This window comes from Gymnodraco acuticeps, unplaced genomic scaffold (genome assembly GCF_902827175.1).
Source record: "Gymnodraco acuticeps unplaced genomic scaffold, fGymAcu1.1, whole genome shotgun sequence".
Lineage (NCBI taxonomy): Eukaryota > Metazoa > Chordata > Actinopteri > Perciformes > Bathydraconidae > Gymnodraco > Gymnodraco acuticeps.
In genome coordinates this window covers 1,194,944-1,253,614 of record NW_022990295.1, presented here as the reverse complement: position 1 = coordinate 1,253,614, position 58,671 = coordinate 1,194,944, and the positions used below count along the sequence as shown (strand labels likewise).

General features: G+C 41.5%; 1 protein-coding gene across 2 annotated transcripts; it reads right to left on the bottom strand.

Annotated features, from left to right (window-relative positions):
- Positions 1 to 1,299: 1,299 nt before the first annotated feature.
- On the bottom strand, positions 1,300 to 46,378 carry fndc5a (fibronectin type III domain containing 5a). 2 transcript variants are annotated; one of them, XR_004569536.1, is made up of 6 exons: positions 45,696 to 46,378; positions 28,592 to 28,707; positions 18,089 to 18,287; positions 5,596 to 5,685; positions 5,041 to 5,260; positions 1,300 to 4,713 (listed from the first exon to the last, which is right to left on the bottom strand). XR_004569536.1 is itself a non-coding variant. In XM_034221922.1 (6 exons), the coding sequence occupies exons 1-6, from the start codon at positions 45,754 to 45,756 to the stop codon at positions 4,654 to 4,656; spliced, it is 660 nt and encodes a 219-aa protein (XP_034077813.1). In that variant the 5' UTR covers positions 45,757 to 46,378; the 3' UTR covers positions 1,300 to 4,653. The 2 variants fall into 2 exon arrangements, 1 of the variants encoding a protein (XP_034077813.1); XM_034221922.1 differs by having other exon boundaries at positions 5,127 to 5,260.
- Positions 46,379 to 58,671: the final 12,293 nt, after the last annotated feature.

The window sequence follows — 58,671 nt, the reverse complement described above, 5'->3', positions numbered from 1 at the left end:
TAGAATCCTTTGGTGTATTCCAACATTTCAGAAAAAACAACATAGTATGTATGGTATGTCGAAAAAATGTAAGTATATTATGTCGAAAATATCTACAAAACGACATGCTGAAAATATAATAAAAAATGGCAGTTTAATATGTGCCAAATATGAGAAAAACTAATATAGTACAGTATGTCCAAAAATATCTGAATAAGTGGCATAGTATAGTGTTACCAGATTATCAGAAATAAAGAACATATAGAAACATTTCACCACCCTGATTTCGTCTTGGTCCAGAGAGGTTTGGACAATTTGTTGTTTTGAATGTTGCTTATATTGTTTACAGTTAAGATCAAACACAGATCTTTGTGGAAAATAATATATATTCTTACTTTATTGAAGCATACACCATATTCTTCGTAATTGAAGTTGTGTAACCTTGTGCATAATAGTTAAACCATGCTCGCCCTCAATAAGCGATGACTCCTGTACACTTCATACAATGAACATAAACATGACAGCAATAATAAAGCAGTTTGTTTTTTCTAAACCATGCTTCTTTGCGGATGTCATTTCCTATATTTCAAAAACCCATAATGGAATAGTCCAAGTGCTCTGTAATTTCACAAAAATGTGTTTGACTTTCCAGCACGGTCATTCCAGTCTTCTACACATTGTATACGTTTTGAAAAGTCTCCTGACTGCCCTATTGTAAGTAGAAAAGTAGTCCATTACGGCTACCTGTTGGGGAAATATTTTCCAAGGCCCATAACTTTGACCCAGTTTATCAGTTCATACTGTCCTGACTGAGCACACACACCTGTAACCTTGGCTGCGGTGCTCTCAGTGTTTTGTCTCCCTTTTCCTGCCTGTTGGCGTCAGCTGATAGAGGTGTTATGATTCTATCTTGTTATGCAGCATGTTGATTATTCTCTGAACTAGCTAAATACATGGGTCTGGGCTCTGGGGTAGAGTTCTTCAGATTTGACGCGGCAACTCTACCGTGAAGTCAGAACCTCTGGCTCTTGGACTTGTGATGTGAATTCTCCCGCCGAAGCTCCTAATAAACCATCAGTGTTTGACATCAAAGCTCCAGCTCACCCCGTGTCTCCTTCCTGAGTCGTTGACTCCCACTGCATTGCTTCACAGAAGTTTCTCCCACACTACCAAGCATAGTTATTTTCAGACATGGTGTCATACATACAGTAGCATGAGAACAATCTCACTGAAGGAAAGCCTCAGTGTTAAAGAGTGATTCGCCCCCACAGGGCTAAAATGGAATGTTGAACTCTTACAGTCGTCACCATAAGTCAAAAGTCATTAAGGAAAAATATATTTTATTTATAGTTGATGGGTGTAAAATTAACCATGAACACCAGAAGTGGCTGGTTATTCCTACAACTAGAAATAATGTGAGTCCAGTTTATTTAGTTAACAGTTACATGTGACTTCATTGCACTCCACCCCCGGAAATGAGATGTGTGAAATAGCCACATATCTTCCTCTGATTCATCATAGCATGTCTAGTTGTTTAACATTGTCAAACCCGGCATCTGTCAAATTATATTCCACAGCTGTTAATCATCAAACTGCTGGATAATCACCTCTGTGTAGTAGCTCACTCAAACACATCGCCTTTATGTAGAAACTGCATCACTTAAAGAAATGGTTCGATATTTGGTGAATAATGTAGTGCCCAGAATCAAGAGAATTGGTGACTGAGAGAACCAATCATTTCTGAGTTTAATACGACCTCCCACTTAGAAATGTTTGGTTCTAAAAACATTCTGAGAATGTTACCATTCACTGTTCTAGGAATGTTTTCAGCGGGAAGTTTTCTTTTGGTTCCCAGAATGTTCTTCTGAAAGGTAGGAAAACGTTCTCTAAAAACATTCTTAAAATGTTTGGTGATAACCTTCTTAAAACGTTTTCTTTAAAACATTATTAGAACCTGTAGGTAACGTTAGCCAAAGTTGTGAGAACGTTCCCTGCTAGCTGGGCTGTTTCTTACGTTGTAATAAAGTGAATAAACTGTTTCCCATATTGTGATACTATTTCTTTAGCATTAAATATGGACAATAACCGGCCACAAAAGTGTACGTTTACAATAAACCTGCACTAAAATGAGTGTAAGGAATAATAGCATAATTTGGAGTTGGTGGTCCTCAGTTTTTCATTTTGTATTTAGAAACGTCAATTTGATTTGAATACATATTTCGATTATATGACACCATAATCATTAGGAAGAAAATATGTATTCCAAGCTGAAGTAAACCTCACATTTTCAAATTTGATTCATTAAGTGCATTTCAACAAAAATGCCTACATGTTTTATTTCTTATAGAAATAACTTAAAATAAAACATCCAGGGGGATAATCATCATTATCCGTTTATGTGTGTGGATGGAGGTCTATCAATTGGAGAACTAGTGTTCCTGGGGAAAAATGTATCCAGCCTTCATCCGCAAAGGTTTTTTGCCGTAGTGCTGATCACTGGGTTATGCAGCAGAATACAGTTGTGAGGGGTTTGTCCTAAAGGTAGAAGGACCTGGTTCTTTCTCCCTTTTCCCACAATGTGAATTTTCTCTAAACCTGTTCCTGCATCTGCCATGATTCAGTGCTCATTGGTGGAGCACAACCTCGTGCTTTTCCACTCTTAGCAATAAAAGGATAGGGAGTGATAAGAGCCATCATTCTACCCACTTCCACTCAACCTTCATTGCTCTCGGAGCCAATTTTTCTGCCTGGCAGAGTTGTGACATGTTGTGTTTATACACACATGTATTGGTTTCACAATGAGTGAAAATGAGATGCGGAACAAGAGATCAGCTGTTTATCATTCTGCCCGACAACACAGATTCCTAGCCACTGTTTCACGATTATTCCAGTACTTTTTTCATATTTTTCCGGATCAAAAAAGCACGACCAATGAATAGAAATGCATAATAAAAGAGGAGTGCTTTCAAAAGACTTTAACAGCAGTGTATTGACAAAAGAAATCACCTACATTGTCACCAGCTTGAACAAACGACCGGTACCCTTTAACATTTAGATTCTATACATGTTGCACATTAGTCATATTTCATTAAAGGCTCTCTAGGCTGACACTACCAAACAGGAATGAAATATAAAATGTATTTACACATTCAATGTCAACCAGATTTGCCAACTAACCTCAGCACATGTTCATTTTCACTCTTGCGGACACATTTAATTATCATGTGAAAGCTAATGAATCAGACAGGTATACAGGGCTTTCCGTCGTATAAGATCAATCATAAATACAATTGTTTTTAAGGCAGTACTACTGAGCCGAGCTGAGTGATCAGCCCTCACATACACCATTTGCTTTCTGAAAACAAGTCCCTTTACAGTGCACAGTACCGTATAACAGTGGATCCCTTTTTAGTGTTCTCAACACGTAGTTTCAAAGCAATGTTGACTTTGATTTGTGAAAAAAGTCTTGATAGAAGCCCTTCCTTCTTGGTGACATCTGCTAATGTCATAAGGAAGTCTCTGGGTTGAATGTTGGGCCCATAAAACATATTTCCCCCCCCCATGCTCTCCATCCGAAAGATTTTACAACAGCGCTGAAATACTTTTCTCTTAAGGTTAAGGGGAGGGATCCCCTGTAAATTCCCTCATAGTCGATGTGCAGTTTGTTAATTCGTCTGAACAATGCATGCTGGGAGCTCGAGTTTTGGACAAACAGGCCACAGAGTCCTTGTTTCCACTGTTATTGCTGATATAAGGGATCTCTTTGGGGTCTCCACAGACATCAGTAGAGTCCACCCCCTCTTTTTAAATGCATTCAATGAACGCAGCTCCATAATGAAATTCATCCCCCTCACAGAGAAAGACACAAGGAAATACTAAAGGGCTCATCCTGGATGTGGAATGTAACAATTCAGGAAATCTATTAAAAAAGCATGACAGAAGTTAGAGGGCAAAAGCAAGTGTGGCCAAGATGAAACCACCTGGCCTGTTACATACTCAGATAAGCCTTCAATATGACGAAGGTGGGTGATTCAGCTCCTCTAAGGCTGCTCTGACGTCACTGCAGCACATCTAAGAAACGAGTCCTAAAGCAGCCAGGTGGACTCTGTTTCCCTGAGGGGGGAAAAGGAGCTCGGCAGAATGAAAACAGTTCCCACTGAACGTTTCTGAATTATTATTCAGAATAATGAATGATCTACAGTGTTTTTCTTTCAATTCATAAAGCTGAATATTATGAAGAAAAAAAGGTACGACAAGTGCCACTCATATGGTGAAAGGTCTTATTTGTGGTTGTTGATAATGAACTGAAAAACGGTGAGAAGAAAGAGGTGACGAGAGAGAGAATGAAAAGGTCTCTGGCTCTGTTCGTAGACTTTGGTCCCTGGGGTAGGTGCAGCTGCAGTCTCACTGTCGGAGCCACTTGGCCCCCCATCGGCCCCGCGGTAGAGTACTTACAGAGCAGGGTGCAGCCTCTGAGCCCACCCAGACTCTGCCCTCAGACCGGCCAGGCTGTGTCCGACCCCCCCGACTGGAGCAGCTTGGCTTCAGCCCCGCCAGAGGAGAGTAAAGGGCCCTGAGTCCCAGCCTCATCCTGACAAGCAGATGGGCCTAAAAGGGGCCCGCTTGTTGACGAGAACACATAGTCTTTTGGATAAAGAGACAACGTCCTCGCAGTCACACCTCAATGATGTTGACAGATGGCATCCTATTGTTGTTGTTGTTGTTCTTAGGGAACTGTGGGAGGAAAGAAGAAGACAACAGGTGTGAGAAGAATCATACAACAAGCTCCTTCAATGAGCATGAGGATGCCTCTGCACTCGTATTGACGTTCATAGCATGAGCGAAAGAGATCTTTGAACACAGGATATGAATATGGCATGGTGCACCGTGAATTGACCCCAAAATAACTCATTAGAAGCTATGACTGGTGAGTTTTCTAAAAGTTGCAAAGTCATGCACATGCTGCCATGGTGAAGCAGTGTTTAGCTGAAGACTGAGGTTCTGATGACTGCGCATGAAGTGCCAGTGGAAAAAAGTCTAGAAGTGGCCGGGACAATTCACCTGCCCGGAGTCGCTGTAGGGGAGGCACCCAGAGGGGAGGAAGAGGAGGAGGAGGAAGAGGAGGAGGATGGGTGGGTGGGTTATACCTTACTGCGCAACAGCCCCCCCGTCGGATGTTCAGGAGTGCTGCACTCGGAGGAGTTTTTGGCTTTGTCCTTGTTGTTGTTGGGCTCGTTGTCTTTGATGATGTCGTACTGACGGCAGAAGAGAGCGATCACACCTGAGAAGAGAGGAGGAGAGATGAGGAGAGGAGAGGAGGAGAGGAAGAGTGGAGAGGAGTAGAGATGAGGAGGAGAGAATAGGAGGATAGGAGGGGAGAGGAGGAGAGGAGTGATCAGATCCACAGCTGATTTGAGTACAACTACGACAGAAACAGTGTGTGTGTGTGTGTGTGTGTGTGTGTGTGTGTGTGTGTGTGTGTGTGTGTGTGTGTGTGTGTGTGTGTGTGTGTGTGTGTGTGTGTGTGTGTGTGTGTGTGTGTGTGTGTGTGTGTGTGTGTGTGTGTGTGTGTGTGTGTGTGTGTGTGTGTGTGTGTGTGTGTGTGTGTGTGCCCACCTGCCCACATGATCAGCACCACCACGATGATGATGAGCTCCCCCGCCCTCATCTGGGTGCTCTGGCCCACTTCTTCCATCGTCACCTCGTCTGAAGGAATCCACATATTTAGTTAGTGGAAGAGGATTATGATTGACTCAAAATGTCAGATTCTAGATTATGACGTTCGTGACACACATGCTTATTAAAATGTCCTCAGAGGGCCCAGAAGTAAATGAATCAAGATGAGTCTGCTGCCATATTCATTTTTTCAATGTTGTTGTTTACATTTTATTTGTATTTGCACACACATTATTACAGTACGACTGCATACAGTTGGAAATGATCAGAAACCACAGTCCTATACAAAAACCCACCGCTCTATTCAAAGAGAGAAATCTAACTGTAACAAAAAAGGTTATAAAAGAAAAAGCAATAGAAAAATACAACAATAGGTAAATAACAAGAAGCACACAAAGTGCCAGAAAAAAAGAAAATCAATCAGAAGACACAAGAAGAAGAATAGCAACAAGAACAGGGTCGAAAATTAAATGTGATTACATTCCTATTCCTGAATAATGGAACACAGGCATCATAAGAGTTTTAAAATGCAGTAATTAAACATAACAGTATTTTCCTTTTTGTTCCTTTCTCCTTTCCTGACCTGAAGTTGAGATCATTTCCATTGTATACTCTAAGTCTAAGGCCTGTCGTAGAGTTTTCACATTAACGCGACTTATATACAACATTGACCTGGTAGTGATGAGACCGGTTGTTGTTTAGAACAAGAGGAGCTAATTGGCTTCCAAACAGACAAATTACTCAACAGCAAAGATAGTTTCCCATAAAATCAGGATCTTAAATGAGTCTTATGACACTTCAAGCAGTCAGCATCTTTGTGTCGGCTTAAGAAAGCACACAGAACGAGCGCATGATTTAACGGCTTTGCATCTGCCCAAAAGGTGGATCAGGTGCTGTGATCACAGAGGAGGTTTGTAATTTGAATAACTTCAGAATTTCTGACACAACCGATCTACCATTTAGATATCAAACGGTAAACAACTTCTGACATCCATCTCTTCCTCTTATGGTAATTAAGAGAGCGTATGATGGTTATTGTAGCAGCAGGAGGGTCAGAAAGAGAGAATTGTGTGCTACGTAATTTTTTTAAGTCCTTCCCGTTGTGAGACTTAAAAGAAAATGAATGGGTTGAGATTGCAGAGATGGTTCTAAAGGTTCACTTTGACATAAGCAGAGCGACAACCATCCTGTGTGCTTTAGGGGCTTCATTTTCCAGAATATAGATTATATTGGTATATAGAAAACACACATTGCCTTGCTATAGCCTAAATCTAACAAATGGGGCGAAGCCTGCGAGCTAGTTCAGGCAGTCAACTCGAGCACTTATGCTGCCTAACGCCCCCTTGCCACTCTACAACCAACCAAACAGAGTCTCCTTAATATGCCGCTCTATTTAACCTGCAGATCTCTCTCTATGCTTTGCTTGCTGCTGCTATTGCTGCAGCTACTTCCACCTCGCTGCTGCTTGCCTGCCCCACCACCACCCCAGCTTCCACCTGTAGGCTTGGGGGGGTTAGTTATTTAATCATCACTCATCGTGCTATGTATATCTGTGGAGTGATGAGGCCCGAGCCTAGACGCCAAACTCAAATATGCAAATATGCTGCTTCTAATAAACATGTTAAAGAAACGCGTGAGTTGTCTGACTGAACTGTAGTTATTGTAAAACTAAATAATACCCATGAATATGTAAAGGTTTGGATGAGATGACACCATCTGAAATGGTCTGTGTTGCTTTCTTTGGAAATCCTAGGCAGATGCTGCAGGTTAATTGGGTAAAAGTTAATTAATGACATTAAGACAATTCATTTAGTAAGACAGTACAATAAACACCTTCATGTGAATTCTGGAGTAATCCTTCTCAAGTCTGAAAGAAAATGGCCAGTGAAAAATATGTTTTGAGATATTCGGGGAATGTTTTTTTCTAGATTAAGAACACCGTCCAATAAGGCAAATGTATTATGTAGGGAAGGAAATAAAAGATGCAATCCTCCTCTACTCCCATTCCTATTTCTATTTGGCCCGTCCCCAGAGAGACTGAATTGTGGCTGCATACAGGTCATTACTTCCTCTGTAAACTTGATTAATAAGCTACTAATTTACAACAGGCTAACAAACTACTTCATATATTTTTAATTAGATCAGCAACTCGGTCACTGCACCTGTAATAAACAATAACTGTCTTATCTGCAGACAGTGCACTTTATTAACTTTGATTATGTGCTCAGAATTACAAGAGGATGGACAACTTTCAAAAACGTTTTAACTTTGGAAATGTTCATTTCATTTCAACAATTTTTGGCAACAATCTAGCGGGGCATCTAACCTCCACCAATATGGCTCGTAGTAATCATTTAGTGTTGCTTTGGGGAGGATGACTTTAGTCTCTACAGTATATCATTGCTTTTCCATGTTCCAGAGCTGTTATACTGCTCAGTCATTTGATTCATTCTCGGTTCCAATGCCGCTCCCTTTTGTATCGCAGTTCAAGGTCAGCTCTGTCTAGACTCTGTATTTTCATATTGACTACTACCGCTTGTCTGCTAGTCTTCACCTGTTTCTATTATGCCTTAAATGACTATCATACGGATCTGAGGCACAGGGGGTCAGGTAAATAAAGTAACTGGCTTCATACAGACAGACATTTTGAACTGTAGACACACAGCCAGACAAACAAGCATGAGCATCCATAGAGATGTGTTCTGTGTTATTGTTATTAGGACTCATTCTGTGAGCGCCCAATGGACTCAAAAGATCACAGAGAGACAGAACATGAAAAGGATAGTTAACGCCTCATCTCAGCCACTGGGGAACCTTTGTTCTAGATCGTGATGTAGAGATAAAGCAATGAAAATAATTAATCACAGCAATCAGAATCAGTTATATCCCGTCATCATCTTTGAAGTATGACTATCAGCAGAAGCATCAAAGAAAGAAGTGCCTGTTTCTCTCTGGAACAAAGCAGCCACACGTGCTAACTTTTTTTGTGGAAGTCAGAGGCTTGATGTAAAGTTCATTGCAGCGTGCCTCGTGGAGAGTGCTGCCATCCTTTTATTAGATGCAGTGAATGACATTTGGAGGCCCGGTGTGGCAGGAACCCCACGCTCCAGCAGCTTTTAGCAACAAGCAATTCTGCTGATCGATTGGCCTCTGTTGCCCGGTGTTAACTGATCAGAGCTCAGCGGCCGAGGCACCTGGCCCCCCTGTCCCGGGGCCGTCTGCTCAGCTGCATCAGCAAGACATGGTTTTATGGATTAACAGCTTTAAAGTTCAATTCACTTTTAAGAACTCAGCACACAAGAGGAAACTGTGTTGCTGCTTTGTCACTTTTCTTATCTGATGTTCGGTTTTCATATTTAACACTGGAGCTCTAATGGTAAGCGATGAGAAGATTCACCACCATTTAAAAACAGCTGTCCCAGAGTTTCTCTACATTCCAACAAGTATAAATACGTAAACTGTTGCCATTAATGTAAGTATTTATTGTATTATTGTACTTCTTATCCTCAAAATTGGCATATCTCATATGTTATATGAGATGTTAATTATATTAAGATATCTGTCTTTTGAAAATCCACTATTTGTAACTTTGGTAACACTTTATTTTGATAGTCCATAGTTGAAACTCTATAAGTCATCAGTTGACATTTAGTAGCAATAAAGTGTTACCGTAACTTTCAATTGCAAAAATGTTTACTGCATTTCAGGTCCTCAAATTCCTAGAAAACCATACTGAGGTTATAATCTACGTGTGTTATAACCCTGAGTGGATTTTTATTTATCTACTTATTATTCATTTTTATTTTATCGGCATCAACAAAGACAAAGGAAGCACCAATGGATGGGAAGGTAGAGGTGGATACTGTCCTTCTTATTCATTACAGTAAGGGTGGGGAACCTTTTTCCTCTCAAGGGCCATTTGAATTTTACAATCAATCAATCAATCAATCAATCAATCAATCAATCAATCCATGTTTATTTATAAAGCCCAATATCACAAATATTACATTTGTCTCAGTTAGAGGTTGCGCTAGACTTTTTCGCTGCCCGTCATTTTGACGGACAGGATCGTAAAACTTCCGTCAAAATCCAGAATTACCCGTCGGCCTTTACACAACTCTGACGAGGGGGGGGGGGGGGGGAGAAGCATGCTCGTGAACTGTTCAACGGGGGGGGGGGGGGGGGGGGGGGAGGCAGTTCACATGCGCCGTGTTATGCATGGCTGTTGCACCTCGCGGGAGCGTGCACAGCGTAAAGCCAAAACTCACAGACATTTCAATTATTTGTACGGCACAGTTAGGTTTGGAAACGGTATAATTTCCTTTTTGGAGGGCATGCATAACACCCATAAGCAGCCTTGCTGCGGGGAAACTTTGGCGCTGTTCCGAGTTTGTTCTATTCTGTCAAAATGACAGACTGCTTTCAGATTTGTCAGTCATTGTTAAAAAAAATCCGTCATAGACGGAAAATATTCGGTTAACGCGACCTCTGGTCTCAGTGGACTAAAGTTTGTACAGAATATCAGTATGATAATACGACACCTTCTGTCATTAGACCCTCACATCGTACAAGGAAAAACTTCCAGAGAAAACCCACAGTTTAAAGGGGAAAATGGGAGAAACCTCAGGGAGAGCAACAGAGGAGGGATCCCTCTCCCAGGACGGACAGACGTGCAATAGATGCCGTGTGTAAATCGAAAAGATAATACATGTACAACATAGGTAGATCAAATGTTTGAAAATGCATGTGTCTATAATAAGAACAACATCCTCCGAGGGCCCTACAAATGATTGAACTCAACCTCTCCTTAAAAAAAACAAAAATCACAGCCCATTTATTTCACCTTTCTTTCATGCTGTGCAAAGAAAAAGCAACCTCTTAATCCAGATATTTTACCATGACTCGTGCATGCATGCATGCATGCATGCATGCACACGGTTGTGGCATGACCACCAAAACAGAAAGATATGGTCACAAATGTATTTTGTAGTATCCTATCCATTGGAGTTGGACCAAACCAGTGTGTGGGAAGATGGCGCCTGTGTCGGCTCGCCGCTCCCTCAGCTCTCTACCTTTAGCTATCCTGCTTTTGTTTTATGTGCGTCAGAATGTCCAGTCTCTGATAGTGTTACGTTATTATGAGAGTGTTGTTTGATTCTGAAATTGGATATATGTATATGTCCGCATCTGTAGCCTGTTATTGTCTCATTATACCGCACTGTGAATGAATTAAAAGTAAATATATAAGTCATCATGAACACATGATCTGTCCATCAGACAGAGGGCTGCTGTGCCTCCTGTCATCATTAACGGACGTCACTTTAAAATTACTACTCAGAGGAGAGGATTTCTCATTTCTCTAAATGCCTGCTGCTTCCCCTCCTCTCTCCTCGGTTCCCCTCCTCGACTCCTCTGCTCGCATCTCCTGTGGGCGGGACTAAGACACGAGGATAGGAGTCGAGGAGGGGAATTAGCGAAATGAGAAAGGGCCCCGGTGCTCTCCGTCAGCACTCTACAGCCCTTTCAGACGAGACATATACCACGTGATGACACGTTAGGCTCTTGTTGTGTTAAAGGAACCTGTCCTTGGCCAGGAAAAACAGGCACTCCCTTGTTATCTCTTTCTTTTTGCGTGTGTTTATAAATTACCTCGAGGGCCGTATCTAATGGTCTCGCGGACCGTAAACGGACCGGAGGCCGGAGGTTCCCCACCCCTGCACTTCAGGCACAAAACAAACAACAAAGAACATTCTCTTGATATTTGCTACCACTGTGCACCTGATACATAATATAAGATTTGGAGCTGTGTGGCTGCAACTTCCTACATTATCAGGAGGAATAATAATTAATAGTAAATTAGAAGAGAAAGATCATTATGACTAAAAATTAATGGTGGTTGAAACCCCATGCAAAAGAAATAAGAAGTTCTGAAGACTTTAATTATCGAACTGTTTTGTAGGGTTTTATTTTGTTCCAGTGGTACCTGTTCTGTTAAAGGTTGAACCACTGTGAGTTGTTGTTGTCCAATTTATTGGAAGAGTAGTCTTGGGGATAGTTCTGTCCATCAGTAAACTTGTGATTTTTGTGACAAGCATGCCAAGTCTGAGTTGTTGAGCCATTCCTTTACAATGCTGAAGCCATACAGGATCCTTACATTATCTTTTATGTCTACATCAGTGATCACAAGTGAAAAAAGAAAACAGAACAACAATTCGTTCTGCCTATGGGATGAAGCAGAGCTGAGCGATGCTGCCTCGAGAGATACTTGGACGTACATGGTCATACTCAGGGCTGCACATAACTGGTGCGCAGGTGCGCATGCGCACCTCCGCCAAAAAAAGAGCACCGGGTCATTTGAAAAAAGGCGCATTTGCGTACCAACATTGAGAGAGATAGAGAGAAGAGAAAAGAGAGAAGAGAGAGAGAAAGATATATGCGAGTTGCATATGAACTCAGGGCCGGCCCGTCGCACTGGCGTTATAGATGTTCGCCTAGGGCGCCAGATCTGGGGAGGCGCTGCGCTGGCAGTTCTGGGAGGGAAAAAACATTTTTGACCGTTGGTGCTCATCCTAATTTTTGGCCTTGATGTAACAATATTCATAATTAAGTAAATGTAACACCCTTTTCACCGCGGTTACACTTTTCATCTGCCCTGTACTATGGGCGCTGTAAGTGATGAAAATGGGGGATGTTGGCTTATCTGGCCAACACACACTCACTCCATAATTGTCCAGGAGCAACGTTTGGTCAGTGTCCGTGGCGTGCAGTTGTGATGCTCCTAGACTCCTTCAGCTTCATAAAGGGACGCAAATAGCTTTCAACTGATTGCAATGTATTCCCATCTGCGACGGGATTTGACGCTCATGGAAGCACGGCATTCGTTTGTGGTACTCTGTCCCCCCCCCTCCCAGTGAGCTGTGGTGTTCCACAAGGAAGCATATTAGGTCCGTTACTGTTCCTAATTTATGTAAATGACATGTCATCAGCATGTGACTGCAACTTGTTCCTGTTCGCGGACGACTCAGCCCTGCTGGTCTCTGACAGGAACAGGTTGCAGGTTGAAAAAAACCCTCAGCTCCGAGCTCGGCAGAATCTGCACCTGGCTCGCCGATAATAAATTATCATTACACCTGGGTAAAACAGAGTCCATTCTCTTCGGTTCGAAACATAATCTCAGCAAATCCGACGACTTCTCAGTTGCAGTGGGCGACATTATTGTCACAAGTAAGAAGGAAATTACATACCTAGGATCTATTCTTGAGGCAAACCTCTCCTGTGACAAAATGGCATCCAATGTAATAAAAAAAGTCAATCAAAGAACTAGATTCCTATACCGGATCTCCTCTCTGGTAAACAAAAACACCCTGAAAACTCTGGCAGGAGCACTCATTCAAGGGTACTATGACTATGCTTGCACGTCATGGTACCATAGCACCTCCAAGGTGCTAAAAATAAAACTTCAAACATCGCAAAAATAAACTGGTCAGACTACTGCTTGACCTTTCATCTAGAACCCACCTCACCTCTGCCCACTTTGACAACCTAGGATGGCTTAGAGTAGACGACAGAGTACAGCTACTTGCAATGGGCCTGGTCTACAAGATCCAGTACACCTCTATGGTACCCATGTACATGTCAAAATTCTTCCCAAAGGTCAAGGAATACCATGATCATAACACCAGAGGGAGCTCCACAAATCATGTGAAACCCAGATTTGGCACAAAAAAGGGGGAATACACGTTTCGCAATTATGCCACATCAAGGTGGAATGCTCTTCCCACAACTGTAAAGGAAAGTAAAACTATACTTACCTTCAAAACCTCTCTTAAAGAGCACCTTCGGGGGAGAGCATTGCAAAACTGGCCCCGGTAATGGTACAAATCTCAACCTGTCGTTCAATGGACAGCTTCCCCCCCCCCCATCTATGTATATACTCGCATTTTAGACTCTGTTACTAACTGTATATCTGTAGACTTGGTATGTCTTAAATGTCCGGTTAGGATGTATTAGAACGAAATCTAAAATGAAAATTGTAAATAAGCAATCTGTATGTAAAAAAACCACCTGTATGTAAATTGTAAATAAGCCATCTGTATGTCAAATATGTCTTATATGTCTTAAATGACATGATGAATTGGAAATGGGGGACCCTGATGTAAACAAGACGAAAGTCTTTCTCTGGTCTGCATCCCCTTAACAATTGTATGTTTTGAGCTGTACTGTACTGTACCCAATATACAAGCTGTTAATAAACTTTTCAATCAATCAATCAATGTGTCGGCTGCCCTTAAAGGCAATGTGAGCGTCCATTCTCATTGGATAACGGAGAATTGTACACCCGGAAGTAAGTATTCCCCTTACTGTCGATTGATTTTACAGTGATATCTGCCGGGTTATTTGAAAAAAGGCGCATTTGCGTAGGGAAAAAAACATTTTTGACCGTTGGTACTCATCCTAATTTTCGGCCTTGATGTAACAATATTCATAATTAAGTAAATGTAACACCCTTTTCACCCCGGTTACACGTTTCATTTGCCCTGTACAATGGGCGCTGTAAGTGATGAAAATGGGGGATGTTGGCTTATCTGGCGCCCGCAGCTCACAGCCAAAATGCGAGTGAGCGAGGGAGGGTGCACCGGTTCCGGCGCTATTGTTATTAGCATCTGGTGCTAGCTGCTCTAACGGATATAAGAAGAAGATGTTTCTACAATAATGTGGAGGGAGAGTCCTCTCCAGTCAGACTGAGTGGCTGATACTACAGCTCAGTGAGGTAAGGACTCTGAGTGTTTAGATAGTTCACTTTAGTCTAAGTTATCTCAGTGGGTCTCAAACGTTTTGATCACAATTTATGTAAACACATATTTCCATGGCACTCCTTTATAATTATTGGGATAAACAGGTTTGAAATCATTCCAATGTATACTATAGGACAGTAACCAAAAATATCCTTTAAAACTGGAAAGATAAAAAATATGCATAAATAAATGTTAAGGTAAAATAAGATATGAACAACAAAAATAAAATAAGTTACATTAATTTGTTATTGGCTATGGTAGGTTATTGGTTATGTTCACATACTTATTTGATTACATCCACTTGTCTAAGATGACAACAGAGACTTTCAACCCAAACCCAGCTGTTGACTTGTGGATGCAAGCAGCTAATCGCAGACTCAACCAGAGAGGAAGAAGTAGGCCTACATCATCAGCTACCATGTCTGACAGAGAGGAAGACAGTGAGGAGAACAGTCAGGAGGGTAGTGATGACAGCTTGTAGGATTACTGGTCGTGCTAATGTTGTCTTGTGTTCACCTCTGCATGTGTGTTCAGTGTTCACCTCTGCATGTGTGTTCTGTGTTCACCTCTGCATGTGTGTTCTGTGTTCACCTCTGCATGTGTGTTCAGTGCCGTGTGTCTGGCAAATAAAGTCAAGACCCCCTAAAAAGTTACGGTTTATTTCATTTTAAGGATGAGCCCCAAGCAACATCTCCAGGTGCTCCTTTGAGAACCAGGGCAAAAAAGTGATGTGCACCCCTGGTCATACTCCTACATTAAACAAGAAAGATTGCAATCTTGCTCCATCATCCTTGTTTTTGAAGGATTTTCCTATTGGCCAGAGAAAAAGAGACCTCTTAGAACATTTTTAAAGAGGCCAATGAAGCTCGTTTGGATTACCTTTTTTATTTTCCATGTTTAAGTTCAAGTGTTTTGTCGAAAAGGGACTATAGGTGTGTATATCTGTGTGAGAAAAACACCAAGAAGGATTTAATTGTGTGATACTCTTTGAGGATGTTTTACTGTCCTGCTTCCTCTGTAACTACTTCCTCTTTTTTACTCTCTATCAGTCAATATGGCTCCCGCCCCTGTTTTATGATACATCGTCTCTTCCCCAGGTTGTGCTGTTTTTTTTGTTTATCTCTTTGTCTTCCTTTCATCTCGTGAAGCCTAAACGTATTGTGAAAGAGGACATTAGATAAAACATGGACTAATCCAGCTTTTCAGGCTCATTCTTTGTTCTTTCACTCATATCAGCATGATATGGCGGATCAGAAGGGTGCTGTCGAGCGAGGACGGCAAAACACGTGCCTTTCTTCTGTGATAGTTCGCCTGTCATATCAGGAAAATGGCCTAACAGCTGTACTGAGAAACTCTCTTTATCCCTGCAATTATCTGCAGTAAGAGACAAACTTGATTCCTCTCTTTCTGCCTCCTTTTGTGAAGCAGTCATTTTCAATAACCATTAAACGCTTTTGCTGTCACCATTTTGTGGAATAATGAGCAAGTTATATGAAATTGAACAAAAATATAAACGCAACACTTTTGTTTTTGCTCCCATTTTTCATGAGATGAACTCAAAGATCTAAAACATTTTCTATATACACAAAATAACCATTTCTCTCAAATATTGTTCACAAATCTGAAAACATCTGTGATAGTGAGCACTTCTCCTTTGCCGAGATAATCCATCCCACCTCACAGGTGTGGCATATCAAGATGCTGATTAGACAGCATGATTATTGCACAGGTGTGCCTTAGGCTGGCCACAATAAAAGGCCACTCTGAAACGTGCAGTTTATTTTACATTTTAGAGTGGCCTTTTATTGTGGCCAGCCTTCAAGGTGCTTTACAAAAATGAAAGATATTCAGACAAAGGCATTTAAAAACAGTAAAAGATAATAAAAGAAACATTAAAAGAAAAAATACATGAATAAAAGTTACAGTGCAGTTTAAGATATGAATAGTTCACACAGAAGTTCCACTTTACTGATGAACACAACGGCTCAGTTTCAATTAAAAGCAGCGACAAAAAGAAAAGTCTTCAGCCTGGATTTAAAAGTAGTCAGAGTTGCAGCGGACCGGCAGGTTTCTGGGAGTTTGTTCCAGATATTTAGAGCATAATAACTGAACGCTGCTTTACCATGTTTAGTTCTGACTCTGGGGACAGAAAGCTGACCAGTCCCTGAAGACCTGAGAGATCTGGATGGTTCATAATTTAGCAGGAGGTCAGAAATGTATTTTGGGCCTAAACCATTCAAAGCTTTATAAACCAGTATGTTACATTGAAGGATGTTACATCTCAGACTGCTCTCTGTGGAGACGTGTGCATGTAGTAAAATGTGAGGAAGAGTGAGGTTGTCTCCTTGCTCTGCATTGGATAGCCTTTTCTGATTGGGATCATACATTTTTATGAAATGGACAAGTGCATTGAGGCAGAGAGTGGTTTCCTCAAAAAGCCCTCTGCTAATTTTAAAAGAAAAAAACTTATATTTCTGGGGAATAGGCTTATTATGATTTAAACTACTCTCATGTTTGTAGGGTTAGCTTAACATAGCTTAGAGTAAAGATTGGAAGCAGCTATCATGCTTCAATCTAAGGGAAAACAAAACTAGCTGTTAATTTAGCTTAACATAAAGACTGGAATCAGCTAGTCTGGGTCTATGGTAACACCATCTGTCAATCGGCATCCTATGAAGCAGAAATGTCCAACTCTTTCTATAAGGAGTGTACTATTTTCCTTTTGCCACCGTCCCTCATACATTTTTTTTATTACCAACTCTGATACAACTATATGTGTGTATCTTTGTGTGTTGTGTTCATGAGACACTTCTCTTTGTTTCTGTACATGGTGTTTGAGTTGGTCTCCCGGCACTGTTCTGTCTCCACGGCTTTAAAAGACAGCAGGAGAGGGAAAGGATACAAGCATGTACACAAAAGGATCAAATCCAAAAATAATTATGTGTATCTGGGTTCCTTGCAGTTATTGATTTCTGTCAAATCTTCCCCTCACAGAAGCAACACGCAGACAACACTTTCTGTGCTAATTAGGCCTCAGTGGTGAACTGAGCACGTCTTCAGTGCTCTGCATTGATTGTATTTATATTCTACATGTCTCCTGCAGTGCCAGACCTCTGTCGACCAAAACAGAAGTTCACACTCTTTCCGGGAAGTATCGAAGTATGGCTCACATGAGAGATGAGTGTAAATGAGAGGAAGACTAGATGGAGCAGGGTTCAGCCAAAAGCACATTGATTTGCCACCCCACGCAGATCCGACTGCCTCCTCTCTGTGTCCAATAAATGCCTTTCCTCATTTTAGTTTACTGTGCAGTTGTGCTGGTGCATGCAGGGTGAGGCCTGCATAGGCACGTCAATACACAGTGAAGTATGGACCTCCCTCTGCAGCTTTATTCCTGAGTTGTGGTCAGCAGATGCGAGTTTCGGGAGCACACTGTTGTGACATTTCATTTCACGCTTTGCGTGTCTATTGATTTGTATTGCTCTTTAGACAAAATCAGTCAAGATATTGTCAAAAGGCCAAGTCCCCTCTGCACTTGCTGTCTTGAAAAGGGACGGACACAGAGAGAGGAAGTTCACACTTGTTTCCCTTTAAGTATGTGTGTGTTTGATGAATGGCATTGGTGTGTGCCACTTTACCTTTACTCTTAGAGGCCTGGGTCTCGGCCTCCTTGGGTGTTCGGAAGCGCAGGGGTTCGCTCAGCGGGCTCGACCCAGACATGCTGATGGACTGGACATGCACAATGTAGTCTGTCTCTTCCTCCAAGTCCCATAATGCACAGGAGCGTGTGGTGGTGTTGACTTCCTGGATGAATCGCAGCATGTGCACGTCTTTCTTCTGTTGGAGTATGACAGGGAGACGAATGGTGAATGTTGTTTAATGCAGCAGGACGAATGCTTTGTGTAGCAGTGGTGTAGGATGACTCACTCAAAGCCACTCATAAAAACTAAAAAGGGTGCCCCATCATGTACAGGGTTATGGTTAGGCTAACTGAAGGGCAGAGTTTATAGGAACTTGGTCTACTCAAGAGGTCGTCTTGTATGAATTGTGGCCAAATGACGGATAATAAATACACATAACAAGATACTTTGGATACTGAGAGCATTGCTGCTGCTGCATTCACGCCATCATACATAAAAACATCACTTTCAAAGCACAAAAGTTCAAGATATTAGAAAATCTTACCAAGAGTTAATACCACTCTGATAGGGTAAATATGAAGCTGGAGCAAGGAGTTGGTTAGCTTTGTTTAGCTTAGCATCAAGGCTGGGGGGAACAGCTAGCAGCTGTATATCCAGGGGTGCACATAACTTTTTTGCCCTGGTTCTCAAAGGAGCACCTGGAGATGTGGCTTGGTGGTCATCATTAAAATGAAATACACCATAACTTTTGAGGGGGTCTTGACTTTATTTGCCAGACACACGGCACTGAACACACATGCAGAGGTGAACACAAGACAACATTAGCACGACCAGTAATCCTACAAGCTGTCATCACTACCCTCCTGACTGTTCTCCTCACTGTCTTCCTCTCTGTCTGACATGGTAGCTGATGATGTAGGCCTACTACTTCCTCTCTGGTTGAGTCTGCAATTAGCTACTTGCATCCACAAGTCAACAGCTGGGTTTGGGTCGAAAGTCTCTGTTGTCATCTTAGACAAGTGGATGTAATCAAATAAGTATGTGAACATAACCAATAACCTATAGCCAATAACAAATGAAACTTATTTTATTTGTGTTGTTCATTCATATCTTATTTTATCTTAACATTTATTTATTTATGCATTTTTTGTTATCTCTCCAGTTTTAAAGGATATTTTTGGTTACTGTCCTATAGTATACATTGGAATGATTTCACACCTGTTTATCCCAATAATTATAAAGGAGTGCCTTGGAAATATGTGTTTACATAAATTGTGACCAAACCGTTTGAACTTAGACTAAAGTGAACTATCTAAACACTGAGAGTCCTTTACCTCACTGAGCTGTAGTATCAGCCTCTCAGTCTGACTGGAGAGAACTCTCCCTCCACATTATTGTAGACACATCTTCTTCTTATATCCGTTAGAGCAGCTAGCACCAGATTCTAATAACAACAGCGCCGGTACCGGTGCACCCACCCTCTCTCCCACGCTCACTCGCACTTTGGCTGTGAGCTGCGGGCGCCAGATCAACACACTCTCACTCCATAATCGTCCAGGAGCGACGTTTGGTCAGTGTCCGTGGCGTGCAGTTGTGACGCTCCTAGGCTCCTTCAGCTTCATAAAGGGACGCAAATAGCTTTCAACTGATTGCAATGTATTCCCATCTGCGGCGGGATTTGACGCTCATGGAAGCAAGGCATTCGTTTGTGTCGGCTGCCCTTAAAGGCAATGTGAGCGTCCATTCCCATTGGATAACGGAGAATTGTACACCCGGAAGTAAGTATTCCCCTTACTGTCGATTGATTTTTACAGTGATATCTGAACTACTCATCGACTAAAAAACACCAGATTATCCTTGTTAATTACACAACATTGATTGGTTTAAATTGTGTGCAATGCTTTTGTATTTTTCCCCTTTGATTCGGAGAAACAAATATTTTTTCGGAGTAAAGGATGGCAGAAGACACTATACTACCCAGAATCCCCAGCTATTCTTTCACACACAGTGACGTCACGAGCTACCCACAATGCAACACGCGCCATATATATATATATAAATACACCATTTTCATGGAGGTGCAAATATCCTGGAAGTGCAAATATAAACAGCTAGCTAACTTGGCAGAGCGCACTAGGTTTTTTTTCTGAATTAACGACCGAAGAAATCGCTGCATGTCTTCGGATTACATCTCGCTTGCTCTTTGAAAGTCATCACATAACGGCATTGTAATACATGGTTTGGCTGCATTAAATATTACATATGCCGTAGTTCTCTATTTATAGAGCCCTGATGAGAAAACTTCTGGACAAACATGAGGAACTGCCGCCAACACTGAATACGTGACGTGGATCATAAATATATCAGTAGTTAAACAACATCTTACATTTCTTTTCACACAATACGTCTCCTTGCAGTATCAACACTAATTCGGCTGACTTTTATATTTGATCCGATTGGGAGATAAGCTGTATTTACACCATAAAGGTGCACATTTGATATAAAGGGACACCTAGTGGTTAAAGCATGTTATTGAATTTCATTATTTTTATTATTAGATATTAATAGGATCCCTATAAAGTATATTCATTACTCGTTATTCTCTACTAATAGTTAATTAAAGACTGTATATAATGACTATTTTGCACATCCCTTTCAAGATTTCAAGATTTTCTAAGGTTTATTGACATATCATATTCACAAACGGTGTAGTTATGCATTGAATGAAAAACTTGGGTCGCAGGTTCCTCAATAGTGCATTACAAAACATCTATCAATATTTGTGCATACCTCCAGCAATGTTAACCATGTTGAAGCACTTATTTTAACTGATATTATACATATGTAGTATACTCTTATAAGATGTATGTAGATATTTAATCTCCGACCTTGTCAGGTATTGAACAATCAATAAATAAAGAACACAGAATTGTTAAATATAAAACACAGAATTTGTGTGATTATACTAAATGATGTAAATAAACACCACTGCATATTTACAACTGTTACACATGCTGATGTAACGCAAATGTTTCTAACTTGGGATCAATAAAGTATATCTTATCTTAAGCTGATCGATGGCTACTGCCATATTTGCAAAATTTGCCTCTGAACCTTGACAAGTGCATGTTTCAGGCTTATCAATTAATGTAATGTAATGTTATCAATTAACAATAGGAGGGGTCACAAACATAAGAGCAGCTGTTAAATAAAGCTCTTCTGACCTTAGCTGGCATGTGGGTATATATTAATGCTGCCCATTATGGGCACAAGCAATTTTCACCCATTTATGAATTATATGTTTTACATTTGAGTGTTTCCTATCCCCTAAACCTCCAGGGATGTACACAGTTTAATACTGGCAACTTCTTATTATGGGAAATACGAAAACGTCTTTTAAAACGACAACTCCCAGTAGAGACGTGCCATAGATAAAGAACATGTTGCGAAACACAATAGCCAGCATGTGTAGTTCTGGGGACGGGGTGGGGGAGGGGGGGACGCGGTGGACCCGTTCAAATCCAGTTTTGAACAGTCTGCCGTGGTTCCATCCCATTTCAAGTGCTGTTCGACGCTCGGCGTAACCCTCGGAGCACACTCTCCAATCACAGAGCTTGAGGACTATCACAGGGTTTGTCAAGCGAAGCGGAGAGAATACTTACTTCCCAAATATTCTCTAAAGCAAATGAGCTGCTCCGACCCTCGGTCCTGACGGACTCCAACTTGTGTTTATTAATCAAACAAATAAATAAACACAAGGATAATAAGGTGTTATTGTTGAGTAAATGGAGAATTGCACAGGGGAAAATAACGTAGGCTATCTATGCCACCATTTTATATGCGGATTTTGTTAAACTAATACGTTTGCGTTGTGGACCAACACTATACATTGACGGGGAAGGGGGTAGCAATAAAGATAACACCATTAAACAGTTACACAACATAATGTAGCCGGCGCTACTGTTTTCTGAGGATTAGCTGTCAGATCATTTCTTCACGTGGCTGGCCCTTTAAGACACCCCCCCCCCCCTTCTTTAGTCAGCTGGCCCTTCCATATAAGGAAAACGCGCAGCTGTATGTAGTTCAGCATCTCCCGCTACACTTTAAATGCCCACTCACTCCTCACCCAAATCAGCTGTGACTATTACGAGTGTTCTTGTTCCAGTTATCGTTGTCTGGCTGATAGGCGTGTATTCCCCCTATACGAGGTATGTGAAGCTGCTGTTAGGATTTGTAACATTCAGTGTAGGCCTACCACTGAATTGTTAACATGTGGCCTGTAAATGCCAGGCTTCTTGACAGCCCCAGCAGAGACTGTGCAGAGAATCACCGTTGCAGAGGTGTCCAGTGAGGTGCTAATTGAGTGAATGCGTTTGCATCAGAGGTAGGAGATTAATTGTATGTACACTGAAGGACATTCATATAAGTCTTTATACATTTCTAATCTCCTTTCTCCATTTATTTTAGGATTAGTTTGCTACCGTTTTGCTTATTGACTAGTTTGTTGTATTGTGTACAAACTAGTGATTTAATCTTTAAAGCGACAGCACCCTCATTGTAACGACCCACTCTGTCCCACAAGGTCTAATACTGTCTCTGTGCTTATACTTCTTCAGTGACGATCCTGGCCATACTGTGGAGTAGAGCATGTGGTTTGCTGGGCACTTTTTGCATGCAGATATGGTTGATTTGTAGTGAGTGTTTGATTGAATACAGCTACACGTGGTGATATTGTGGTTTTGGGGAAACCCTCAGCAGTTGGCCAGAAGAATCATTTTTTAACTATCATTATGTGTGATATTGTAATTATTATAGTTATTCTCTCCTTGTCAGAGCCAGCCTTCAATCGTGGGACTTATGTGTGTCGACTGAGAAAGCTGAATAAGTTTTAATCTGCATTTTGTACTACTGAACTTTTACTTGATTATTTATATAATAAACGTTTGTAAACATTTGAACTTGAGGCCGCGTCCCTGCCCATCCTTTTATTCTTATCTGCGTGACTTGTCCTAAGGGCTCGTATTGGGGAACCCAGGTTAGCGTTAAGTATCCTAACCCCCTTTTATTATCGCAGCCCCCCCCTCCCCGGTGGGGCAGGTCACAATAACATAAATAATATCGATAGCAGCGTCCCTAGCAACAAGTAACAAGTAGTTAATAATAATAAAAGACATTAAGAAAAAGGCATTTTTAAACAGTCATTAAAAAGCAACACAATCTACATGCATTGCATTACTCTAAACGTGTAATAATGTGCTTTAACCAGTAGGTGGTTTGGGTTAAAAAGCTGTCAAGTTTACAGTGTTAACAAAATAAAATATACTGCTGTTTCTGGTTTAGTTTACGACGGATATATTTAGTTATTGTTTTTGATATTTGTAACACAAAAGCGATGGAAAAAACCCACAGCAACACAGAAAAGATGGTCTTAACATGACCCAGCGGTCTAGTAGTTAATAAAAAACAATAATATCAAAACAAAATAGTACTACTAACTTTATTGTGAAATTCAAACTGAATGGTAAAAGAATAGTTTCCGGTCTATTCTGAGCCCGATCTCTGTAGATAAATACAAATAAAGAACTACGACAGATGTGTAATATATTTAATGCAGCCGAACCATTTATTACAATGCATTCATGTGATGACTTTCAAAGAGTAAAGCAAGCACTGCTGAATAAAGTATGATTTTATATTTTACGAAACGTTTTTTTTCATATTGAATGCAGTTGGAGGTCAACCAATCACAGAGCTTGAGAACTAATCACGGGGTTTGTCAAACAGAGCACATGGTCTAGTCCTAAACGATAGCTGGGGATTCTGGGTAGTGTAGTGTCTTCTGCCATCCTTTACTCCGAAAAAATATTTGTTTTTCCGAATCGAAGGGGAAAAATACAAAAGCATTGCACACAATTTAAACCAATCAATGTTGTGTAATTAACAAGGATAATCTGGTGTTTTTTAGTCGATGAGTAGTGCAGATATCACTGTAAAATCAATCGACAGTAAGGGGAATACTTACTTCCGGGTGTACAATTCTCCGTTATCCAATGAGAATGGACGCTCACATTGCCTTTAAGGGCAGCCGACACAAACGAATGCCGTGCTTCCATGAGCGTCAAATCCCGTCGCAGATGGGAATACATTGCAATCAGTTGAAAGCTATTTGCGTCCCTTTATGAAGCTGAAGGAGCCTAGGAGCATCACAACTGCACGCCACGGACACTGACCAAACGTCGCTCCTGGACAATTATGGAGTGAGAGTGTGTTGGCCCAACCCAGTCTCACGGCATTTCGTGTTCACCAACACGATTTTTAATCTATTGATTCGTGTTCACCAACACGATTTGCCCCTTTTTTTCGTGTTGCACAGCACGATTTTAAAAGCAATGTATTTCTACTGCCGTGCAGCACGTCTTTTTCTCCGGTCGGGTCGAGGAAGACCGGAAGCTGTGTGGTTCATAAAAACATGTTCTTACTCAATATCAAGCTACAGTTATTGCTTTTATTTGAAATCGTATAATTTCGGACTTTTGTTGCCGTCTGTGAGGAAAATAAATGGGGCTCAGAGCCTCAGGATACAGAAATCTATATTTTTAAATATTTTTTTCCTTCTAATTCGATATTCTTTTCAAAATAACACACTGTTATTTACTCAACAATAACACACAATTATCCTTGCTTTTATTTATTGGTTTAATTCCATAATCTCGGGCTTTTTTGGCGTCCGTCAGGAACTGAATTTCAAAATAAAAATAACCGGAAACAGACGTAGGCCTATAAGGGACATTTCGAGCATCATTGCGATTGTCAACATTTCTGAGTTTAGGATGGCCGAAGACACTACACTACCCATAATCCCCAGCTATCGTTTAGGACTACAGTCCCCGTAAGGTTACGCAGAGCGTCAAACAGATGTGTGAAATGGAACGAAACCACGCCAGACTATCCAAAACTGGAATCGAACGCCCCCCCAGACCTACACATGCTGGCTATTGTGTTTCGCAAAATGTTCTATGGGACGTCTCTACTGAACGTTTTCGTTTTTCCCACAATTAGAAGTTGCCAGTATTAAACACATTGGTGTTATCAAATGTAAAACATATACAATTTTAATAAATGGGTGAAAATCGCTTGTGTCCATAATGCGCAGCATTAATACCCACATGACAGCTCATTGTTACTTTGTAATTCTACTCCACTACAATTCAGAGGTTAACCTGGTATTTTTACTCCACTGCATTTATTTGAGTTACTTTGCAGATTCTGATTAATTATGTGAAATATAAACAACCCTTAAATCAGACTTTAGTTACACCTGAGTAAAATTCAGGTAAGGTGATTGTCAAGTGCCAACAATCAGGAGAGATATTTGATAGTTGGTGCTTGAGAAGACTAAACATGTATCTGCAATTGACATGAATGGAAACGAGTAATAAAGTATATTCATTACTCGTTATTCTCTACTAATAGTTCATTAAAGACTGTATATTATGGCTATTTTGCACATCCCTTTCAAGATTTTCAAAGGTGTATTGACATATGATATACACAACTACGGTGTAGTTATGCAATGAATGAAACACTTGGGTCACAGGTTCCTCAACAGTGCATTACAAGACATCTATCAATATGTGTGTACCTCCACCATTAAACTGTCATATTCTGCACATTTCTTATTCTATCTATCTACATAAGAGTATAATTCATTTGTATAATATCAGTTAAAATAAGTGCTTCAACACAGTTAACATTGCAGGAAAGCAATATATTAGACGTTAAGTACTTTGTCAGGCTTAATATTTATCTGTAGATAGATACCCCCAAAGTTTTTTTCTTATTTAAAAGAAGACCTTAATCTGTTATTTCATGTTTAAATAAAGGTTAATTCGTTTTTCTGTTTTACACCTCCTCCTATTAATATCTTTGTACATTCTGCACTAAACTGTTTTATTGTAGAGATCACTTATAGTATCTTCTTGATTTTTTATATTCTATATTTATACTTTCCCCCTATGAAAGTATGTACTCTTAATATTTTTTAATCAAATAAAACACAATAATTCAATAACGTGCTTTAACCACTAGGCGGTGCACACAAGGTACACACAGCCATAATAACTTTGTATTATTAGTGTAGGACACTTTTGTTTTCGTACAACATCTGAATATGTGTAGTTTTATGCATGCTTTCACATAATTTTACAGCATATTGCTATACTATTTCAGACTCAGTATTTACATTCTTACATTCAAAGAAAATCAGTAATATCTTTAAAAACTACAGTCCTTTTATATCAGCTGTGCACCGTTATGGTGTAAATATAACCTATCTGTGAATTAGATCAAATGTAAAAGTCAGCCGAATTAGTGTTGATACTGCAAGGAGACGTATTGTGTGAAGAGAAATTGAAGATGTTGTTTAATTGTTGAATATATTTATGATCCACGTCAAGTATTCAGTTTCGGCGGCATTTTCTCAGTTTTTCCAAAGGTCTTCTCATCAGGGCTCTATAAATAAAGAACTACGGCAGATCTGTAATATACAATGCAGCCGAACCGTGTATTGCAATGCTGTTATGTGATGACTTTCAAAGAGAAAAGCAAGAGCGCTCGGAATTAAGTATTATTTTATTCTTTTAAAATGTTTTCCGGATTTCATATCATATAAACACCAAATCCCAGCATGCATTGCGGCTAAAACATCCAATAAGCGAGCTTAAAACCATAGCTGAGGATCTTGGGTAATCGCTCGAAATCCCTACGTCTGTTTCCGGTTATTTTTATTTTGAAATTCAGTTCCTGACGGACGCCAAAAAAGCCCGAGATTATGGAATTAAACCAATAAATAAAAGTAAGGATAATTGTGTGTTATTGGTGAGTAAATAACAGTGTGTTATTTTGAAAAGAATAACAAATTAGAAGGAAAAAAAGATTTAAAAAATACAGATTTCAGTATTCTGAGGCTCTGAGCCCCATTTATTTTCCTCACAGACGGCAACAAAAGTTCGAAATTATACGATTTCAAATAAAAGCAATAACTGTGGCTTGATATTGAGTAAGAACATGTTTTTATGAACCACACAGCTTCCGGTCTTCCTCGACCCGACCGGAGAAAAATACGTGCTGCAGGCAGTAGAAATACATTGCTTTTAAAATCGTGCTGTGCAACACGAAAAAAAGGGGCAAATCGTGTTGGTGAACACGAATCAATAGATTAAAAATCGTTTTGGTGAACACGAAATGCCGTGAGACTGGGTTGGTTGGCCAGATAAGCCAACATCCCCCATTTTCATCACTTACAGCCCCCATAGTACAGGGCAGATGAAAAGTGTAACCGCGGTGAAAAGGGTGTTACATTTACTTAATTATGAATATTGTTACATCAAGGCCAAAAATTAGGATGAGCACCAACGGTCAAAAATGTTTTTTCCCCTCCCAGAACTGCCAGCGCAGCGCCTCCCCAGATCTGGTGCCCTAGGCGAACATCTATAATGCCAGTGCGACGGGCCGGCCCTGAGTTCATATGCAACTCGCATATATCTTTCTCTCTCTCTTCTCTCTTTTCTCTTCTCTCTATCTCTCTCAATGTTGGTACGCAAATGCGCCTTTTTTCAAATGACCCGGTGCTCTTTTTTTGGCGGAGGTGCGCATGCGCACCTGCGCACCAGTTATGTGCAGCCCTGTGTATATCAATATATATATATTATATATATACAGTATAGCCAGGTTTAGCTAAAATTCTTGGTATGTGTATGTTTTGACCATTTGAACAGAGCCAGGCAGGCTGTTTTCCCCTACATTCATTCTTTATGCTAAGGTAAGCTAACCGTCTCGTGGCTACAACTTCATGTTTAACAGACAAACGTAAGAGCAGCATCCATTTTCCTTGTTGGTTACTGTTTGAAATAAAGCATATTTCACAACATGTCAATGAAGAATATAAACCATTTTCACAGTCATAGGACGTTATCCAGGAGATAAAAACAAACAAACTTAATAATGTATCAATAACGATCACAATACAAGCAGATGTATATTTCTGTTGCTATATTAATTGTCTGTTTTTGGAAAGCACATAATGACCTGTATTTTATCAAATGTTTACATTTTATTACCTTCCTCTGCAAACTATGCTGTCCTCGGCATTAACGTCACACCAACATGTCTTTTCTGGGCGTACATGAACCTGATTACGTTTTTGTGTGAGCTCGATTGCAGCGAATAACATCACTTATAGCATCACTTATAACGCTAACGTCACAGAGCTGTCATGGTCTGTTGTTGTCAGAGAACACACAGGCAGTCCGACAGAAACCAGCGGCATGTGATCATTCAAACTAAGCACACTGACTCAAGAGAACAACTGGGTACAGAGAATTGCACATGGCAGCAAACAATCACAAATTAATTCAATTAGTATGTGTGTGTTTGCATAGTTTATCCCCCCCTGTTGGCACATTGACATACAGTAGCATATAGCCAGTGTCTGTTGCTCACCTGCTGTGTGATGGCAAAGCCAATAACCGGGTCTCCCTCGGGGATGTCCCATGTCACCACAGCAGAGTTGGCTTTCACTGCGCTGATGGTCACATTGACAGGAGGCGACAAGCTATCTGCAAAAACAGAGAGAGAGAGAGAGAGAGAGAAACAAAAGCTTGTTTTATCTTCTGCTGTATTCTGAGAGTAGCCTATACCAGCCTATTCTGGTGGCCATTTCTGCAAACGGCCATCTCTGCAAACAGCTATAGCTGTTTGCAGAATAGGCCACCAGAATGGCAGGAAGCCAAATTGGGTTGTGTAAATAAAAGGCTCAGCTGAAACCATTATGCAAGGTGGAATCCACAAGTATAGAAACACAAACAATGGTGAAGAGAAAGGTGAATTGTAATACTTTTGGTGATCCTCAGATTCTTCCGCTATCTCCACCAGTCCAATCCTTTGGTTCATAACCAAGTACCTGCAAAGCTTCCCATCATCCTCAGCTGTACTTTGTGTGCAGGAGTACTAAGCACATGTGAGCTAAACTAAGATCACAAACATTGTGAAGATTATACTTGTTAAGCATATTATTTTGTTGCAAGTAGGCTTTCCTGCTGACATCAGCAATTAGCTGCGAAGCACTGCTACAAATTGTGGCTTCCCATCACTTGCAACCGCTATCTGTCAGTTTATCAGTATAAACGTGCTTCAGTTACCACCAACTCTCTGAAGACGCTAATTATTCCACTGTTACTGCATGCGGCTATTGGCGCTGATCTTTGTGTATTGGACTGCTTTAGAAATGAGGCTCATTTGCATAGAAATGGGCCAATTTTGCCAACCGAGACGATATTTGCTTGTCAGCGCGGTCAGCGGAGCATTTCACCCTTTGCTGGTGCTAAGAGAGTTACACGGTTTGTTTTCGTTTTATATGTGCAGGTTTAATGGTTGCAAAAGCCGTGCAAACTATTCTCTCTTTTTTTATATTCACAACACACCTCAGACAGTCGAAATGTTTCGTTCAATATTGCATGCATTGATTTTTAAAGTTTTATTATTGAACATAAATGACAGAGCAGCCTAAATATTCTGGGGCAAGATGAGAGTAATGAAGTCTTTTTGTCTGTCTTTGTAAACTTACCTCATGGCTACTGAGATTTCAAACTGTTTAAAAACTGCATAATTTATTTGAAAATCTTTTAATTCTGCACTTGAATTGAACTCCCCAAACCCAAGAGATCATTGGTGCAGTATTTTAAGAATATATTTTCAATGCCAGACAAAATTAAATATATTTCATGTACAAACTAGAGCGGCAATCAGGAAGTGCAGAACTCTGCCAAGGTCAATGGTGCATTCAAGTGCTCCTCCGTTAGCCCCATTTCCTGAATTAATACCACTATGATTCCACATTAACCAAAGTGAAAAATAATTCCTGGATCCACCACCTGATAAGGTTCAACTTCAAAAACAATTGGGGTTTTCTTTGGCTCGTGGTACACCTTTCCTATAAGTTTCATGAAAATTAGGACAGAACTTTCCAGTATTCCCGCTAACAAACAGATCTGAGACAAAAACCTCCTGGATGAACAACAATAATGATGCCAAAAATCAAGGAGAAGAGAAATACAAACTCTGCACATATACCAAAATCTATCCCACATTAAAACTGTTTGTTCATGGCTGAACAGAATGAAAGTCAACAGGAAGTCCTCATTACATTCTGAAGAGTCCATTGACCCGTGTCAATATTTTTGAAAGATGCTGTATTCTAAAACTGAACGAAATACAAGTATGATTAAATGATAACAGAAGGCAAGGTTAAGGGCTAAAAGACTTGACAATAATGACTTGGCTCATTTTCTAATGAAGCATGTGATTGTGTGTGTCTGTGTGTGGTGGCCTGAGCTGTTACACAATAGGACTCTAATTACTGTTTGTGTTGTTTTTGGTTCCTTAGCATATTTTCAAAGTGCCTGCAGTAGATGAGAACACACCCATTTGTTTCCAAAATATTGAAATGGATCTTTCCTAGTTCCTTATTATTTATGTTCTCATTAAACTATTTTAAAGTTTAAACTATGGATAAAACATGTAATTGACGTCACTGTCTTGCTGTACAGGTGTAACAATATGTTGTGGCTCCATAATTGATGATGCAAATACACAGACATATCTAGGAATTAGATATGAATTACACAATTAAACAAATGTAATTTAAATCCAATCAGTTATGACTCGCAAAGTGCCCTCCTTGTTTTCATTTAGATGCAATTAGCGGTTATACCTGAGGGTCTAATTAAAACGTATCAAACTGTGACCGGTCCAGAGGTCTGAGCTGCTGCCTGGAAATGCTGGAAAGGCCAGGAAAGAACCCACGGGTCAGTAAATCAGTTAAACAGAAGATGCTGTACGCACAGTAGGATTAATGACCATCGAAGGCCTTTTGAAGACATTTTCCAACCATGTTCAGATGTGCTTTTTTTTCTCCTGTTGTCTGCACATTCTTAATGAGATCTTTATTATCCAGTTTATATATGTTAATGTTATGTAAGGCGCTTATTTTATGAATGCACTCTCTTAGAGAGTTAGAGGAGATGACTCCAGATGAGAAGACATACACGGCAGAAGTGAAAACATCCAAATACACATTATGGGGTTTATTTAATACTCTGAGCCAGATGTCTAACACTTACATTCACCAAATGTTAAATTGTTATTCCTATCTATTCTATAGGTTTTTATTGAGGGGGTTGTTCATATATTCTTTATCAAATATTACAATTCTAGAATCATGGTGAAAATTGATTTCCTTTAAAAATAATGTTGACAGTGTTTAATTTGTAGAGTAAAAAGAGATCTAAATGACGCTTTGTAAAACCATTTGATAAGTGTTTAAACTGATTCCTGTGGAAGAAGATATGCAAATTAGCAAAAATCTAATAAGATATTGCCTCATTTAAACATTACATTTTAGAAGCCTTGGCAGACAAAAAGTAAAGTTGTATGGTGATTTCGATCAGTTAAAATGTTTACCATATTCTCCTAGTGTCTTCTCTTAAAGAGATCTTTCACGGTGTTTGTAAAGAGCCAGTCTGGTGGACATCAGTTCTCATGAATCACTGCGGCCTTTTGGGATTGATTAATATTTGTAATGGGAAGCAGAAGTGAGAGAGATGAATGGAGAGGGGGAGAAGTGGTCACTCTCAGTGACGCCGCTCTTCAGTCTTTAATGGGATATAAATCTAATTTAGCCCACCAAATGCAGTCAATGAGTTATTGAATAGGTTACCACTCACTTGTCCTTCGACGGGTACAAATCACACAGCTGATAATTACAGGATGATGAGCTGCAGTAGCACTTGGATACTGACATACTGTACATTGGGACGGAGCAGGCCTCTGTTACAGCCCCCCCGCCTCCCGCTGACACTGTGATAAATGGCCTGACTAACAGTAGACGACAGGATGAACACCTGCGACATCTCTTCATCAGCGGGGACTCGGATGTTTGATGTAGCTTTGCTTTGGTTTACGATTTCCTAAGAAGCCTGAAGGGCCGCCGTCTTAGGCGGAGGGGCTGATGGGACTGATGAATTCACAAATCAAGCTCATTACGTCTGTTAGTCCTCTCTCACTGACTATGTCTCTCAAACACTAACACCGCTTTCAAAACACACAGTGATAGTTAACATTTAGCTCCTAATGCCCTTCAGGGAATACATTAATTGCTGTGGCTGACAGACCGTTGCCCTGTTAGCACATGTGTAATACTCCTCCTGGTTAGAGACTTGTGAGTGCTAGAAAAAATAAATAGATAAAAGGAATCAAAAATCGATGCAGAAGGAGCTGAGGTATCTCAACTTTTGATGTTGCCTTCAAACCTGTTGTATGGTATATTGGCTCTGGTACAAGGAAACAAATATATAAGTGATGTCTTTTAGTTCCTATACATTTAATCACAAATGAATCTGGAGTGAATCAAAAGTCAATCAGACTTGAGATGCTCATTTTATTAGAAGTAGAGTCTAGGTAGGAACAACACAATCAGAAATGTTACTCTAATTGAAGCAATGGCTGTGCTCACCAGTGTTGGGCAAGTTACACGTTATTTGAAAATGTAACCAATTACTCATTACCCATTACTATTTAAAAAGTCATACAATTACTGATAACTCAGCAGTGATTGTCATGCGCCATATTACATTATTTGTAGTTTTGGAATTATTAGGAAGTAGAGCGGTCGTCCACCATTTGGGAAGTCGGTGTTTGGATCCTCAGCCCCTGCAGTCAACAAGTGTCTTTGAACAAGATACTTAAACAAACATGGCCGACAGTGTGTGAATGTTAGTTCCCCTGAGCAGGTAGCACCTTGAGTGGCAGCCTCTACCATTTACAATACTCTTTGTTAGGTCTGTAACAGCTTTCTTGTCAAACAGGCGAACAAACCATCCCACCCCCTATCCAAGTTTGGTCGAGCTCAAAATACACAGATCCCACATTACCCATAATTCAACTCAATTGCCTTTAAACTCCATGCCCCCAGTTTGTAGCACAGGCTGTCTGTTATCTAATCCCAGATCGGGCCTGGAGATCTTCCAAAGCTCCTGCAGAGCCACAGACTTTTAAAAAACATTTATAGGCTTAGAAACATTCTGCCTCGACTTGTTCACTGATCTTTATTTGAAGTGAAGTCTTTAATGGGCAAGACTGAAGAAAAACAAGAAGAAGAAGAAATTAAAGCTGACTACTTACAGATAGAAGATAGAAGGACCCCACCCCTCCCTTTGCCTTAAGTCTTTTACAATCTTATATATTTGCACAGAGCTGTTTAGTCTTTAACAAAGCCTCACAACTTCTGATTTAACTATACTTTCTCTCTGCTCCGTACAATGAAGCAGCCTGCTGCAAAGCCCTTTTGAAATTAGATCTTTTCCATCTTAAAATAATGATATTTTTATTGATGTTTAACTTTTGAACAATAAAGTTGAGTGGAGCATTCATTTACTGTAAATAATACTGACTGGCTGTTGGCAGTAGCGAGGGAAATATTGTGTTTTCTCCCGGAAAATCAGACCTTGATCTGTCAGACAGTCAGAGACGTTGAGATTACATAAGAGAAGAATGATAATAAAAAAGATTATAGATTGTAGGAAATGGCAAAAAGGGGGGAAGTAAAATTAAATAGTATATGCCCTTGTTATTTATCTTTAACTGTCCTCTAAACAAAGTTAAGCGATCTCTTTGATTGTCCTCACGTCCCGCAGCTCCTGGTCACTTTTGTCTGTCTTTGTTCGTCTCCTCTCCCCCCGTATGGCCGCTGAGGGACAACTAGAGCGGACGCTGGCTGTGACCGCGAGCCTTGAATATCCACATGACATGAGAGCCAGCTCTAATGAAACACCAGACAGATGTCTCTATAAACTCTCGCTCATCGAGGTAGCACACAGTCTGCCTCACCCCGAGAGATGGGGGTGACTTTGAGCAATGACGGGTGTCCCAGGTGTGTGAGTGTGTGTGTGTGACTTTGTTAGGACGATGATGATCAGAGTGACGGCTAATTGTCTGTCCCATGCTGAGAGAGTGTGAAGGGTGACAGCTCCTTAATATCCCCGTTCATTAGAGACCACACCAGCAGTGACTGTATACAGTCAAGGAGAGCTGCTGTTTCACCACACACACAAACAGTCCCAGTGCATGAAGCCTATCATTCTTTAATGAACGCTCCCTTAATCTCCCTGACCTCAGAAAGACAGGATCATTGTTCCCACTCCTCTTCCTCCAGGCTCATTGCCAGCCGGCCCCCCCTCCTGCCTGTCTCCTTTCTGCAGGACGTTCAATGTTTGCTGACAGCCAGCCCCTCATATATGCTTTGTATATTTAAATGTTATCACAGTCTGAGCAGACTTTAGTTGACATGAATGACTATCGATTTATCAGAAGATTATGAAAACACCTGGATACAGATCGTATGTTTTGTATGGTGTAAATGGGGTTAAGGAATGGATGAATGAAGCCTTCGAGTGGCCTCAGAGTGGGAGTGGGCTGTAATCCCTCTTCTCATTGTGTATGGTGTAGTGGGTTGAGCATGGGTGTTCGGATCAGGGGGTCACAGGTTCAAACCACACTGCAGTCAGCATGTCGTTGTGTCCCTGTGCAAGACACTTCCCCCAAAATTGCTCCTGTGGGGATTGTCCACATTATTGAGAATGTAAGTCGCTTTGGATAAAAGCGTCTAACAAGTGACATGTCATGTAATGTATATGTATTTTTCTCCTTTAACAGGTGAAAAGCATAGAGCAAACACTTGGCTGCTTCATTATTGTATTTGTCAAGAACATCAGAAAACAACCAATACAGCAGAAACTGATTTGGATCCACTGCAAAATCGAATATGTTGTCCTTTGGCCCGTGCCACACCGTTCCAGAAGTTTAATTAAATGTTGCCAGTAGTTATTTGAGCTTCCTTGAGTTTGCTGTTTCCCATTACCTTCACAACAATAGCCAATCTTTGCAGTCTACTATGTAATAACATAGTGGTGCAAAATCAATCTTAACTGGCTACAAAAGGCCACAGTTGGGAAAGTACAAAAGAACATTGTTTCATCTTACTGGGACATTCAAACAGAGTACAGCTATCGGGAATATTTTAAGCAACATCTGTGCTTTTCCCAAGACAAAATGTCTGTTGTGAAAGAGGCCAATATGATTGAGCTTTTAGTAAAGTTGACCAACTACTGCCCCTGCTGTGGATATTTAGAAATCTTTGAATGTTCAGTATACCAGAGCAACCTGTGCAGCTGAACTACGGAAGGACCCGAGCGAACTGCAACTGTCTGATTCAGTGAAACCCAAGCAGACAGCCGGTGCTTTTAGACTGATAATAAAAGCTAGCAGGGTGGTGTTCCAGCCTCCACCTGCTCCTCAGGGGACTGACTCACCTTATTACAGCTCTGCAATACTTCTGAATGTGTCTCTCTGAGTCAGGCCTCTGGGCCGGCTCTGCTCCCTGGATGCTAATGAGCCGGGCTGTAGCTTGTGAACTAACATGAGAACGACCCGTTAGCCTCATCATATATATTATTGTTACCCTGCAGTTTAGAAGTAGGCACAGGCCCCGCGTGTTTGTAACTTCACAAACTCCTTTATGACTCCTTTATGTGAATCCCTTTGGGGATCGCTGTGCAGCTACAAATTCATGTTTAGCATCTGAAACCACTTTAGCTCATTTCAGGGCTAATAGTAAGTAAACAGTCACTTTGTAGGTAAGGTGTGATAACCAGCAGGTGGGAAGAATCCAGTTCACTTGGTAGGGGAAAAACATAAAAGTGCACGCAGCAGCTGTAATGGCTAGAAAGCGGGGGGCCACTGGGGAATGAGCGGCTATAAATTAGCACATGTTGATTAACGCGTTGAAGCTAGTCACGACGCAGGGGGATTACAATCTCTTGCCGCTTGTTTCACACACACTAACATGCGTGTGAGCTGCGGACACACTGTGCTCTAGAGCAGTGGTTCCCAACCTGGGGGGCGCGCCCCCCTCGGAGGGGGAGCCAAAGATCGCAGGGGGGGCGCCAGGCCTCAGATGATTTGAGGCCAAATATAATTATTTTTTTTAATTTTTTTTACATATAATTGTAACGCAATACATGATTGTCACTAAAAGCCTTGTCTATACATTACAATAAAATATAAAAAATATTGATTAATTAATTTGAATACAAATTCAAGTTAGTGGCTATTATAGGCATAAAAAGACAGAAATGTATAATTCTTTCTTTAATAGAAATGTTTCTTCTGCCCGTAAAGTGTCCAAACCGGACTCGTCTGGATAAGCGCATTTTTAAAACAGTCATTGTCCATGCCGGTTTCAGTTGGATTATTTGTCACAGTTGCTCCGATCAGATCGGTCTCCTCCATTTTGTAGATTATTTACGACTTTTGAATCCACATCGGCAAAATCCGGCTCACTTTGAGCATGTGTTTTAAACAGTTTAATCCCTTTGTGAAATGTTTCCACTTGCGCCGTCCTTTAATTTCTTCATACAGCGGGAATCCAAATGAATTAATCCTGAGTCCAATAACCATCAAAGTCACTCCAATAGTGCTCCTTAATTACGCTTTCATCCTCCTTTAACAAAATACTTCACATTCATCCAGTTTGTGACAGTAGTTGTAGCATTTTTGAGACTTTGAAACTTTAATTACCGCTGTTGCGCCCCCCCCCCCCCCCCCCCCCCTTGTGTGTGTGTGGGGTGTGGGGTGTGGGGGGGGGGGGACAGCGCAACTTCCAACAGGAGTCATTTGTGGGGGCTCTTGGGAAAAAAGGTTGGGAACCACTGCTCTAGAGGGTTAGCCGGTAGAAACGCCAGTGTCCCCTCATCCATAGTTAATGTGCCATGATAGAGCCATCAGGATTTTGTGCTGATCTGCAGTTGGAGCAGGGTGTGGTGGATAGGCATACACACAGAAGTTAGGAAGATCACAGAGTGACACGAACACGAGGCGTTAATGCGTCTCATTTATAAGCTAAAACATCTGGTGAATCATGCAGAAGTGCTATCTGACACGTGTGTGCGCATCAGAGCCACACTGTTACGCTGCGTTATGTTTTTTCATAATTGATTTATAATGCCTTTTTCATCAGAGACTGCCTACTGTTTCACAACTGCTCTATCTCTCTTCCCTATTTGAAATGATACGTAACCACAAAAGGCAGCTCCTATAAATATGATATTGTGTCTTCTTCGTCCTGCCATGTAGCTCTTGGATCTGTGTTCACCGCCTCCTTTTCCGAGGAAATCCACCTTTACAGGGTTTCTGTATTGCAATCCAATATTCTCTTTTGCTTCCAACGCCTATTTTTCTGACTGTAATTGACATCTTTGTTGCTAATCCTCCCCCTCACATGCATTGTCTCGGTCTGTCTCTCCAATGCTCCTCTCTATATTTTTATTACAGCTACTACACCAGAGCTTTCTGGCAGCTCCTCCATAGCCTGGCGTGTAAAGCTCTCCGCCTCTAAGTGACACTTCAATGGGAATCTGGGTGGAGATGGGTGAAAAGGGAAGAGATTTGCTTTGGCAGGACACACTCATGTACTATGCTGGTATTGATTAGCCTCACACTCCCACATTGGCTGCTGATCAGGTTTACAATGTGGATACTTTGAAGATTACTGACTGCCTAAAGATGAAGATTCCCATTGTATGAACAGCCTGTTGGTGTGTTGGAGGCTGCGTGTTCTGCCCCTGCACATCACAGCGGCCCGTTACTGACAAACAATAACTCCGGAGGGGCTTATTTCTTTGTTAAATAAATGAGTTATTTACTCACAGGAAATTCATTTTCCATCCCCGCTAGCCACGAAAATGCTGACGTGGGGAGGGTGACATTACAAAACACAAAACTTTCCATCAGATGGCACACACACGCACGCACACACACGCAACTTTTTTTCTCTAATTAAATGTCAAAAGGCAGGGTATGAAAATCAATGCAGCACTGTGTGAAGAGAGAATGCTTGCCAGCTACTTAAAAAAGGCAAAGGATTGCTGAGAGGTTGATTATTTATTTGACGAACCCACTGTTGATGAAATCTCAATACATATGGGAGGGGGCTGATGACGCCCACAGTTTGATATAATGCTATGAATATGAAATTAGCGCTTGATACATAACTGTCCTCTTTTTTCTGTCTTTTAGCTCTAGACTTACTGTTTCTCTCTCTGTGTGGATACGAGCACAGCTGGTAAAGTGACGCCTACAGAAGCTGCCTGGGAGGATTGGTATCACAGGCAGATGGAGGGGGGGGGGGACGTGAACAAATCTCACTATGGTTCCTCCACGTTTCACGCTCTCCGTCTCTTTCAGGGTTTGTCTTTCTCTCCTGTGGCTTTTTCTCCCTTTTGCATTCGCTCATTTTTCTCTTTATCCAACTGTGTGTCTCTCTAGCAAAACACATGCTGTGTGACTGACTGCTGCCCCTCCATCCCACACCAGACTTGCCAGCTCCATGGCACAGAGGTTGATCATGGGAAACTGACTGACGCACACACTGACAGGCACACACGTTACAGTTACACAAGCATGAAATAAATAATTCTATCTGTGCCGGAGAAAACCGGCAGAACAGGAGACAACGGACAACGAGCAAAAGTATCTGTGTGTTAGTGGTGCAGGTAAACTCAAACTCCCCAAGTGCCAAAGACTGTAAAACACACTGGGTGTCGATAACCCCCCCTCAGGATTTGACGGTCGTGTGGCAAATAAAAACTGGATTTTTATGCTCAAATATACAAAGTCGATGTGGCTTTTTCCCTTCCTTTCTCTTTTGCAGCTTCTGCTGAGAACAAGTAACTCATAACATGTAAATAATCATTCTTCATTATAATAAAGTAGGCTGCATATATTTGATAAAACCAATTATCTAGTCGTGCATATTTTGAACTGACTTTATACATATAAATGATAAAATAGTGCCTATGGATTTCTTGAAAAATTCCATCCCTCATGCACACAAATAAATAAGTAATTAAAGGGGCCATGTTATGCTTACTTTCGGGTTCATACTTGAAGTTTGTGTCATGTCTCCATGCTTTAATGTTCAAAAAGGTCTATTATTCTCATAGCGCCTGTGCTGCAGCCATAGACACATCTGTTCGCCCTCTGTCTGAAGCCAGAGCCCAGTCTGCTCTGATTGGTTAGCTGGCCGGCTCTGTTGATAAAAGATCCCCCCTCTTAGTTTATAGAGGAGAGCAACCGGGTACCTAATAAGGAGCCCAATTACAATGGTCAGCGCTAGCTAGCCAATAGAAGTGCGGGTGTTACATAGGTATCCTCTTATGTTCCAGTAGCAAAGAAAGGAAACAATGGAGGCGTTTCAGGCAGGGAGGGAGGGAGTGTCTGGGAGTCACACTCCCTCCGGAGGGAACACAGGGATTTTAGCCTTTGCAGACTATTTACATGCACAAAAATACTACAGGAAAAGGGAAACCTCGAAAAGCAAAACAGGGCCCCTTATGACAACAACAACAACAACTACAACAACAACAACACTACCAGCATCTCTACTTGTATTAATGTCATTGATTCTCTCCAACAGCAGCTCAGACCTCTCTCCACCTGCATGCACTCAGATGTGACAGTGGACAGACGACAGACTGCGTCAGCGAGCTCCCGCTGCTACGTCAGTGTTTTGGCAACGCCATCTCTATCTCCCACAGGCCGGGGGTCCAGATGATCGCTCCAATCTGTCCTCTAACGCCTGCTTCATTCCAATTTCAGAATATAAAGAGACATTGTTACATGGTTAAAGAAAAGCTTCCAAATGAAATCAAATGAAAAAACATTTTTTGAAAGAGAAAGACATCTTGACTATTCTCTTTTATGTTTCTAGCTCCTGCTGTTTGATCTTAATCTTGCAACCAGATTGCAAAAGCTTTAGAACATATGAGTCCTCGCTATCAAACACAAGGCCATCGCTCTATTCATCGGTGTCTCTAACATTTATTTGCTTTTTTCTCCTTCAGCCCTGGTTCTTTGTTCCACAAATTAAACGACTCTGTCACATCAGGCTCATTAGTTAGTACTTGCTTTTATATTCTCCCAACACTCTCAATTCTATTGGCTATTGCCAACACATTGTACGTGATATGCTAAAGGTAGGAGGTGACCTTTCTGACGAAGTGGTGGACCAATCACAACAGAGCTGGTGGCTGACGGCACTATATCCATATGGGAGAAGTGTCCGGGCGGGCACTATAAAACTTCCCAATCAGAGCAGACTGGGCTCTGGTTTCAGACAGAGGGTGAAAAGAGGTGCAGCACAGGCAGTAGGAGAAAAGTAAAGAGCTTTCTGAACATTAAAACATGGAGACATGTCACAGAAGAGACACACACTAAAAAGGTGAACCTGAAAATGAGCCTGATATGTGTGTGACCATGACCCACAGTAATAACAATGAATCAGTCTATTACTTTATGTTGTTAGTTTGTAAACAAAGTGTGAACACGACTGAGATGCAACAATTTATATTTGTTCTCGACATTTTCTGGTGTTCAGACGAACAAGAATCATATTGGTTATTGGATATTAATGTTTTAGTATGCTAACTTTTTTTAAAACACATGGAAGTTAAGCCATGATGGACTGTAATACCTATATTTAGTGCATGATTTATGGTTTTATTTATAGACAACAAGGTCAGATAATCTGACTTTTAAAAGTTATTTAAACTAGTTTTTATTATATTTCTTCTTCTTTATTTATGTTGTATTGAAATGCATAAGCAGCATTCTCTGGCTTATATTAATTTGTTGTATCTTGGGATGGCACAATAGCTAAATTGTTTGAAAGTTAAAAAGTGGCCTACTGTTTGTGTAGTAAGAAAGAGCTTTCATCACTAGTTCAATCAAAGAGTGAATGTGATGCTGCAAAGCCCTCCGGCCTGTGTAGACTGGACCCAGTTTACTGTGGTGACAGCTTGCCAAAGTCTGTTCATGTCTTCTTGAGAATAATATGATACAAATAGCCCTGCAACATAAAGTTACAAAACGAAATTGTTTTCCAGCATTGTTGCATACAATTGCAACATTACAAGATATTTCCTGCCAAAGCCCCCAAAGATCTGATGTAACATATCAAGAAGGAAAATGCATCGACTGTGTTGTACACTGTGATAAGCCTCCAGATAAACAAGAACGCAGTAGAGCGCTTTTAAATAAACAGCTAACAAGATAACACAAAATAATTACAAACGGCTAATTGTGATCACATGATCGACTACAGGGAAATGAATGAACAGATAATGACATGCACACAAACTGTTTTCCTTGTGTCCCCATGCGCGCACGCACACACACACACACACACACACACACACACACACACACACACACACACACACACACACACACACACACACACACACACACACACACAGGCAGAGCAGCACACATCAGTTCAGTTTCATTGATCTGTGTGAGAGGAACACTGTCGCTCCTCACTAATCCAATCATGTGGTTCCAATGGCCAGCGGCAGTTCATTACACTCACATTTGGACTCTTGAAATGTGTTTAGAAATGATCAGTAGTCCACAATTGTTCTATGAATCTAATTATACACGACACTGATTGTGCTAATATACAGGTCAACAATAAGATGGAAATATGTGTGGACAGCCTCCTCTTTGTCTTGCACCCTTTCGGTGCCCTGTTAAAGTGGCTTTCCAATTAGCAGGCTGCTCCACACAGCCAGCAGGCCTTAAAGACACACATTTGAATGAAAAGGGCTGCAGCGATGCATTTGGAGGATTAAAACTGATGCAAAGTGTACGGTAAAGTTAATGACATCATTGTTATGGAGCATGAACACGAGCCCTGCTTACCCTCTGACAATGATGAGGAAGTTTGTGCTGAGTAATGCTTAACCATCTCACTTGAACAACAAATCTGCCGTCTGGGAATAATAAAATCAGAAACCCAAACGCTTTGAAATAAATAAAGAATTGACTGTGTTGTACAAATAATCCTGACTCAATGGCACAAAGCAGTATCTGTAGTGTGTGTGAGAAATGGCACAAAGAAACTTTATTTTTGATTTGGTCTTTTTCTGCATTTCTCTCACTGACTGGATGTCTGAGGGATATTCATCGTGAGTCTGTTTCGTGTTCGATGGTCATTTGGTGTCAGAGAGAAGAAGATGGGTAGATTTGACAAACTTTGGCACTCACAGCCGAGGCCTATAACTCCTCTCTATGGATGCTCCATTGCCTTAAACTTGACACATCATATACCGGTGCTCACAGTAAAGTTATCACCTCGTAGGCGGTTGCCAAATTGTTCTACATATCTTTTGTTTACGGCATAAAAGACAACCCCTGAGCTCTTGAGAGATTTCCTCACTCATAAGTGTCTCTCAGTCTGAAGCATTTTCAGCGCTTGCATCACTGTACAATTTGTTGATTGATTCATTGATTTTCCTTTCTTCAAACCCAGGGGCTGTTAGGGACGGGGGAGAATTGCCTGTGACTATTTATGGCCTCAATTGGGTGAATGTGTTATAGAGTCGATTTACATTTGAAATTGAAACATTACCATAACTTTCAACAGATCTATCAACAGACTATAAACTCACAATAAACACAGACGCATTAAAGACGTCACCGTAGTGTATGTTTTTTTGTTGACGTGGCGCCCACTCACTCTCTCCTGCCAGTCCACCTCGACATCGATCCGGCCTGCTATTCCCGCTGCAGGTGTCTCACTGAGGCTTAAAATACACAGCAAGACAAAAACTTGAATCGACTTGCCTTGTTTTTTCAAAAGTTAACCTCGGTTACACTTCAGTCTGCAACCCTTTGAAGCGCTCGCACAAACATTCAGACTTACTGGGTATCAACCTTGAGGTTCATTTGGGAACTGCTCTGGAGCTTTTCACATGGACTCCATTAGCAGATGTCATGGAATGGTAGATATAGGAGATACGATATATGTTTTTCGAGGCTGTTTATTTTGGCCATGTTCTGCCTTTTCTAGATACAGTAGAGGGTTGAAAGGAAACAAAGCTACTGGAGCACAATTATTGATTTACAACCTTTATTGCTGCGGGAAGGCCAGTGTTGCATTGTGTCTTCATCAGAGCCTAAACATGAACAAAGAGGTGAACACATCACAGGCAGCTTAGAAGAGGTGCACAACTGTCATCATTATAGCAGCATCTGATTCCAATCAGAAGCTCAAGCTCCGGAACAGATTGTTAATTGACCTCAAATCGATTTATTTATAAGCAGCATATAAATACTAATGGTTGACAATGTAGTTGTAAGATGACATAAGGGCCTATGCAGTTGTTGTCTACAGATGTAACGCCACTTATAGAGCCTCTATAACTGGTGTATAAACAGGTAATAAAGGCTTGATAACATAATATAACATAATTGCAATCATATAATGGTACCCTCCCCTTAAAGCAGGGGTGGGGAACCTTTTTCTTCTCAAGGGCCATTTCAATTTTTTCAACATCCTCCGAGGGCCGCACAAATTATTGACCTCTGCTTAAAAATACTAAAATCACAGCCCATTCATTTGGCCTTTCTTTCATGCTGTGCAAAGAAAAAGCAACCTCTTAATGCACGTGCACGGTTGTGGCATGACCACCAAAGAGAAAGATATGGACACAAGATGTGTGCAAATGTATTTAGTTTCCTATCCATGTGGACATGATTTAAGTGACCTAACCTCCTCTAGGGCGGTCCAGGGGCAGACCGGAGGTTCCCCACCCCTGCCTTAAAGGATTGATACTTGTTACATGATAGACGCTTTTATCCAAAGCGACTTACATACTCAATACTGTGGGCAATCCCCACAGGAGCAATATGGGGTGAAGTGTCTCAGGGACACAACGACATGCTGACTGCAGTGGGGTTTGAACCTGTGACCCCCTGATCTGAACACCAACGCTCTATCCACTGCGCCACACATTATTATTTAAAAAGCACATTAAGGATATGTGGAATTGTCTATTGTTGTGAGTTATTATAGCTATGTCACTATATGGATATTTCAAACGAGGACTCACAAATGGAATAATACTCGCATACAAATTGATATATGAAAGCAATATAAGCTAACACTGTTGTGTTATGAGTCATCTAGGAAGTCTTCAAAACTGATATTCAAAATAAAGTGTTACTAATGACATTTGTTTTGTAAAATGATTAAAATATTGCATTTAGTCTTCTCAAGTACTGCTTAACAAAGTGGAACAAACAATCAAAATATGTCAAGGTCCCAGTGCCATTACACTGATCCCGCAGGCTACCAGTAGAAATGCTGAGGGCTAATGTGTGTTTGATTGTGTGTGTGTGTGTGTGTGTGTGTGTGTGTGTGTGTGTGTGTGTGTGTGTGTGTGTGCGTGTGTGTGTGTGTGTGTGTGTGTGTGTGTGTGTGTGTGTGTGTGTGTATGTTTATATGTGTGTGTGTGTGTGTGTGTGTGTGTGTGTGTGTGTGTGTGAGTGAGAGAGAGAGAAGAGCAGCTCAGTCAGTGGGAAGGTGGAGAAGTGGGAGGATGTCAAAGCCAATCAGAGGTTCATTTTGATAGCATGAGTAAAGTGTGTCACATTCCATCGCAGTGAGTGGTCAGAGTGGTGTGTGTGTGTGTGTGTGTAGTTTGTGCAGCAAAAACAAATGCTCTACAGATGCACTGGTACTGTATTTGTCGAACACACAAATAAACACACACACACACACAGGCAGAGCAGCGCGCATTAGTTCAGTTTCATTGATCTGTGTGAGAGGAACACTGTCGCTCCTCACTAATCCAATCATGTGGTTCCAATGGCCAGCGGCAGTTCATTACTCTCACATTTGGACTCTTGAAATGTGTTTAGAAATGATCAGTAGTCCACAATTGTTCTATGAATCTAATTATACACGACACTGATTGTGCTAATATACAGGTCAACAATAAGATGGAAATATGTGTGGACAGCCTCCTCTTTGTCCATAAGAGTGATCTGTAATTGTTGGTCGACTAAGATCTCTTAAGTCGATTTTCAATGTTTTTTTCATGCTGAATGGCCTGAATGAGCACATTTTATGGTTAACACCCAATTTAAAGTGGTGCTTTTGCAGAGAAGCTCACTTTTACAGATGTCGATTTTATCTACTAATCGATTATTCGACTAAATCTTAGATGTGTTACATGACTAAGAATTCCTTTAGTCGATATACTGTAGTACCTGCTTGAAATGACACACACACACCTTTTATTTCATAAAGACAATCACACAGGTTGTTACAGGTCGATTCGGCACTACAAATCCAAATCAAGGCACATGACAACTGTCTGTCTCAGGCACGTAGATCTCGCAGATGTGAATTGTTCAAATCCTTGGATAACAACAGCAATGCCTCCAGTAGAATGAAAACACAACCAGCCCTTTCAACAGACTACGCAACGTCTCGGAACAACCCCGGGTAAAACCGAATACAGCTACATGTACAGACAGCAGCATTTCCCACACATTCCTGGATGTGAAACAGCCCACTGCAGGCTCCACAAATAGAAATGCATGGCAACACCCATGCTGTGATAATTGCACATACACATAAACTTACCTGCTGTGACTCGAGAGACGCAGAGACAGCTGAGGACGAGCGGGAACAAAAAGCTCTCCATCTTTCTAACGCTCCCATTTACTCTGGCCGGGGGAGCTGCTGTGTTAACCGCCGAGCTGCTGAGCCGTCGGGTCTGCTGCTCGGCGTTCACGTCAGTTCATGCGTACTGTCTCGACTGGGGAGGAAAGGGGGAACGGCTGGTCTGCTGATTTCAGCACCTCGGACAGCGACACCTCCGCTCATTCAACAGCCAACAGATCCATTCTGATCATGGAGAGCTCTCGAGGCTGATGCCGTTCAGATGCGTCGGGGCTCCAACCGTGCTCCCCCCAAAAAAATCTCCCCGGTCTGCTGCTGCTGGAGGTGGTGCTCTGCTCGGCTGCAGACACAGTGAAACGTGCTGGCTTTGTATATGAGCGCCTGGACTGCCTGCCTGCCTGCCACACACTGAAGGAGGCGGCAGGACACTCCGGAATGCCTGGCTTAATAATTCATGCAGTACAAATCCAAAAAAAGGGATGCCAAATTAAAGTTGAACAATTTTCTATATTTGTCACCCTGATTCCATTGTTTGCTATTGTCACAGCCTATTTCACAATCATAGTGTGCAGACCTATTCCATTCCTCATTCCCCGAAAAAAAAAGCCCTCTCCTTCGATCGACTACTTCCTGCCTCATTCTCCTGCTTTACTTTCCCACTTGGTGAGCCACTATACTCTGAAATATTGCTGCCCACTCAGCGATTAAATATGCATACACCCGGCCCACGCAAACAAGTGCCTCTTGACTTCCCCACTGTCAGTTGGCGCACTCTTCCCGCGCACATTGTTCCACAGGAGCGCACAATGAAGCGAGAACAGAAGTGGATAAAGTCTGCATAGTTTACCTGGTGGTTTTTCCTGCAGCTTTCCCGGGATAAGTGGGAGTGTCCGTCCCGAGGCAGGAGAGACCCGCGCTGTCCCCTAAGCTGTGTCCCCGAGAAGTGTTCTCCTCACCCCGCTGTGCACCTCGATCACAGCCCGCTGCTCTGACGTGCTTCAGAGGGACGCTGTTGGAAGTGGAGAGGTTATTGTGCTGTTTTTGTGTGTGCATGCTTCACTCTCCTGTAGGCTTCTGCTGCTCTCACCCTCCATCTCTGTCTGTCTGTCTGTCTGTCTGTCTGTCTCTCTGTCTGTCTGTCTGTCTGTCTGTCTGTCTGTCTGTCTGTCTGTCTGTCTGTCTGTCTGTCTGTCTGTGTGTGTGTGTGAGAGTGAGGGGGTGAGGGGGTGTATACGTTCTGAAACAAACACAGGGAAATAGACAGGGATAAGATATGCGGGTTACACTAGAGAAAATGCAGGACCTGCATGCTGTAGGATCAATACATTGGCACTGACTCCTGTTTCTAACAGAGAGGAACTGTGTGGCTTTCCAGAGTACGATCCAGAGTTTTGGGAGAGTCTGTGAGCCCTAAGCACACAAGTCACGTCTTTCTTCTGTTCTGATGAATTTCGCCAGACACAAGACAACTGATCTACACATAGAACACAAACCCAGATCTGACAAACCTCATCTGCATCATCAAAAGCCTCTTTCACACATACAGAGGAGCTGTATGTAAGATGTCCCAGCTTCTGGAACAACATTCTGTGTATTTGACTGAAATGATCTGCAACGCAAGACATCTTTGCTACTGAAGTATTTTCATTCTCTTACATTTCTGCCCACAGCAACTGCAATACAAGTTCAGCATAAGCTGACATGGTTTTTGTCACCTAAATACATTACACAAATCACTTAAAGTCAACCCTTTTAAAAGTTATATAAATGTACATTCCATTTTAACTTCCTCACATTTCAAAAGCGCTGAGGGAATATCTATGATGGCATTATCAGACGATAGAGAAATTTTTTTTTTTGTTCTAGTTTATTACGCTTGAAGCTTTGGCTATGGTTTTGAGCTAGCGAGGCTAAACTGTTTAGCCACACGTTCGTCGTCGCAGTTGCGTTGTGGTTCTTTAATAAAAATGTGGCCTAAGAGTGCAGCATGTGACGGGCTCAGCGGTTAGACAGGCTAAAGGGCTTTTCTCTGAAACGCTTCACCAATATTGTACAAAGCCTCAAATCACAATCTCAAAGTTAACAGTGTTATGGTTCTCTCTCTCTCTCTCTCTCTCTCTCTCTCTACTCTCGTATAGGGCTCTCGTGACATCCGTTATCGTCTAGCGCTACGCTATACTCGTCTCCGGTGCTAACCGAGCATAGGATTGTCCATCCTCTCTCTCCGTCTCTCATATCTCTCTCTCTCTCTCTCACTCGACCGATTCGGTCTCTCCTCTCTCTCTCTCTCCTCTCTCTCTCTCTCTCTCTCTCATTCATTCATTTTCCCATGTTCTTCCATCTCTGGATATGTTGATTTTCTTGAGTAGAGACTGAGGAAAACACCACCTAAACTCATGTACTTTAATCATTCCAAGCCAAAACAACCTGCTGCATTGTCACCGGTCTACACGCTGGGGCTAAGGAGCTCTCAGGGATTTCTCAAAGTCCTGGGCAGAACCAAATGTTAATGGTGTTTAAAATCAGCACTCAGCAAACACATAACGGACTCAGCCCAAGCGAGTAATTTGCTCCAGGAAATTGTCTTCTACATTAAACGCTGATCAAGTGGAAAATCTGCAATAAATCTGATGTCTTTATGGACATTCCAGTTCATCTATGTTCCTGTGAGCTTCAACCCGGAGCGAGATGTTGTTTATCACAGTGTGTGTGTGTGTGTGTGTGTGTGTGTGTGTGTGTGTGTGTGTGTGTGTGTGTGTGTGTGTGATAAAATAAGCTCTGGGAGCAATAGTCACTGACTAGCTAGCTAGTTAGCATGCCAGCTTGCAGTTAACAACCAGGATTGGGTTGCACCAGCTATCCATAAAGCTATCACGAACGTTATATTTCTTTATAGCAGGTAGGTGTAGACTCACTTCAAATGACTTGGACTTGAGTCACATATTTTTTTAGTCAAGACTCAAAATTGTTGACTTCAAAATACTTTATTCCTTGCCAAAAATAACAACAATATACTGTACATTATATATAAAATACCTGTAGCTATAGGTTGTTTTATTTGAGTGACATTCAATCAATTATAATTATCAGGAAGCATTATCAAACCCCGTTTATACAGTTTTTCATGTTGCTATTTTACTCTCATATAGCAATACAACTGTTGGTTAAGGAAGCTCAAGTTTCATGTGACATATACAGTGTTCCGTCTAATCCAAAATTCGAATCACAGGTAAGCTTTACTCGGACAAAATACGTCTCAGGATAGTTTGTTTGACTCTTTACTTAAAGGTGGGGTAGGTAAGTTTCAGAAACTGGCTCGAGATATACTTTTTGTTATATTCCATGGAATGCTCTTAACATCCCGATAGCAATGAATATCTTGTGTGTGCTTTGTGCTTTGACAATAAATCCATACAAAAATGTCATCTGTGGAAGCCGTAATACTGCCCGGCTAAACGGATTGGATTGCCGCCCACTGCACGCACAAATGTATCTCGTGCCCTCATTGGGCGTGCATTGCAGCAGTACTTCAATGACTCGCCAGCAACAGGCGGCCACTTTCACCAGTCTGCTGACGTCATGTGCGCGTTCATGTGTGTTGGAGGAGGTGCTCTGTAAGGAAGTCTGAAGGAAGGGGCGGATTCTTTTCGGCTGTGTACTTTCAAATTTTAGTGCACTCGAGCCGGTTTCTGAAACTTACCTCAAATACAAACACATATTTTCACAGGTCAAAAAACGATGTTGCTCTGTGCTTCTTTCTCCTTCTCACACACACACAATCACCAGCAGCGGATGTAACGTAATCACAAACAGCTGCGGTCGTCTATGTCGTCAATTCCACATGGCTGGTTCAAATAAATGATATAATAGCACTACAACAAAGGATTAGAATATTAAAATATCTCAAACTATACATTTTAACATGGGTCCTACAATGTGGTTGCACAGGCTATATTTAGCAACAACTATTTTCTATGTATAGTTTATTTTTGAAATATATATTGTGGGAATGGATTGGAATTGAAATTGTATACCTTAAGTGTTGCCATGCGGCCTGAGAATATCAGGATACTAGAAGCGCTGCAGGATACAACTGAAGAAAAAAACACTTGGATTTCTTGCTAAATCTGCTGCCACCATGATGAAATGATGAGTTGGTTATTCAAAGATCAGCACATAGCCTTAATCCTGAGCCTCTGTTATGGTCCTTATGTTCATTTGTAGTCGATACAAAATGTAAAATCCTATGTACAGTACATTGCAGAAAAGGGGCATTCGTCCGTGGCTGTTGGAGACAATTCAGACATTTTGTTATGCATTTCATTTGAAATTGCTGAGGCATGAAGCTCATCCATTATCACTCGCAGTCACAAATCAAGAACTCCATCTGACCAAGCACTACGGCCACAGAGGATTATAAAAGAGTCAAGTCTCCAAGAACACTTGCTATTATCCACTGCCTGATACAGAGAATGAAACAGTGACTAGAACACCTCTGCATGAATATTTTACATGCACCAATATTTCCTGACGCGACATTGGAGTTTACCGGGACTTTTTCTGCATTTCTAAATGAGTTTGGATTATGAGCTCTGGCAGGTCGCTCGGAGGTGAGGACCAGGAGGGGATTTCTCAGAGATTGCTGAGGGGAGGAGGAAGCAGGGGGACAGCGGTCTTTGTTCCTGTTTCATCTTGATAGGATTGGGACTGGGAGAGGAGACATTCTGAGCTGTGACGGCCGGGGAAGGTGTGATTAAACCTGTGAGTGAAAGGGCAACACGTTATTTTGAAGATTGGCACACACTGTCGAGGCGTTCCGTGAAGCAGCTGGATGATTGAGTTCCTGCTCATAATCCCATTACAGCGCTGCAGATTCAGAGTTCATCTGTGGCTTTGTGGGAAGACACGCTTCTGTATACAATCTAAACTGGCAGCGCCTCACTGACTCAAAGTTTCTTATGGCAGGAAATGGATGATAAAGCTTTTAAATTGACCAAGAATGAAACAACAAGTGAATTTCCCTGTCAATGTGCTGAACAAATGTTTGCTCGTGTTTGATGCTTTAGTAATTCAGAGTATTTTTACCTGTCAGCATGATTTGTTGAAAAGTGGAACAGGTCACACTTGTTGGTTTATACAAACGCAGTGGCGAACCGTGTCTATCACAACTGGACCTTCTGTACACACGAAGTCAAATCGATTTTTTGTTTGTTTTTATCTGAGTGTTCCAGGGTATTCTCTGAATACCTTGAAGGCCCTGACGGTTCGCCACTGTACAAACGTAGAGCCAGGCAGTGTTAGATTATAGTGCAGTTTGTTTTGATGGCTAGTTATGTGCTATTTGGCTGTTTATTGATTAGTTAGTTAAATCCTGTGGTTATTACACAATGTTAATGTTTGAGTGCATTGGTGACCGTTAACTTGACCGTTAGTACAACCCTGAATTGCAACTGCACTATCGGAGTTGAACAACAGCATCTTGGAAAAGCTGGTTTGGCAAGCTTTCAATTTGTCGACATGTTAAAGAGGCCATATTACGCTCATTCTCAGGTTTTATATTTGTGTTTGCGCCTCTACTCTGACATGTTTACATGCTTTAATGTTCAAAAGGCAAGGCAAGGCAATTTTATTTATAAAGCACTTTTCAGCACGTGGCGATTCAAAGTGCTTTACAGATTAAAAGCAAACGACATTTAAGAACAAATACAGCACAAATACATTATTAAAAAGGCATTTAAAAACAGGCATAATAACAAAAAGCTCTTTCTTTTTCTCATACTGCTGAAAAATAAAGCTTTTCACCCTCTGTCTGAAACCAGAGCCCAGTCTGCTCTGATTGGTTAGCTGGCCGGCTCTGTTGTGATTGGTCAACACTTCAGTGATGTCCCGCCCTTTAGCCTATCACTTACTATGTGTTGGATCACTACCCAATAAAAGCCGGAGTGTTACAGAGTGATGTCACTATTTTAAGGAAGTAAACAAAGGGATCCAATGGAGGCGTTTCAGGCAGGTCCCCCCCCCCCCCTGCGTGTGGGAGAGAAACGTTGAGATTGTAGCCTCTGCAGACCATTTACATACACACTAACTACAGGAAAGGGAAAACCCCATCCTTCTTGAAAGTGTTGCGTATAGGGCGGTCTTTCTTCCTACAGCTGGCATTCTTCCTGCACTACTTGCTTTTGTGTTGTCTCTTCAACACCTCCACACTTCTCATGTCTTGGGATGCTTTGTTGGCTAGAGAGCCTTTTGCAATCAGAATTGTAAAAGATGGTGTATGTGCTCAATCCGTCTCTCCCTTTTTATAGCTACAATCCACCGAGCATTACTTGCTTATCCAATTAGCCAAGAGAGGCCGTACGTTACAGTGATTTTACTAGGAGGCTGGAACGAGGCGTAACCCTTAGATGTTGTCAACACACTGTAACGTACTGCTTTAAGTAGCTGATTGCTTTTATTAAACAGTTATAGATCAGAGAGCAACAACATTTTGAATCATTTCGGATTCTAAATATTCATTCTTCTGCCAACCACGTTGTTTTTCAGCAGCATAGCAGAATGGCTGGCAAACAACCAACATGTGCTGTGGAGCTTGATTAAAGATTCGGGGGATTATTAAAAAAGCAATTGCTCAAATAATACTGTCATGCAGAATGAACTCTCATTCTGCCAAAGAGTGAGCGTACAGTAGTAGAGACTGTTTGTTTGTAACTGTGCTTGTGTAAGCCTTCCTGCACCTGCTCCTCACTGAACAGCTGAATGAAGGGGAAGGCCAGCAGATTGTAAACCATTGAAGGCAGACTTGACTTCTCTCTTAAGCCAAGAGACCATTTCCAGCTCTTTTTTTGGAACAGATAAAAGAAGTCGGGTCAGGGATGCAATTACAGTCATCTGCTTCCTCGCTCACCCCGCCCTTTCTCCTGCCTCTCCACCTCTGTGCTCGACTGAGTCTGAGGAATTACAGGCTCATTAATGACATTCCCTCTCTCTCCTTGACCACAAGAGCATCGTATCTCCCTTTTTTAAATGGCTCTCTGATCCCATCTTGCAGTCTTTAAGCGTTCACCTATATGAGACAGTGAGATTTAGGGCAGGTCTGCGGGTCACGGCTGTTCAGTCTGTTCCTGCAGGCAATCAGGACGTCTTCCCAAATAATGACCGCCATGAATCAAGCCCTGAATGAGACAGCCATGGAGTCAGCACCGCGTTCAGCACTTCTGCTTTTAACTAACCCTACTCGATAGAAGTGTAGTGGAAGCTGTTTGTGTTGAAATGAGTGTCACAGGCGCCTGCTCTCAAGTTATCCCGGGGTGAGTGATTTGATTTGGAGGAACTGTTTCAGTAGAGAGGGAGAAGTCCATTTCATTGGCCACATTTTGCATCAGAGCACAATTGCGTCGCTGTTTTTATGAGAGGTTGTTGCTGGCCTCATTGGGACAAAGCTTTCTGAGTCCTGCTGCAGCACCTATTCATCACCACTGTAATCTTTACTTTAATGTGCAAGAGTTAATGTTTACTTTGTGAAGTGAAGGTACCTGCTGTGCATTGGGAAGAACACATGGGTAACTATTCCTTTTTATGTGTTGTCTTTGGAATTGGGGGTGTTCGAAACTTTTTATTGATTTGTCCATAAGACAAGATAAGTGGATATACTGTCTATATGCAGAGATTTTCACTCACTTTCATTCACCATTGAATTCTAATTCATTTTTGTACCACTTCTAAGAGCAGGACTATTTAGCGTGCTCAAATTAAGTCCTTTTAAATTATGATTAAAAGAGCAGGGGGGACAGCAGCTAAGGAAACTCTCTGTGGGCGTGTACATTCTGAACTCTCTGATCCATAGCCCAATAATGAAAACCTCTCACTTTCCGGGACGCTCAGTTGGCCAAACGATGTTCTGCGGAAAGCCTAGCACTCGAGATGTTCTGAGATCCAAACAAAAATCGCCATTTGCAAATTCCGCCCCTAGTCTTCATCAAAGCTGCATGAAGCACTTCTAAAAGCTCAAAGTGTGCACAGATCATCTGAGATGAAACAGCAGCGATTGATTGAGAGAAAACCCCTAAGCTGCTTCTGCTTCTGGTTTCTGACACTCCGACTCTTGATCTGCAATGTCATTGAAGTTCCGGCACTCCAAGAAAGCACTCTACTGCGGCTGCTGCGAATAAAGAAAGGGCTGACATCACCTTCCGCTGTTTGAGGAATATTCATAACGCAGGAAGAGTGGTGGAGGTGTTGTTTGTGTGTCGGTGTGTGAGCATGTCCGTGTGTCCACGTGAAGCGTTATTGTGAAAGTGCACAATGACAAGCTTCGTAGCGCTTTGTGACAGGAGAGAGGTCACCTCATCCTTGTTGGCACTGATGGGACTGTCAAATCTACTGACTCTGGAAGTGTTCAACCCTCCTGTTGTGCTCGGGTCAAATCTGACCGATTTATACTTTCATCAATCATAACTTTTTTGTTTTACATTCGGTTTATGATATCCTTCACAGTAGACATTTGAACATAGAAAATTGCTGATCACCACTTTCATTGCATTTTGTATGATTTAGTCAACTTTGTAACAGGGTTAGGTTATGGAAGAGCGTAGGGCTCCGGAGGAAAATAGGTGTGTTTACATATTTTTTTTAAAAACTCCATAAAAATAGCCCTACAAAGACCTCGTAAAAACCCTTTAAAAGCATTGCAAAAGCTCTGTTAAAACAAGACAGTTGTAAAAAAACTGGTTAAAAAGTGCAGGACGGGGCTGGACCACGGAACGGCGGCAGGGTATGTTTAAAAGCAGGTGTGTATACATGTGCGCGTGCGTGTGCAGGTGTGTGTGTGCGTGCGTGTATGGAGCTTGTCACGATGGAATCAATAAAAGGACCTTAAATGAGGGGGGATGATCTAAAATGGTTAATTAAAAGTGACTCTGGTTCTGTTAGTTAAAGCCATGCATAAAATACGATTAAAAGTACAAGTATTAAAACAAGTGCAATAAGAAAATAAGTGTCCGTCTGACTATAGAGCAGATCGGATCTTGTGCAGGCAAGCCCTGTTAAGGCAGATATAAAGAAAACATGTTTGAGTCTGTGTGAAATCAACCAAAGAGCTGAGCTGAGGCACATTGGAACATCTGGAGTCTGATGGCATGTCTCGGATGGCTTCCTGGGAGTGATTGAACATGATTTGTGTCTTGATATTACTGACTGTCTTTCGTCTTCTATTCCTTTCCCCACTTCTCTCCTCCCTTGTGTGTGTGTGTGTGTGTGTGTGTGTGTGTGTGTGTGTGTGTGTGTGTGTCTTCATGTGTGTGTGTGTATAGTAGGGAGGAGCATTGGGGCACTAAAGGAAGCCCGCCCACTGGGGAGCAGCAGCGATGCTCACTTCAGAGTGTGAGCTGAACGCTGGCCTCTAATCCAACGGCTTCCTCTCCACACGCCCCCGCGGTCCGGCCTCTGATGCAACAGGTCACTTTCACACACCTACACTCTTTAACACCCTGTTGTTCATCCTTCATTGAACTTGTGTCGGTCACAATCGCACAGCAGTACTAGTAGTAATATTCATACGTGCTATTCATATGGAAATGTTTTGGCAACTGATCTCGGGGAGTCGTTTCAGAAAAATATACCTGCGAACATTTTTGATGGGTTTTTTAAATGACTGCAGCAGGATTAAGGGTTGCAAGACTTTATAGATCATTTCTTATCTGAGCTCCAAATATCTTCCAAAGCTGTTTAAATATGAAATGTTATCTTGTCGTAATGGGTTCCAACTGAACAGAGTCGTGTATCAAAGGCTTGCTGGAGAAATAAGATGGTGTTCATTAGAGGAAGACCACCAACTGATATCATTATCGTGATAATTATAACGATCAGGGAAAGAAACTTTATTTATTATAAATTGTTTCACAGCTGATGTCACAAAAACAATGGAATGAAAGAGAATGAAGGTATCAACACTGTCAAATACTTGTTTAGTCAGCAAATACATTTAGCCTTGAATCACTATCACTTATTGATAAGGCCACAGATGTCCTTCTGATCCTGATTAAAGGGGCTACATGTATATTACGCTCATTTTCAGTTCATATTGGTATTCTGTGCCTCTACGCACTGACATGCTTACATTCTTTAATGTTCAAATAGGTCTGCCTGTGCTGCAGCTCCTCTTTTCACCCTCTGTCTGAAACCAGAGCCCAGTCTTCTCCGATTGGTTAGCTGGATGGCTCTGTTGTGTATTTTATCCTTTGCAGACCATTTACATGCACCAACACCTACAGAAAGGGGAAAACAGCAAAAAGCATAATAAGGCCTCTATGGCCAATCAGTTATTTCCATGACCTGTTTTGGTTCAGCTAAAACGGACCTGCCCTATGTCAAAAATAAAGCCATGCAAATGTTTTCACTGGTTCAAATGTGTAAACACTTTCTCCTGCTTCACTGCAAACTCGAAACATCATCTCTTTCTCTCCTTCTCTCCTTCTCTCAGTCTCTATCCTTTTTCTCTCTTCCCCATTGTCTTCATGTCTCCCAGGTTAGACACTATTAGACACTATTCAGCGCCGGGCTGACAAAGACCTGCCTGCTGCGAGCTGATACAGCCACAGAGCACGGCTCCAGCCTCCCCTCTCTGATGTTTCGCCATGAAAACACACACACACACACACACGCCGTGGTTTGTGTGTGTGTGTAGAAAGTGAGAAAGACAGAAAGGACTGAAGCATTAACAACTAAATGTTTTTCTTTGTTTGGCCAGGGAACAAAGCAGTGGAGGAATGTCAGAGCACAATGGACATGGCACACAGATTCTGTTAGTCCAAAAGGAGGATGGCGGTGCATTCGGAGACAGACGGAGGGCCGAAGATAGACGGAGGGCAGCAGACAGTGATGGATGCACACAGACGGTGGGCGACAGTGAAAAATGAGAGGGTGGGAATTGTTCTTGAAGTGACACATAGGCTACTGATGATGGCGCCCAGGAAGCGAGGGACGAACAAAAAAAGAGGGATGGAGAGGGTGTGTAATATGAACCTGGCTAATAGGGTCAGTGAAGAGAGTTTCACACTGCGCAGCCGAGCCATAAGTGTAGTGACATGTGAACAAACAGGACCCTCGCTAACGCAGGCAGGAGAGAGGCAAAAAGGACTTGAGAGAAGGAGAGCTAACATGTGCTGAGTTTAGTTTACAATACAAGAAGCAAGAGAAGTTACTGGAGATATTTATCCATACAAATGATGCTGAGTAATCACATCCAGTTTCATTAAAGTGCCAAAAAGCTTAAATGGATTTCTTAGTCAGTCATTTCCATTTACTCAGTGAGGGAAGAGATGCAAGCTGCAGTCAATTTCATTTCAGAGGAAAACTGTCACAACATTTGCCAGATGTGCATAGCTCGGCACTTTGATGCTTGTTGGGGTATTGTGAGGACTTTCTAGTAGGAAGGGACACAGTCACATTTCACTGTTTTAAATTCATAGGGGGGCCATGAGGGTTTTACGTTAATCTGACTTAATTGAGGATTATTTTCGGGTGTGTGTGGTGTGAACAATTCAAACTAAAGAGGAACATTACATACACAGTGGTCCAGAGGAAGATCTGCAAAATGGGAACAATGTCTGTAATTATGTAAATTGGGTCAGAATCGATTGGTGCGAAGTAAAAAAAAAAAAGGAAAATGTAGGACAAAACTTGTTGCCATCGTGATATGATGCCACAATAACTGCGTGCAAGATGGGCCAATGGAGTGAAGAGGGGGGATCTGGGGGGACCTGAAAAGTGTTATGATGCCCAATGGGCCAGGGGTGTAAAGGTAAATTATTTTGTGTCTACATTTTGCAGAGTTGGGTCTTTGGTCAGATGAAAAATCAGGGGACCTCAAGTTATTGCAAAATTCATTCTAGAGTGATTTGAATGTATTTTACTTTACATCTCCCATGTGAGACAAACATATTTAAGCCTGTAAACATGCATGTGCAGTGGGAACATTTGATAAATGCATTTGTGTGTGTATTATATATTATTGTCATGCAGAAGCCTGTCGTGTACTAGTCCTTTCCATAAACATAAATATCACGTATACTTTAAACTCTTGAGAGAGAAACAGTAAGAAAAAAACGCTCTCAGTTATCTGCATGAATCTCAAATATAGCTAGTGTGATAAAATGCACTTCACCCCATCGTATATTTTATAGATTGGAGTTATTCTTTGCCAGCGGGTCTTTACTCTAAACACCTGCAGCACACAGCAATATATTTAAAACCCTGTTAGTGCCATTAACTTACCTCTCTGCAGTAGGTGAAGAAATATCCTTAAGGAATATGTAAATAAGTACACGGAGTGCTGAGGGCAAGTTAAGAAAGTGAAGCATCTCCGTTTGGTCTGATTGATCAGAGCACAGATGAAGTACTTCTTATTTAATGTGTGCAAGCTCAATAAAGTGCTCATTTGCAGGTGATGGATATCAAGCGATATTCGTAACCGTCACAAAGCACGTCTCCGTCTAATACGACTCATAAACAACGTACAGTGCGGATATGACATCCATCAGGCAGCCGATCAATCTGTCACTCACCGGAGCCAACGGAGAGCACTAAAAGGCACGGTGCTGAATTAGTGTGCCGGGCCTGTCTGACCTGTCAACGTCACTGCCACAATATATTGTAGTGCTCTCTGACTACTGCGTGAATGATGAGGAACCCATTCGCAAAGTGGAATTTGGCAGCCGAACGAGGTTATCCCCGTTTGACCTCCTTCCACCGGCTCCTTCCCTGAAAGAGCGCTGCCAGTCGCTCAGAGGGCCACTACTGTAATTGAACCGAGTAGAAGGCCACATGCGAGAAGTACTTCAGGGGAAGGGAATTGCTGATCATAAACAAGAAATGATCTACCGAGTGTCGTTTTTGCCAGTTTGGCCACAATAGCATTTTCTTTTGTTGTTTTTAAAGCACA

Excerpts from the sequence above, each read along its gene's own strand:
- fndc5a (XM_034221922.1), bottom strand. The coding sequence starts at position 45,756 with ATGGAGAGCTTTTTGTTCCCGCTCGTCCTCAGCTGTCTCTGCGTCTCT. Across the intron at positions 28,708-45,695 it reads CGTCTCTCGAGTCACAGCAG|ATAGCTTGTCGCCTCCTGTC; the intron begins GTAAGTTTATGT and ends CTGTTTTTGCAG. Across the intron at positions 18,288-28,591 it reads GCTTTGCCATCACACAGCAG|AAGAAAGACGTGCACATGCT; the intron begins GTGAGCAACAGA and ends ATACTCCAACAG.